The sequence below is a fragment of the Schistocerca cancellata genome, chromosome 11 (genome assembly GCF_023864275.1).
Source record: "Schistocerca cancellata isolate TAMUIC-IGC-003103 chromosome 11, iqSchCanc2.1, whole genome shotgun sequence".
Classification (NCBI taxonomy): Eukaryota; Metazoa; Arthropoda; class Insecta; order Orthoptera; family Acrididae; genus Schistocerca; species Schistocerca cancellata.
The window spans coordinates 93,681,457-93,753,545 of NC_064636.1; the positions used below are offsets into that span (position 1 = coordinate 93,681,457).

Here is a 72,089-nt window from a genome sequence, read left to right on the forward strand (position 1 = left end):
TAATGTTAGTCAGGGCCCATTCTTTTGTAGGAATTATTGAAAGTCAGATTGCGTTGCGCTAACAAAATATTGTGTGTCACTTTAAGCACAGTCGTGTATAATTTTTCAAGGGGGACATTTCAAGGTTTAAGTAGTTCTAAGTTCTAGGGGACTGATGACCATAGATGTTAAGCCCCATAGTGCTCAGAGCCAACTTAGAACTAATTAAACCTAACTAACCTAAGGACATCACACACACCCATGCCCGAGGCAGGATTCGAACCTGCGACCGTAGCGGTCGCTCGGTTCCAGACTGTAGCGCCTAGAACCGCTAGGCCACCTCGGCCGGCCTATCGTGATGAAAGATGCAATCAATCTCTCCGAATAACTCGTCAACAGTGGGATGCAAGAAGGTGCTTAAAACATCAATATAGGTCTGTGCTGTGATAGTTCCACGCAAAAGAACAAGGGGTGCGAGCCTCCTCCATGAAAAACCACAACATCCCACCACAGCCTCCGAATTTTACCGTTGGCACTATACACGCTAGCAGATGATGTTCACCGGTCATTTGCCATACAAACACCCTGCCATCGGGCCGCCACATATTGTACCGTGATTCGTCACTCCACACAACGCTTTTTCCACTGTTGAATCGTCCAATGTTTACGGTCCTTACAGCAAGCAAGGCGTCATATGGCATTTACCGGCGTGGTGAGAGGCTTACGAGCAGCCGCTCCACCGTGAAGTCCAAGTTTCCTCACCTCCCGCCGAACTGTTATTGTACTTGCAGTGAGTCATCATGCAGTTAGGAATTTCCGTGTGATGGTCTGGATAGATGTCTGATTATTACAGATTACGACCCCCATCAACTGTCGGCGGTTTCTGTCAGTCAACAGAAGAGGTCGGCCTGTACGCTTTTGTGTTGTACGTGATCCTTCACGTTTACACTTCACTGTCACATCGGAAACAGCGGACCTAGGGATGTTTCGGAGTGTGGAAATCTCGCGTACAGACGTATGACACGAGTGACATACAATCACCTGACCACCTTCGAAGCCTGTGAATTTCACGGAGCACCCCATTCTGCTCTCCCACGATTTCTAATGACTACTGATATGGAGTACCTGGCAGTAGGTGGCAGCACAATGCACGTAATATGAGAGACGAGTGGTTTTGGAGGTGTCCGGACACATATGATCACATAGTGTATGAAAGCGCCGTGCATTGTGAGAGCTGTCTTTTATACTCAGGTCATTCGTGTGAAAAGTTTCTCGTCGTGATTGGCTGCATGGCTGTAATTAACGGACTTCGAACGCGGAATAGTAGTTGCAGCTAGAGGCATGAGACATTATATTTGGGAAGTCGAATTCAATGTGGCGAGCTCGAAAGTGTCAAGACTGAACCGAGAATACCAAATTTTAGGCATTATCTCTCACCACAGGCAACGCAGTGGTCGCAACCTTCACTTAACGACCAAGAACAACAGCGTTTGCGTAGAGTTGTCAGTATTCTCAGACAAGCTAACCTACGTTAAACGACTGCAGAAATCATTGTGAGACGTACGATGAACTTATCTGATAGGACAGTGGTGGAGAATTTAGCCTTTTGCCAATAACACGACATCGCATGCACCACCTCTCTTGTGACCTTAGACTTCTGGAAAACCGCGACCAGGTCAGATGAGTCCAGATTTCAGTTGCTAGGAACGAACCCCACGAAACCACGGACCCAGGTTGACAGCAAGGCGCTGTGAAAGTTGGGGATGGCTCCACAATGTTACAGGCTGTGTTTGTGTAGAGTGGATTGTGTCCTGCCGTCCAACTGAACCGACCATTGCCTGGAAATGATCTTGTTCGGCTACTTGGAGACCATTTGCCGCCATTCACGGACTTCATGTTCCCAAACTTCAGTGGAATTTTTATGGATGACGATGCCCCATGTCATGGGGCCACAAATGTTCACGATTGGTTTGGTGAACGTTCTGGACAGTTTGAGCGAGTGATTTGCCCATCCATATTGCCCGACATGAAAGGGAAAATATGGGAATTACAATTACGAGCAACTTATATAAGAAGAAACACACCGAAAATGTTGTGGGGAAGGCTAACCAAAGACTGTGTTTTATTGGCAGGACACTTAGAAAATGTAACAGATCTACTAAGGATACTGCGTACACTACGCTTGTCCATCCTCTTTCAGAATACTGCTGAGTGGTGTGGCATCCTTACCAGATAGGATTGAAAGAGTACGTCGAATATATTCAAAGAAGGGCAGCACGTTTTGTATTATCACGAAATATGGGAGAGAGTGTCACTGAAATGATACAGGATTTGGGCAGGACATTATTAACACAAAGGGGTTTTTCTTTGCGACTGAATCTTCTCACGAATTTCCAATCACCAACTTTCTCCTCCGAATGCGAAAATATTTTCTTGACACAGACCTAAATAGGGAGAAACGATCATCACGACAAAACAAGGGAACTGAGAGCTCGTGCAGAGAGATACAGGTGCTGGTTCTTGGCACGTTATACGAGATTGCAACCATAGAGAATTGTGAAGGTCGTTCGATGAACCCTCTGCCAGGCACTTAAATTTGATTTGCAGAGTATCCATGTAAATGTAGATGTGGTTGATACTCCCAAACTGAAGGTCAACAGCTGTACAACTGAAGTATGAAAGCCTCATTATCAGTAGGAAATGATAGCTTAATTTTTACAAACGTTTGGGACACATATTACGCTTTACCATTCACTGAGAGTCACAGAAGCTTTTCAGTTTCCATCAGTATGGTTATCAGCAACTCAGCTGACGTATGACTAACGTAATCAGAATTATTTACTTCATTTATGGAAAAAGTAGCACATTATTTCTTGTACTTCTGTTATTTAAATTACCGCCTCTGTTGCACCATTCTGCCTAGGGTGGGTCCCATTTCATGTGTATCTTTGTGAAATTTGTGTCTTGTGTTCATAGGTCGCAATTTCACTTTTGCCTTAATGGGAACTTCTATCCTTTTGACAACTTTATTTGGATGGTAAAATGTGTGCATGATGAAGTGAAGATGCTATCAATTTCATTTTTAATGTGTAATATATTCCATTTCCCACCCATGAACCGTGGACCTTGCCATTGGCGAGGAGGCTTGCTTGCCTCAGCGATACAGATAGCTGTACTGTAGATGCCACGACAATGGAGGGGTACCTGTTGAGAGGCCAGACAAACGTGTAGTTCCTGAAGATGGACAGCAGCCTTTTCAGTAGTTGCAGGGGCAACAGTCTGGATGATTGACTGACCTGGCCTTGTAACATTAACCACAACGGCCTTGTTGCTGTGAACGGCTGGAAGCAAAGGGAAACTACAGCCGTAATTGTTCCGAGGGCACCGCTTTACTGCATGGTTAAATGATTATGGCGCCCTCTTGGGTAAATATTCTGCAGGTAAAAAAGTCCCCCCTTCGGATCTCTAGACAGGAACTACTTAGGAGGACATAATTATCAGGAGAAAGAAAACTGGCGTTCTGCAGATCGGAGTGTGGAATGTCAGATCCCATCAATCGGGCTGGTAGGTTAGAAAATTTAGAAAGGGAAATGGACAGGTTAAAACTGGATATAGTGGGAATTAGCGACGTTCTTTGGCAGGAGAAACAAAACTTCTGGTAAGGTGAATACAGGGTTATAGAGGTAATGCAGCAGTAGGATTAACGATGATTTAAAAAATAGGAGGGCGGGTAAGCAACTACGAAAAGCATATTGAATTCATTATTGTAGCCAAGATATACACAAAGCCCTCGCAGTGGTTGAGAAGGGAGTGAGACAGGGTTGTAGCCTATCCCAAATGTTATTCAATCTGCATACTGAACAAGTGGTACATTTTCTGCAGTTCATCACACTGCTGACTAGGGCACCCGCCCTGTCAGAGTTGCGGCACCTGCAGGCGCTCTGCCGCTGTGACGCCTGGTGCAGGGAGATGCACAGACGACGGATGGAAGGCAAAAATTGAAAAAGGGAAAATATGCTGCAGCACCCTGCAATGTCACCGTGAAGGTCTATTTCACCCCACACATCGTAATGTGTTGTGGAACTACAGTTTTACAGCTCTGTTGGGACACGTTTTACTAACGGTTTCCTACAATTCGTTGTAAATAAACATAAACCTACTATATTATTTCATATTATGCGCAAACGATATGGTGCAAATATTGGTACTAACGCCGTGCTATGAATACACTAGCTTTCAAACCATCTCTACTGCTGACACATGAGTAAATTTAGTCTGGGATCAGAACTAAGTGGTGTAAATATTGCTATTAATGTCAAATTATAACAGAGGTCGCCAATTAATGCATCGTCTGCACACACAGAAGTAGTCCTAGATTTGAAGTTAAAATGCATTCTAACCATAGAGTTCATATGCCAGTAATATGGATGTGCCACACACGTGTTCTGTTTTCTTGGCACCAGTGTGTATCAGTAGCTCACGCGCACTCTTTGCTTCCAGCGAATCTAAGAGTTCCTAGCTCCGCTGGTAAGCTGTAGGTGCCCGAGCACAGGGTATTTTGGGCAATGAAAGACAATTTTACATGGCCGATGGAGAATTTCGTAGTCAGAGTCACGGATGCTGAGAGGGTCCTATTATTGCTGTGTTTGCGGTTATTGGACTTTGCAGAGTCTTGGATTGTAGGTGACCAATGGAGCTGTGTGATTAATACATCAGGCCTTAGGCAGAAGGAAAATGCTTTGGACTGCCCGATACTGCGATTCTTCTAATTAACTGTGACACTTGATATGTCTCATCAAGTACTGGTTTCACATCGGAGTAATGCATCGCATTCTGGTTCCACCTCTGTCTTTGTTCAGTTAATGTTCTCCTCTATGATTTTGCTGGCGCCTTTACCTGGTCAATTTGTAAAAAGTTTACCAGTTATATATTGCATGCAGTGGTGGAACTTCAGATACATTTCTGTGTGGTCAATTCATGGGCTGTGAGAGTAACTGATCTTCGGTGTTAACTGCAGATTTCGTTAGTTGTGATTGATTTGTGTTAGTATTCCGCGCTTCTCTTACAGACCTATGCTCTGGTTTACAATATGTTTTAGTGTGAGCCAACTGATGGACTGTTCTGAGAAAACTACTCATTTGGCTGCTTGTTATTTATTTTTGTTGTTGTGTACTAATTCCTACTATTCTTGCCAGTGACTTAAGATCTAGTATAAATGTCCATTATTAAATAAAAATACGAATAGTACAGGCCTAAGCCAGGTTTTGTGACCAAGGTCATTACTTGTCTTAAAGAGGAGTCTGGCTAACTTCAAAATTGTACTAATCCACGTAACACTGTTTATCCACCGTCACTCATTCTTTGCTCGTATCGTAATTGAGGTATTTGGATATGTTACGTTTCCTTTAATAGTAACCGTAGGCCAGTGTGTATTAATTGCATAGTGAGCTTATTTACTCTTCCTCGTGAGCCTCCTACAGGTACCAGCGTAGTGTTAACTTTACTCCGTTTGTAACCTGTGGAACGCTGTTGGCTGTTGGGCACTACTCTGCCCAACAAGACTTCTGCTAAGTCGTTCCAGTTAAAGCAATTGGTTACTTAAGTTTATTTTCGTCTTCTTTTTATATACTAGTTTCACACAATAGGTAGAAGTTTATGTCAAATTATATGTATGGTCACATTTGACCGACATATATGAAGTTCCTTTTCATACATGCATTTATTTACAGAGAGAAGTTAAGCAAGAGCGCCTTATCTGATGCCTCCTGACCAGCTAAAACGCACACATCAAGAAAAGCTTTGCATCAACTCGGTTTCGGAGAGTTTCGGAATATGTACAGAATCTGGAATAGAGCTCAACATAAACATCATTTCCTCCCTTTTTATTGCCCATAAAAACCACACACTGCATGTTGAACCACCATAGAGCGAGACGTTCAGAGATGGTGATCCAGATTGCTGTACACACCGGTACCTCTCATCCCCAGTAGCACGTCCTCTTGCATTGATGCGTGCCTGTATTCGTCATTGCACACTACCCACAAGTTCATCAAGGCACTGTTGCTCCAGATTGTCCCACTCCTCAATGGCGATTCGGCGTAGATGCCTCAGAATGGTTCGCTAATATGCTGCCAATATAGTTGCACTATCGATCGGAGGATGGAATTCACGTATCGTGCTGCCATTATGGCCCCTTCCAAGACCACCAGTGGCGTACGTCGGCCCCACATAATACCACCCCAAAAGAGCAGGGAACTTCCATCTTGCTGCACTCGCTGGGCAGTGTATCTAATGCATTCATCCTGACTGGGTCACCTCCAAACACATCTCTGACACTTGTCTGACTGAAGGCATATACGACTGTTATCGGTGAAGAGAACGTGATGCCAGTCCTGAGGGATGCATTCACATATTGTTGGGCCAAACTGTACCGCACTGCATGGTGTCGTGGTTGCAAAGATGGACCTCACCATCGACATCTGGAGTGAAGTTGTGCATCATGCAGCCTATTCCATACAGTTTGAGTTGTAACACGACGTCCTGTGGCTGCACGAAAAGCATTATGCAACATGGTGGCGTTGCTGTAAGGGTTACTCCGAGCCATAATCCGTAGGAAGCGTTCATCCACTGCAATACTAGCCCTTGGGCAGCCTGAGCGAGGGATGTCATCGACAGTTCCTCTCTCTCTTTATATCCTCCATGTCTGAACAACATCACTTTCATTCACTCTGAGACGCATGGACACTTCCCTTCTTGAGAGCCCTTCGTGACACAAAGAAAAATTGCGAACGCAATCAGACCGCAGTACTGACCGTCTAGGCAGGGTTGAACTACAGACAACACTAGCCATGTACCTCCTTCTTGGTGGAATGACTGGAACTGATCAGCTGTTGGACTCCGTCCGTCTAATAGGCGCTGCTCATACATGGTTGTTTATATCTTTGGGCGGGTATAGTCAACTCTGAACAGTAATATAGACTGTGTCTGTGATACAGTAGCCAAAGTCAACATCTGTCTTCAGGAGTTCTGGAAACTGGGGTGATGCAAAACTGTTTTTCGTGTATGTAATTGGCTTAGAATAACATGTAAACATAATCTTAAATTACTCTAGATGGGATACAGCTCTGAGCATTGTTTGATATATTGTTACATTGTCTCTTAAGGTCAGATTAATAATATTTTACCTTTTATTTCTTACGGTTTGCACTTTGTGCAGCATACTACATGGAAGAACCAATCAGTAATTGTTTTACCAAAGATGATTTATTTTCATGATGTGGACTCCTTCAATGAAAATTTCTGTGGGTGTATGCCTTATCATGAATTTTGGAAATTGTTGCATTGTGAACACATTTTCATCTCCGCAAGACATGGATATAATTAGTGAGTGTGTGTTTCTCTTGTAAATGCTTGTCTTGGCAAATAAGAAAATTCTTGATGTTTTTAAGAAGTGCTGTAATATCTTTATGGTATTGTAAGAGGAATGGTTTGTTTTGAGTAATCATTGTTATTTTTTCGACAGCAGCTGTGATACTGTATTACAGTATGCTGAGGCACAAACTAAGCCTCTGGGGTTTCCTTGGGGATGACTGATGTTCCTGCTCAATACAACGTGCTCTTTTTCTGTTCAGACGACTGTCTTTGGACTTTCATCATAACTGTTTACTTAAAGTCATACTTGGCCGACCTGCACTGGCAGTGTTTACAAACTGCACAGTTGGCTCAATAAATGAATTGTTCTTGATTAAATTAAAGATTTATTGTTACTGTGGTCCAACAACTTACCGCAACAGTACAGCGCCTTACTGCCACACTGGAGGTGGTGTTATTTGTAATAGCATATTCTTACCAATTACTTTACAATAATGAATTTAGTTAAAAACATGTTTATTATTAATGATATACGTTTCGATTATTGTTGAGTTTTCATGGAAGGAAACTCGCTTCTTGCTACACACATTAGTTTATATGAATCTCACATTGTCGCTACTGTTGTGATTTTGGTAGACTAGCGTTGTTTTTACTTCAGAGGTGTGTATTGTACTGCTAGTCTCGTCTTATCCTGTCTATCCAGTGTTGGTGGTTGAACTGCCTGGCGCGGTCCACTGGGGTTTTCCCCTTGTGATTCCTGGCCCCGCTGTCAGCCCCTGCATCGAGTAGTGCAATCGCCTCCTCTGTGCGGCCATGCTCGGCCGCGAAGTGCAGCGGCGTGTCCCCGTCCACATTCCTGGCATTGGGGTCTGCAGAGGCCGCCGCCAGCAACCGCACCACGGCCGGCCGGCCGCCCATGCAGCCCACTGGAGCGGCGTGTTCTGGACCCAGTTCCCGGCGCCCACCTCCGCGCCAGCCCCCACCAGACAGCTCGCCGCTTCCACGTGACCCTCCCAGGCTGCCCAGTGCAGCGCAGTGTTCTTGTTCCCATCCGTCGCACCCACATCAGCCCCAGCTGCCAGCAGCATTTGCAGCTCTTGCACTGTCCCATCGTTAGCTGCCTTGATCAGCCTCTTGCGTTTCTCCGCTGCAGAGAGGGCCCTACACAAAACACAGAAACTCTCATACTTTCCTTCAGACACACACTTCTGATGAAGAAGCGTATCGGAGTGGTACAACTGTAACCAATTCTAAAACTCATCTCTCTGACAACTGATAAATCTCCCATCTGTGATACAAAACACTGAGAAAGTTGTTTTATACTAACGTACAGATGCACAGTTACGTCATCCTCTCAAATTCTTCATGCACTCTCCACAAAAAATTCCTACACTCCAACTCTCAAGATACAAAGTTATCACATTTTGTCACTTTAATTCGTGATCGTTAGATTTTTGACCTTAGAATTCAGTCCTTATAGAAGTTGTTGCCTTCCACTTCGTTCAGCCATTACTACGTCTCTGTGTGCAGCAGTCCTCTCTGACACTAGCAAATGTGACAAATAATGCTAATGACGTCTCCTGCTATTTAAAGAGAAGTTTCTGTTATTACAGGAACAAAAGTAAACCCAATTATCAACAAGTTTCTTGACACAAACTCGTCAAACAGAGAAAGCTACTGTTAACCAGGAAACCATTTAGTAGTTACGTTTCGGATACAGCAATAATACCAAACTGGACTCCTCTACCACTACACACAATCACACTCATTGACAGATGCACATACACACAGGAACTAACACAAACAAACAAACAAACAAACACACACACACACACACACACACACAGAAACATACACATAGAGAGAGAAAGAGAGAGAGAGACAAAGACAGAGAGAGAGAGAAAGAGAGAGAGAAACTTTCGTCTTATATTCCTCTGGCTGTGATGCGCCTTAAGGCGACAGCGAGATCATGAGAGTAAATTAAAGTTTAATGAACTTGTCTCGATATGACAACCGTTGGAAAGTAAATCTTGTTTCCTGGAAAGTGCTGAAGTATGTAATTTACATGCGACAATCTCGCTAGGACGGGTCTAAACGAAAATACCTACATGCTGATACAACGCACTGTGCAGCATGTGCTCAGGGGAAGAATTTAGTAACATTTTTTGAAACTAAAGTCAATTATGAAGTAATTATTTCCATTATTCTGGTAAATGACGTATTAAAATAATGAATCCAATATCCGCTGATCGATAAAATACATAATTCCTTATTCTAGAAATATTTTGGGCAGACAGATTTGCAAACGTTGCTGATTCTATTGAAAATCATACAGTTGACATACTCAAAACTCATTTTATAGTTCTGATAACTGCATCAGATAATAATGGATGTTTTCTATATAGAGAGAAACAGACGTGAATCCTGAATGACTGTACAGGAACGAACAGCTCTGAAGCCCTTTTGACTCCCAAAGTGCTTAACTTGGTGTGGTCCTGGTGAAGGCAGTGTATTTATGTTTGCCTCGCACACATGTTTGAATGTGTGTGTGTGTGTTTTGTGTGTGTGTGTGTGTGTGTGTGTGTGTGTGTGTGTGTGTGTGTGTGTGTAGTCTGGTGAAGGTGTACCCACGGTGTGATACTGAATGTTTGAAGTAGTGCTACTTAGTTTTTAAATGCACAAATCACTGACAGACGTCAAAGTCACATCTCCAGATTCAAAAAACTCCTACAGATGAGAGCCAGACTGAGCTGTTTGGGCAATTTAATACGGAGCTGTGGAAGCTGCTTCACAAACAGGCGTTAATCTATCATTACTGGTACTTTAATGGTAATCATTTATAACCTGACCAGAATCAGTGACGATTTAAGACACTTAATCTACTACGGTTTCTCATTACTACTGAATATGTTACGGAATCCCCACTTTAATTACAGCTCGTTGCCTCATGAGTACACCCAGTGCATGATCCCCTCTCCTCCAATCCAACAGATTTTCTGGGTGGACAAGATGCTGTAATTCTATATTCTGTTAGATCAGTCGTATGTGGGCTTCTGTGCCACAAAGTTTTTCGCTGTTAAAAAATGATCCACTACTCTGTACTCTAAATCTGTTGCTGAAGCAGCCACACACAACTTCTACAGAGCGATGAGTCTTTGCCTTTCATATGTGTGGTTATTGGGGCTGGTAGTGGTACCACGCCGCATGGGCGTGCCTCAGCTATGAACCGATGATAGCCACCTATACTCGAGTGATCTCTGATGGGGTGTGGTGTAGCAGTCAATTTGTTGAGTGGTGTTTCTAGCACTGATGTACAATGGATATGGTGGAGACCTGCCAACCATGCCCAAAATTGCATGCATGAAACTGAAAACTACACGTCATAAGCTTTCTTAGCATTTTCTCTCATATTTTTGACAAATATTACATACATATAAACTTTGTTAGTAATAATGAGTCACTCCCAATTCTTTCAGTATTTAGCAGCGGTCCTTCCACTGTCCAAAAAATTTCCTAACAGAACACAGCCAGTGGTGTGTCACTTTCTATGTAATGACAGCATCTTCAAGACTGCCTTTAGTGTCACAATGCTACAGTACATGCAGATGTAGGATCTCAAACCATGGGACTGACTGTTCTCCCATAAATTAAAAGTTTGCTCTCTGCATATGGATTACTGTACGTAGAATACTAACAGGAAATGGGGTAACTTATGATTCACTCTGAAATGTAAGAATGACTTTATAAAATATTTGTTATACTTAACGGACTTTTTGCCGAATGATTCTCAAAACAGTGGTTTTCATTTATAATTTTGGCACACAATTTTTCCTCTCTAGTGATGAAAAATAATGTTTCACCTCATGAAAGTAGCAGGAACACAAACCTACTATAAAAATATAATTCAGTTATAGTAAATAGTTTTGAGAGGCACCCGGCTGGTGCGCCCGAGCGGTTCTAGGCGCTACAGTCTGGAACCGCGCGACCACTACTGTCGCAGGTTCGAATCCTGCCACGGGCATGGATATGTGTGATGTCCTTAGGTTAGATTGGTTTAAGTAGTTCTAAGTTATAGGGGACTGATGACCTTTGAAGTTAAGTCCCATAGTGCTCCAAGCCACTTGAACCATTTGAGAGACAGTATGTGCCATAAGCAATAATTGAAGTGAAATTAATCTAATGCACTAAGAAAGAAGAAGCCAATCACACTGAAAACAATGAACATGCACTGAAGTGAAATGATATCCTGGAAAACCACTCAGAAAAGGTGAACTTGCAAAGTAATGTAATGAACATTAGTGACAGTTTAAATTTTGTTTCACATCACGACCGCAAGTTAGATTTCCTTCTTAGCATGAACAGACACTTTAACAGATTTTTTAATCTTTCACTTTGAGAGACAGTTAATAGGATTTCTTTTCTTTAAAACAGTGATTTAGTGCATTAGTGATCAGTATATTTCGGTTTAGGAATGCACTTGAATTTATCTGTGACGGGAACATTATCACAAATTACCTCCTACCTGCTGGCTCTGAGTTTTGTGGTCAGCAAGGGATTATTTAGATTATTCCCTGAAAAAAAAACTGTGTTCAACTAATACTCAGAAACAGAATCTAGCTTGTGATTTATTAGATCTACATTGATCGAAGTGTATCTGCTAGATGCTTCATATGGAATGAGAATGCATTTGGACATAGCAATAATTTCTTGTCTTTCGTGACGTTCAGTTCCATGGCTTGAGATCCAACATTTGCATGTCCTGTAGCATTGTGACACTAAAGATGGTCTTGAAGGTGCTGTCATTACACATGAAGGAATACACCACTGCCTTTGTTCTGTTTGGAAATGTTGTGGACAGTAGAAATACTACTGCTAAATACTTTTACCAATGGTATAAGTCTTCATGAAAGTTACCACTTGTATCTTATAAGTAATTTTTGTGTCACAGACGTCTACCCTTTCAAGCACTGACATACGGTTATGTTCCTAACTAACTCAAAGCGTATTGTGGGAAAATACATAAGATCCGCAAGCATCCTCTCGTCTGTTACATTTATGGAGATGATATTTAGGCTAGTTTTATGAGCTGGAACTGTTTCGTAGTCAATTACTGGTCTTGCTGTTCAAACGTGTGCAGTTTTCTGCAAATTTTAGTTCCTGATGAACTGCAAACTGATTTATGAGCATTTTCCTTACATATCTTCTTCATCTTGGAAACCTGAAGTCCTTGTCATATTACGAGATGTGATTTAAAATCAGTAGCATGTGATGTTGCTGGCAGCAGACATCCCATACTAATCTGGGTATAGTGGTGTCATAAGATGCTGACTAACGATGACTGTGGATGCCTCGTTAATTATAACACTGTATATCATGTTACTCACTCATCTGTTAAATCGCATTTTGCTCACAGTCATATTAAAAATTGTTTTTCACTCAGTCATATGCATTGTCAAACCCAACTATCATTTTCGCTGGATGTGATTTACAAGCTGAGGTCTGATATAAAATATATATGTACATTCTGGCAATAGATCTGACATGTTCCTAGCTATAGTACTACGAAAACTGCATTGAGCTCGATTCTTTATGAGAAGCAGTTTTAGTTGGTTGGTTGGTGTGCGGAGTAAAGGGATCAAACTACGCTGTCATCTGTCCCTTTCCCAACATTCAAACAGCTCTCGGGTTAAAAACATTACCAAAACGATTTCGGGGAAGTAAAAGGAGAAAGACTGACTCGAAACTACACTGAAGAAGAAAACAAAAAAGGCTAACAAAAGGGGAAAACGTAAACTAAAGGAAAAAACAGTGGATGGTATCAGAATAACATAGCAGATGGCCAGGACTGGGTGATCACGACAGAAATAAAGGATGAGCGAGCCACTCTGCAACACACTAAAACCTCCAGCCTTAAAGACAAGGCTAGACGAACTTGGACAGGGAAAATACGAACACCAAGGCTAAAAAACAGCAAAGAAAGAGTGAAGAAGAGTTAAAATAAAGGTAGATTGTGTGATAAAAATTCCCCTCACAAATAAAACGTAAAACGATGTCAACCGTTAAGACATTGACTCCCAACACCGTTAACAGTGTGATGGGAAGGTTAAAAGTCCACTGCAGAGCAACTAAACTAGGGCAGTCCAGTGAGATGAGGACGACAGTCAAGTGGGACCTACAGCAACACTGAGGTACGTCCTAGCGACGGAGGAGGTGTCTATGAGTCAGCCAGGTGCGGCCGATGTGGGGTTAGCAAAGGACAACAGACTCCCTGCGAGTAGCTTGCATGGATGATTATCACAGATTCGTATTCTCCTTGACAACACATAGTTTATTTGGTGTACTGACCGTGTGTCATTCAGCATCCCAGATCCTGAAAACTTAACAGCATAAGACCAACTGGAGATCAGTCTCCAGTGGGAAGATCTCCAGAGTTGGTTTACTGGTAGCATGTTTGGTCAACCTGACAGTAAGTTCACTGCCCAGGATCCCAGCATGTCCTGGGGTCCTATTGTAGGTCACTGAATGTCCGCTGTCGCCGAGGGCACAAAGAGACTGCTGGATAGTTAACAGCAAAGGGTGGTGAGGGAAGCACTGATTGAGAGCTTGTATGCTACTTAAAGAGTCACTAGAGATGACGAAGGACTCACCTGCGCAGGAATGGATATGCTGAAGAGTGCAAGAGATAGCTACCAACTGTGCAGTGAAAACACTGAAGCAATCCAACTAGGAGCTCTGTTCAGCATGTCCAACGTGAGCACAAGCGAAGCCAACAAGAGCCATTGAGCCATCTGTGTAGACTGTTTCTGAGTCCTGGAACTCACCAAGAATAGAGAAAAACTGCCATGGAGGCCACAGGTGGAACTGAGCCTTTTGGGCTTTGCGATAGGTCCAGAAGAACCAGTGGCTGTGGTATGGACCACGAAGTGAACACATAGAAAAGTGATAGAAGGAAAGTGTCGAGATCAGTAAGAAGCAAACACAAACTGCAATTGGCATCCCCAATCTGCGCTGCTGTTGTCAGGGATGAGTAGCCATATTAGGGAAAGGAGATCATAATTTGAATGGTAAGCCGAATAATGAATATGGGCAGTATAGTTCGCAAGCAACTGCTGTCACCTAATTCGCAATGGAGGAACACCAGCCTTTATTAGGACGCTGGTTTAGGAAGCTCCTGTCGCACAGTGGTGTATAGAGTCCAGCAGTTGGAATGCTGAGGGCAAAGCAGAACCACACACCAGGCATCCATAGGAAAGAAGGGACTGCAAAGTGCTTTGCACAGCTGCAGCAGTGTAGGGCGATCAGCACCCAATTCGTTGAGGTGCAGGCATTGAATAACATTAACATGCTGCCAGCACATTTTCTTAAGCTGACGAAGATGGGGAAGCCAAGTTAAAAAAAGTATCAAAGACCAGTCCCAAAAAGCAGAACGTCTCCACTACATTAAGTAGTTGGTCATCAAGGTAAAGTTCCAGATGGATATGGCAGTACAACAAAAACAGAAGGGCATGACACAAGTCTTGGTAGCTGAAAACTGAAACCTGTGAGTGAGGACCCACTGCTGCACCTTTGAAAGGTCGACTTCCAGCAGTCGACATTCAGCCACCAACAGAAGAGGAGCAAAGGGAAATACAAAAATCATCAGCATATAGGTGGGGAGATATTGAGGACCATTAACGATGATTAAAAAGATTGGAACGCTCAGGACAGAGCCATTTGGGACTCCATTCTCTTGGATGTGAGGCGAACAGTGTGAGGCACCAGCTCGAGCTCTGAAATGCGTAGCGACAAAAAGTTACATATAAAAATCGGGAGCGGGCCCCAAAGACACCACTTGTGCAGAGTAGAGAGGATGTGGTGTCGCCAAGTGATATTGTAGGCTTTAGTCAGGTAAAAAAAGGCGGAAAAGACCATTCGGATGGCAGTCTCACGGTAGAGTAAGTTGTCAGTGGTGGAGCGACCTCGCCGAAAACCGCCCTGGTAGGGAGCCAGAAGACGCTGAGACTTGAGGAGCCAACACAACGGCCAGCTCACCATACATTCAAGCAGCTTGCACAGAACGTTGGTGAGGCTGATAGGACGATAACAGCCCAAATCTAGCAGGTTCTTACCAGGCTTTAGCACTGGGATGATCATACTTAACTGGCACTGCGATGGGGACTCGCCATTCAGATTCAGTTGATAATGGCAAGGAAGTGGCGCTGATAATCCACTCACAGACATTTAAGCTTTTGGGAATGGATGTAGTCTGCCCCAGGGGTTGAGTCAGGAGAATCGGCAAGGGCCCTGAGCAATTCCCACTCACTGAAGGGAGCACTATATGTCTCGGATTGGTGTGGAGCGAGAGATAGGAATTGTCGTTTCACCACGATTTAATTGTCAGATGCAGAGATGCGAAGATAATGATCCACAAGACATTCTGCAATTACATGTGGATCGGCATATACAGCTCCATCTGTCGAAATTCCATGTATACCTGAAGGTGTCTCATATCCGTAAAGGCATCTGAGCTTGGTCCAGACCTGGGAAGGAGAGGTTTTTGTGCCAGTGGTGGAGATGTATCGTTCCCAATAGTCCCATCATTCAATGAGCTGACAGACCTGGACACAATGCATTTTGAGGGCAATGAGGTGGTCTAGAAATCAATGGCGCTTATGATGTTGAAGGGCCCACCTACAGTCTCTAATGGCCACAGCGATTTTGAGTGACCACCAAGGCACTGACTACCACTGGGACAACCTGAGGAACAAGGGATTCAAGATTCAGCTTGGGCAACAATGGTAGTAATGGTGGTCCCATGCAAAGGAGATTCAACAGTTGTAGTGCCCTTGAAAGCATCCCATTCAGCCTTGGTAAGAGCCCATATGGGCAAGTGTCCAGGCGATGCTGGGGTAGGGACAGAAAGAGTGGAAAGTGGTCCCTACCACACAAGTTGCCATGAGATCTCCAGTGGATATAAATGAGCAGACCAGGACAGCAAACCAAGGGATCAATGGCTCAGTATGTGTCAGATGCCACACTAAAGTGAATGGGCGCACCTCTAGTGAGGAGACAAAAGCCGAGGTGAATTAGTAGATCCTCGACAGTCTTACCACACCAGCAATCTTGGTTCCACCCCAAACAAGGTTGTTGTTGTTGTGGTCTTCAGTCCTGAGACTGGTTTGATGCAACTCTCCATGCTACTCTATCCTGTGCAAGCTTCTTCATCTCCCAGTACCTACTGCAACCTACATCCTTCTGAATCTGTTTAGTGTATTCATCTCTTGGTCTCCCTCTACGATTTTTACCCTCCACGCTGCCTTCCAATGCTAAATTTGTGATCCCTTGATGCCTCAAAACATGTCCTACCAACCGATCCCTTCTTCTAGTCAAGTTGTGCCACAAACTTCTCTTCTCCCCAATCCTATTCAATACCTCCTCATTAGTTACGTGATCTACCCACCTTCTCTTCAGCATTCTTCTGTAGCACCACATTTCGAAATCTTCTATTCTCCTCTTGTCCCAACTAGTTATCGTCCATGTTTCACTTCCATACATGGCTACACTCCATACAAATACTTTCAGAAACGACTTCCTGACACTTATATCAATTCTCGATGTTAACAAATTTCTCTTCATCAGAAACGATTTCCTTGCCATTGCCAGTCTACATTTGATATCCTCTCTACTTCGACCATCATCAGTTATTTTACTCCCTAAATAGCAAAACTCCTTTACTACTTTAAGTGGCTCATTTCCTAATCTAATTCCCTCAGCCTCACCCGATTTAATTTGACTACATTCCATTATCATCGTTTTGCTTTTCTTGATGTTCATCTTATATCCTCCTTTCAAGACACTGTCCATTCCGTTCAACTGCATTTCCAAGTCCTTTGCTGTCTCTGACAGAATTATAATGTCATCGGCGTACCTCAAAGTTTTTACTTCTTCTCCATGAATTTTAATACCTACACCGAATTTTTCTTTTGTTTCCTTTACTGCTTGCTCAATATACAGATTGAATAACATCGGGGAGAGGCTATAACCCTGTCTCACTCCTTTCCTAACCACTACTTCCCTTTCATGCCCCTCTACTCTTATAACTGCCATCTGGTTTCTGTATAAATTGTAAATAGCCTTTCGCTCCCTGTATTTTACCCCTGCCATCTTCAGAATTTGAAAGAGAGTATTCCAGTTAACATTGTCAAAAGCTTTCTCTAAGTCTACAAATGCTAGAAACGTAGGTTTGCCTTTTCTTAATCTTTTCTTCTAAGATGAGTCGTAAGGTTAGTATTCTCTCACGTGTTCCAACATTTCTACGGAATCCAAACTGATATTCGCCGAGGTCGGCCTCTACCTGTTTTTCCATTCGTCTGTAAAGAATTCGCGTTAATATTTTGCAGCTGTGACTTATTTAACTGATAGTTCAGTAATTTTCACATCTGTCAACACCTGCTTTCTTTGGGATTGGAATTATTATATTCTTCTTGAAGTCTGAGGGTATTTCGCCTGTCTCATACATCTTGCTCACCAGATGGTAGAGTTCTGTCATGACTGGCTCGCCCAAGGCCATCAGTAGTTCTAATGGAATGTTATCTACTCCCGGGGCCTTGTTTCGACTCAGGTCTTTCAGTGCTCTGTCAAACTCTTCACGCAGTATCTTATCTCCCATTTCGTCTTCATCTACATCCTGTTCCATTTCCATAATATTGTCCTCAAGTACATCGCCCTTGTATAAACCCTCTATATACTCCTTCCACCTTTCTGCCTTCCCTTCTTTGCTTAGAACTGGGTTGCCACCTGAGCTCTTGATATTAATACAAGTGGCTCTCTTATCTCCAAAGGTCTCTTTAATTTTCCTGTAGGCAGTATCTGTCTTACCCCTAGTGAGACAGGCCTCTACATCCTTACATTTGTCCTCTAGCCATCCCTGCTTAGCCATTTTGCACTTCCTGTCGATCTCATTTTTGATACGTTTGTATTCCTTTTTGCCTGCTTCATTTACTGCATTTTTATATTTTCTCCTTTCATCAATTAAATTCAAAATCTCTTCTGTTACCCAAGGATTTCTACTAGCCCACGTCTTTTTACCTACTTGGTCGTCTGCTGCCTTCACTACTTCATCCCTCAGAGCTACCCATTCTTCTTCTACTGTATTTCTTTCCCCCATTCCTGTCAATTGTTCCCTTATGCTCTCCCTAAAACTCTCTACAACCTCTGGTTCTTTCAGTTTATCCAGGTCCCATCTCCTTAAATTCCCACCTTTTTGCAGTTTCTTCAGTGTCAATCTGCAGTTCATAACCAATAGGTTGTGGTCAGAATCCACATCTTCTCCTGGAAATGTCTTACAATTTAAAACCTGGTTCCTAAATCTCTGTCTTACTATTATATAATCTATCTGATACCTTTTAGTATCTCCAGGATTCTTCCAGGTATACAACCGTCTTTCGTGAATCTTGAACCAAGAGTTAGCTATGATTAAGTTGTGCTCTGTGCAAAATTCTACAAGGCAGCTTCCTCTTTCATTTCTTCCCCCCAATCCATATTCACCTACTATGTTTCCTTCTCTCCCTTTTCCTACTGACGAGTTCCAGTCACCCATGACTATTAAATTTTCGTCTCCCTTCACTACTTGAATAATTTCTTTTATCTCGTCATACATTTCATCAATTTCTTCACCATCTGCAGAGCTAGTTGGCATACAAACTTGTACTACTGTAGTAGGCATGGTCTTTGTGTCTATCTTGGCCACAATATTGCGTTCACTATGCTGTTTGTAGTAGCTAACCCGCACTCCTATTTTTTTATTCATTACTAAACCTACTCCTGTACCGAGCGAGGTGGCGCAGTGGTTAGCACACTGGACTCGCATTCGGGAGGACGACGGTTCAATCCCGTCTCCAGCCATCCTGATTTAGGTTTTCCGTGATTTCCCTAAATCGTTTCAGGCAAATGCCAGGATGGTTCCTTTGAAAGGGCACGGCCGATTTCCTTCCCAATCGTTCCCTAACCCGAGCTTGCGCTCCGTCTCTCATGACCTCGTTGTCGACGAGACGTTAAACACTAACCACCACCACCACCTACTCCTGCATTACCTCTATTTTATTTTGTACTTATAACCCTGTAATCACCTGACCAAAAGTCTTGTTCCTCCTGCCACCGAACTTCACTAATTCCCACTATATCTAACTTTAACTTATCCATTTCCCTTTTTAAATTTTCTAATCTACCTGAAACTTCCTGGCAGATTAAAACTGTGTGCCCGACCGAGACTCGAACTCGGGACCTTTGCCTTTCGCGGGCAAGCGCTCTACCATCTGAGCTACCGAAGCACGACTCACGCCCGGTACTCACAGCTTTACTTCTGCCAGTATCTCGTCTCCTACCTTCCAAACTTTACAGAAGCTCTTCTGCGAACCTTGCAGAACTAGCACTCCTGAAAGAAAGGATACTGCGGAGACATGGCTTAGCCACAGCCTGGGGGATGTTTCCAGAATGAGATTTTCACTCTGCAGCGGAGTGTTCGCTGATATGAAACTTCCTGGCAGATTAAAACTGTGTGCCCGACCGAGACTCGAACTCGGGACCTTTGCCTTTCGCGGGCAAGCGCTCTACCATCTGAGCTACCGAAGCACGACTCACGCCCGGTACTCACAGCTTTACTTCTGCCAGTATCTCGTCTCCTACCTTCCAAACTTTACAGAAGCTCTTCTGCGAACCTTGCAGAACTAGCACTCCTGAAAGAAAGGATACTGCGGAGACATGGCTTAGCCACAGCCTGGGGGATGTTTCCAGAATGAGATTTTCACTCTGCAGCGGAGTGTTCGCTGATATGAAACTTCCTGGCAGATTAAAACTGTGTGCCCGACCGAGACTCGAACTCGGGACCTTTGCCTTTCGCGGGCAAGCGCTCTACCATCTGAGCTACCGAAGCACGACTCACGCCCGGTACTCACAGCTTTACTTCTGCCAGTATCTCGTCTCCTACCTTCCAAACTTTACAGAAGCTCTTCTGCGAACCTTGCAGAACTAGCACTCGTGAAAGAAAGGATACTGCGGAGACATGGCTTAGCCACAGCCTGGGGGATGTTTCCAGAATGAGATTTTCACTCTGCAGCGGAGTGTTCGCTGATATGAAACTTCCTGGCAGATTAAAACTGTGTGCCCGACCGAGACTCGAACTCGGGACCTTTGCCTTTCGCGGGCAAGCGCTCTACCATCTGAGCTACCGAAGCACGACTCACGCCCGGTACTCACAGCTTTACTTCTGCCAGTATCTCGTCTCCTACCTTCCAAACTTTACAGAAGCTCTTCTGCGAACCTTGCAGAACTAGCACTCCTGAAAGAAAGGATACTGCGGAGACATGGCTTAGCCACAGCCTGGGGGATGTTTCCAGAATGAGATTTTCACTCTGCAGCGGAGTGTTCGCTGATATGAAACTTCCTGGCAGATTAAAACTGTGTGCCCGACCGAGACTCGAACTCGGGACCTTTGCCTTTCGCGGGCAAGCGCTCTACCATCTGAGCTACCGAAGCACGACTCACGCCCGGTACTCACAGCTTTACTTCTGCCAGTATCTCGTCTCCTACCTTCCAAACTTTACAGAAGCTCTTCTGCGACCCTTGCAGAACTAGCACTCCTGAAAGAAAGGATACTGCGGAGACATGGCTTAGCCACAGCCTGGGGGATGTTTCCAGAATGAGATTTTCACTCTGCAGCGGAGTGTTCGCTGATATGAAACTTCCTGGCAGATTAAAACTGTGTGCCCGACCGAGACTCGAACTCGGGACCTTTGCCTTTCGCGGGCAAGCGCTCTACCATCTGAGCTACCGAAGCACGACTCACGCCCGGTACTCACAGCTTTACTTCTGCCAGTATCTCGTCTCCTACCTTCCAAACTTTACAGAAGCTCTTCTGCGAACCTTGCAGAACTAGCACTCCTGAAAGAAAGGATACTGCGGAGACATGGCTTAGCCACAGCCTGGGGGATGTTTCCAGAATGAGATTTTCACTCTGCAGCGGAGTGTTCGCTGATATGAAACTTCCTGGCAGATTAAAACTGTGTGCCCGACCGAGACTCGAACTCGGGACCTTTGCCTTTCGCGGGCAAGCGCTCTACCATCTGAGCTACCGAAGCACGACTCACGCCCGGTACTCACAGCTTTACTTCTGCCAGTATCTCGTCTCCTACCTTCCAAACTTTACAGAAGCTCTTCTGCGAACCTTGCAGAACTAGCACTCCTGAAAGAAAGGATACTGCGGAGACATGGCTTAGCCACAGCCTGGGGGATGTTTCCAGAATGAGATTTTCACTCTGCAGCGGAGTGTTCGCTGATATGAAACTTCCTGGCAGATTAAAACTGTGTGCCCGACCGAGACTCGAACTCGGGACCTTTGCCTTTCGCGGGCAAGCGCTCTACCATCTGAGCTACCGAAGCACGACTCACGCCCGGTACTCACAGCTTTACTTCTGCCAGTATCTCGTCTCCTACCTTCCAAACTTTACAGAAGCTCTTCTGCGAACCTTGCAGAACTAGCACTCGTGAAAGAAAGGATACTGCGGAGACATGGCTTAGCCACAGCCTGGGGGATGTTTCCAGAATGAGATTTTCACTCTGCAGCGGAGTGTTCGCTGATATGAAACTTCCTGGCAGATTAAAACTGTGTGCCCGACCGAGACTCGAACTCGGGACCTTTGCCTTTCGCGGGCAAGCGCTCTACCATCTGAGCTACCGAAGCACGACTCACGCCCGGTACTCACAGCTTTACTTCTGCCTGCCTGATTAAGGGATCTGACATTCCACACTCCAATCCGTAGAACGCCAGTTTTCTTCCTCCTGATAACGATGTCCTCTTGAGTAGTCCCCGCCTGGAGATCCGAATGGGGGACTATTTTACCTCCGCAATATTTTACCCAAGAGGACGCCATCATCAAACAAAGTTAGGGGCATTAAAATCACCCAGAAGTAGGAAAAGTGGGAGTGGAGGCGAGAGATGAGAAATTAGTGCAGCTAATACATGGTGCAACACTTCACCGTCTGGAGGGACTTATATCTTGCTGATGGTAATTTCCTGCATTGTCCTCACAGTTTCCAAAAGTGTTTCAAGGGGGAATAGGTTCGCTACAGACATAGACATAGATGCAGACTCCACCTCGCAGTCTGTCACAGTCAGTACAATTTTTGTAGTACCCCTGTCAGGCACAAAGAGCTGTGGTCCACATCACAGGAAACAAAGTTTCTTGAAAAGCAATGCAAAACGCAAGTCTAATGCTTAAAAGTTGTCATGATTCAGCGAGGTGGGAGAAAAAACCGCCACAGTTCCACTGGAGCAATAGGTAGTCAGTCATTTGGGAACACATGAAGGGATCAAGGAGACAGTTTAGGCCTCAGTGTGACCATGAGTGCTGGTATCCAAGACTGTTGCGTCTGAAGCGTCAGCACGATATAGGACCTTGAGCGATTCTACAATCTGCACCTCGTCCTCAGACCTGGAACTGCTAGGGACTGGTGGTGTTAGGACCACTGGTGACCCATGGTAAAGTTAGCTTTGAAAAGCGTGCCACAGCACGTAGCGTCAAGCAGTTGCCCTCCGTTTTCTGGCGGTGGCGCCGTTGTCGCAATTGAAGGCTTCGGTGTCTCCCTCTAGAGGGAAAGGGGAAAAGTGGGCTGTTCGCGTGGGTTTAAGATGTGGCTGTATGGGCTCTTGTGGAGAGTTGGCAGTTGCGGCATGAAGAAGCACTGTGAGACTTAACTTCTGAGATCAATCCCCTTGAACGTAGAACTACTTAAACCCAACTAACCTAAGGACATCACACACATCCATGCCCGAGGCAGGATTCGAGCCTGCGATCATAGCAGTCGCGCGGTTCCGGAGTGAAGTGCCAAGTACCGTTCGGCCACCGCGGCCGGCCACCTGCGGGTTTATTCGACTGTTAGCCTCTGCTATGTCTGTGAAAGTCTAAGGCACCAATGGTTGTAGTGTTTAAAATGCAGGGCACTAAGACCTGATTCATTTTCTCGCCTGCCATAACTGGTATTACTAGACTCACATGTAAAAGGTACTCTAAGAAAGAAGAAAAAATTCCTTTTTCCTCGTGGTAAGAACTAGTCAATTGCATAAGGAATTCCTGCTCATCTGGAAGCTCTGACTTACGTAAATTTGTTTTTATATATATATATGGCTATAATCAAGCAAGGTTGTTAATGAAACTTCCTGGCAGATTAAAACTGTGTGCCGGACCGAGACTCGAACTCGGGACCTTTGCCTTTCGCGGGCAAGTGCTCTACCAACTGAACTACCCGAGCATGACTCACGCCCCGTCCTCAAAGCTTTACTTCTACCAGTACCTCATCTCCTACCTTCCTAACTTTACAGAAGCTCTTCTGCGAACCTTGCAGAAGATTCAGTATAACTGTCACCCTTATTTAGCCTTCCTGTGCATAATTCTGATTAAATTTATGTGTGTGTTATCTCTACATTTACACAACACTGTGCTCTCGAAAATTATGGACTACTGCTTTGTAGGCGTGGAGGTGCGAGCCAGATGTGTTCCATCAGGTTCACACCATGCAAATTATGTGGACGAGACAAGACGAGTTCAGTATCGTTCTCCTCCAGTCACTGTACCACAATTCTGTCTTCGTGACAGGGTCATCGTCGTTGAGGAAAACATAAAGCGTGAAAATGTACAGGTTATCTGCATTAGTGTACAGGTAATCCTCAGCTGTCATGGTGGCATCGGTTACAGATGCCATGTAACCCCAGGTGATTGCACCCACCACATAGTCCAGCTCTCACTGTCCAGCATATATGTTGTGCATCTTTTGGGTAACTATTCACCTGGATGATGGCATGTCTGGATATTGCCATCAGCATAATGTAACCAAAAGAACATGATTCATCCTACTAGACCATACGTTTCTAGTGATCCAGTCTCGATGAGCCTGCTCCCACTACAGTGGTAATGACTGTTCTGGTGTAACCACTGGCGCCAGAACGAAGACAAAGAACGCAAGACCAGAGAAGTCAGTGAAACGACATGGGCCAATGGCGCACTGATTAGGACCGCACCATGACTGGAGTGACAACTGCAAGAAATGAATATAGGCGACGCTCCTGCCAGCCTCGGCCAGACATTAGTGGACAGCATTAGCATGGCCTAGCAGAGACTGCTACGAGAACTGATATTTGTGATCCACAAACTGAGATACAGACTTGCCTGAACATTGCATATTGCACTAAACTAATTTTTATTGCATTTCGCCCATCGCTTGCAACACCTTTTTACATTAAAGTTAAGTATTGTCAATCTGCTTTAACGAAGTAAAACTATTAAAGTTATTTGCTTGAATTGTTGTATAGCATTCTGAGAACGAAGCATCCATTAGGCACCCTACACAAGACGAGAGGACAAGATCCAACAATGATGCTTTAATTCTGTCCACATGCAAACTTGTTTCAGGTCTTATAGTATGAATATTCACATTCAACAACTTGTGTCAAACTTTGTGCTGTGAACCACTTGTGCCGGCACCAGAATTATACTGTGTCGGCAGATCTGCAACAAATCACCACTTGCCCTGCTGTACAAACCTCTGACCTCGGTGTTCTGAGATGAGTTGTGGGCGCTCAACACATCACTATCTGCTCTAGCTTTCACTGGTCTCCAGCCACTTTCTCTAGATGCCGACGACGCTGGCACGTTCGAAGCCTCTCCGTTTCTGAGGTTATCATTCGTAGGCACTTAGTCCTCCATAACTTGTGATCTTTTATGTAAGGTGTTTTAAGCGTTCGCACAGCTGTCAGCGAGAAAGGTCTTAACTTTCTTCTACCTGTACATTATTGGAACCATGCATAACAAAAGTCTTTCTCGACACACGTTCTGCTCTCTTCTTGATATACTTACTAACACAATTCTCGACCATTCTTTTAAATTCTGTCATAATTTGTTTTGTGTTCTGTTTCAACATTTGTTTCCTTCTCCAGTAGTTCCCTCATCGCTTTATGATATTTTATTGGGACTGCGTCCCTCAAGTTTTCGTAACTCTATAAATTGGTATAATTCCTTTTCTGTTACGTACTTTACCGAGATTCCATCAATTTTGAATATACTACATAGAATATATTTTAAAGTATTTCCTCGACAGTATGTACACTGTGTTTAACAATATCGTATGTTTTGCGGTGTGCATGTTTGCTTGTCACCTCAAGCAGAGAGGTACCTGGCATTTCTACAGATTCTCGCTGTGGTCTGTCTCTTTAATAATTTTTTCGATTCTTTCTTCTCGTTGGCTGTTAGCATGCACCTCTTTTTGTGTTACATCACCTGTATTACTTTTATGCACGACATTTGGCAAATGCTTGTCAGTTTCCAGTTCGTGATGTAACTTCAGAATAAGTGTTCTGTCTTCCATGATTAGGTATTACTGTGTGTGAATTGTATAGTCCACCTATGGCGTACGAGGCTTTTAAATGTAAATTGGATCCACAGTTTATGCATGCCCATGGCTGACTGTCCTGGTTCACCAAAGCACGAAGTACTGGAATCTCTGTGGAGCAGGCGTTGTGTTTCCTTAAATTCACTTACGGACTTTGTACCAAAATATATACTTTACAAAACTTCTTTCGCTCTCATATATCCCCCTGAATAATAAAGAAATTCTTATGTCACACAATACCTTATTGTATTACACCTTAATTATATTAAGAAGGCATGTTGAACACTGTCACTGTTGCTAATTGTGGGCATGTATACGCATTGTTCAAGTGCAAAATTCATTGTCTTTGACTTTAATAGTAAGTGCATTGGCAATGAAATCAGTATATGGCCCTGTGCATGCGCTACAAACATATGACACAGCTCTCTTGGAAGCCTTACTATGCTTCGCAGCAGGTGCATAAACACACTGCCTGTGTCCAGTGGCCTATAGATGCACAGTGAGGCTAGGACAGAGGAGCATGCTACTCAGAATGCTGCGTGCTTTTGGCACCACGTCAGTAGAAGCCTTGTGTGTGGATCTGGGGTCTTGCCGCATTGACGTCATTATCTACCACAGAGCGGTGGTGTGCTGGGTCAAGAGGGGTACACACTACAAGATTCCACGAATAACAGGAGAAAACATTGTAGACATGAGTCAATTAAATAACTGCCACCTTGACACCTGAAAAATGGACTGGGAGATGACCGACAAATGCCATCGTGTTTTCTCCTTCTTCCACAATTTACAGGTACAGCTTCATCACAAGCATACGGATCCACCCATGCCATTGTTCACATTGCGACTGGGCTTGAACGGAGTGTGCCTTAGCTAAAGTACTACATGCACGTGTGGGGCATATAGGTCTCCTGAACATGTGACATTACATTCAACACCCTCACACATATAAGATCTGTAACAGAGCATAACGACATCAAAGAAATGCTACGAGACCCAGACAAATAGTGTGCTCTAAGCAACGAAACTGTTAATGTTTCAAGAACACTGCACGAAATCTACAGACAAGGGAACTCATATGGCAGATCTCAGACAAGCACATAACAACCACAACAACACGATCCTTGGGAGGACACAAACTCAGACACATCACAGACATTGATGTAGATGCGGTCACAGAAAATGACACAAGCACAGCAATAACATCATATTATAAGAGGTTCAACAGCTAAAACAGACAAAAAAAGATAACTACAAGAAAGGAGGCATCGCATGTGATTTTTTCATTTACCTGATATGAATTTTCAATACAACAGTTAAAAACGGGAAGGAAAACGACTAATTGAAGAACTGAGACACTCATTACATCTAAGGAATATGCTATATGGTGAGGCGAATCTTCAAGTTTAAGTTCTGTGGTTCCGCTCCAGCCTATGACACTGCTTAAAGATAAAAACATCATGCTCAGGGACATACAAGATAACAGCACACATACGACATGTATATGGGTAACTATATCAAGCCATTGCAACACAAACAGTGCAATAGTACGCCCTAGATAAGATCTAATAAGTGTCACTACTCCATAGACAGTATAAACAAATACACTCGCAGTCACTCATGGTGTACTTCATTTAGTAACGTTTCTGCCAAGGCCCTCCCACATGGAATGGCAAGCACACAAACCATAATTTATATGTTATATTTTGTTTTAACAGTAAAATAATATTTGGAGATCATTCCTTTCCTACGTTTCTATTTTCTGCTCTAAATTACTATCATTTATTAATACTCTATTTCCTACAACTAATTTAATTTACTTTTTAATTCATTGTTATTACCCTTCTTTTATAGCTCAAACTAATTTTACTAGTGATGTAGAACAATGCAGTATTATATGTAAAATTGCATAATGCACGAAATGCTTTTTAAAATGTCAGGTAGCAGGTCTTTAAATATGCAACAAATGTAATGCAATGTGCACTCACAGTTTTTCGTGAAGTCAACTACCATTATCTACTACAATCGACAATCGATTTGCATTAATATAAGTCAATATCAGGAACCATTTACGCATAAATTTCCCCATGCTGAGTCAAGATCTGTACCCACAACACTTGTGACACACTGTCAATTACAGGGATTTGTTTACAGAAGACGTCGTACGCCACTACACACGACTCGACCTGACCACACGCGCAGCTGGATTGCCGGATTAACACGACCAGCCATCTTGACCATTATGTAGCGACCACCGAAAATTTGTCCCATACTGGATGTCGAATACGTATTTCTCGCTCATCACAAGCAGTCGCCTTTACTACTAGGCTGCCTCACCACACGACTGCACATGTGACTTCCAGTTTCATTGAGGCTGATGTTCCAACAAATGATTTCCAACAACTACTGCCAGACGATCTCATATTCAGCTCTCGTGGCAGACTGAACCTCCGTCTCTTACAGACGCCATTCCTTCAATGGTGCTATTTCGGCTCATTCTGTGAAACGCAATTATAGTGTCTGCAAAACAAACATGGAAATAAAACTGACAGCTTAAAGTTTGAGCCAAGTGAGGTCGTTTGATAGGATGACCTACTAGTTAAGGCTACTGCTTGTGGCAAATGTTAAACAAGTATTTTACACCCAGTATGGCGCAAATTTGCAGTTGTTACTAAATACTGACACGTCAAAAAATAATTTGAAGGAAAAAATACAGGAAATCACATAAAAATTAAACTTCATTCTACAACAGTCCATAACTTTATTCTGCTAATGGATATTATTTTTACGTCTTTTCCTTCATAATGACCCATCATCATTTCCTTTTGACGACCATAACGAACTTGCAGATAATTATTTATTCTCATTAAAGTAATATTTTTAGTTACAATGCATAAATTTAGCTGTAACACCAATTTTATACAAATTTACTTTAGGAGATGGGAAACCACCACTGAAACGATAACTTTCACCCGACACACCTATTCATTCACTACATTTGGAGAGTAAAAGTTGTTTATAGTACCTTTGTCAAATAACTGTGGTTTGAACGGGTTGTAATTCACACTCTGTTCCCAGAGAAATATCTCGAGATACACTATGATACATGCTTACACAAACATCAAAAATTAACAAATAAAATGCCGTTTCTTGACAATTATAACTTCTATTTTATCGAAAAATACAATAAAGTGAAATTCTGTTTTTGGAAAAGATCACTTGGCTAACGCCCTCATAAGTGGTATGGTGAATGTGGAAATCGTGCATGTATAGCGACAGTACTCACCGCAGGAAAGAGACGGAAGCATCGTCAAATGTGGGAGTGGGGCAGGTAGCTGTGTGCTTTGCAGCTGGAACAGGAGCCCTGCTGCAGTTTTTGTGGCCCATGTGCAGCTGACTGGTCGGGGTGCCCTCGCTGTCTCCAGTGGCTGGAGTGCTGTGCAGAGACACAGGGTGTGGTCACTCTGTACACACGGAGGACAGAGGGCAGCCCACTGCAGACAATGCTGCTGAGAGTTTGTCCAGACACAACTAATAGAACACACACTTTCAACATCAGTAGTGGGTCCTCTGAGACGAAGGACTTACCCCTGTGCTAATCGGTTTAGCCCCCACACTAGAAGCATCGCTTAGCAAACAACAGGGTGAATAAATTAAAGTACAAATAAAAGGTACATGCTAAGGTCAACATTTAGGTTGAACTGATATGACAACTAGTCATCAGCGTAGTTTAAATACATAAAAACAACATTCCCACAGAAATAAAAATGGAAATACTCTTTACATGTACAACTTGTACCATTATCATCAGATTGTATCGGTAGCTGTTAGGGACTTGGCTGTAGGATGCACAGCTGGTAAATTACAGAAGAGCAGATTCTGAACTGTGCACCAAAAGAAATTTAGAGAAGCAAGGGTTACAGATGTGTGATACTGTGCAGCTATTCCGTTAATACGTTTAACTGTCACCAAAAGAGGCAAGTAAATATATTTGTTTCACATTGGCCAACGAGCACTCTCAATAAACTAGCGAACATTGAGGAATGAGTAAGATAAAAAAGGCAAACAGAAGCATTCTATACATACACTTATGCATGATATGTAGTCAGCAGTTGTTATTCGAATGAAAATTTTTATATTCTATATATACAGTTCTATCAAACTGTGATAAGAAGATTTCCTGTAGAACGAAGGAAAGAGTTGGATTTAAATTAAGGAGACATGGGTTACATAACACAGGAGACAATTCAATGTTGTGTAAATACGCATTAAATCATTATCAGTCATTAAATGTGACTAAAGTAAGCTGTGGTTGCTACAAGTGAGGAGAAGATATAGGTCGATGAGTGGAAACTCTATCAGTGATCTCTTTACAAACTACTAGGACTTGTAGAGGGGGGAGAGAACGTAATATGTTGAACAAGAACTCCGTCTGGAAATGTACTGTATGCATTCTACGACAGTTTGAGTTCACATGTTTAAATCATTCACTTCTGCTTCAAGAAGGAATTAGGCATGATGTAATACAGTTATTAGGTAACAGTCCGAAAGTAAACACAGCTAAGCATCCATTTATCAGTTCCACACATCTGTTTCCATTAACACTTAAACATTACCTTCTGCATGTACTGTTTGCCAGCTTGATCTTTTGTTTTGGAGTAATGTGAACACGTAATATTTAAGTGATAATACAAACAAGGAGGCTTAGCTGATAAAGGAATCTTTCGTTGTGTTTCTTTCGAATTGTTATCTAATAACTGTACTGCATCACACCTAACTCAGCTGCTCAAGCAGAACTGGATGAGTTAAACATATGAACTGAGACCGTCGTAGGAGGGAAACGGTATGTTTCTGGACATGGATTCCAGTATTCACTCCCCTCTACAAATCATGTAAGACTCTAAAGGAAATTTCTGAACCTCCTGTACACACACACACACACACACACACACACACACACACACACAAAACATCTGCAAAAAGCCAATATGTGTGAACTATTGGGCATTAGGATTTTATGGTGCATTTGTTAAGTGATACAGCATATAGAAAATGATAACGAGACAAAAGGTCTTATGTATACTCATATTGTGGGAGATGTATCAGTAACTGCAATGTATGGGCTAGGGAATGTCCTAACACTGTGAAGTTCTTTGGGCAGCCTTTAGAAACAGCTCAGAGAACTACAAGCAAGGCTGCCAGGTTGGTAGACAACTGACAGATGTTCCACCAAGAAGCACATACAGTGTTTTGACAATAAAACCACCTCTGCTAATGTGCTAGAGAATGGGAATGTCCAAATTACAGCACATATCCTTTGGAACAACGGAACACAAGGCGAAAGGAAATGGGAAGCGTTGTGTGGATCTGCGCATTTTGTGGATCTTTCTGGGTTGCGGAGATTGGTCTGTTGTCTCCTGAAGTGGCCGCAGGCTGTTTGAGGAGTAAGTACCTACAGCTTCCTGGAGACGTACTTGTGTCACGTCCTGCAACAGATGTCTTCCTCATGATTCGATTCAGCACCGCACCCTTCTTCTTGGATTCTAGCACACATCATAAGACCTGTATCTAATAACACTCTACTACTTGGGGAGAATAAACAAAGTTTGTTCTGTGAACCGTAGGTATATTTCAGAAATGAACATAGAAAGTGAAGGAGAAACATAGAAATCAAACTGCAGTAGTGATGTGGAAATAGCGATCAGTCTGACAGTCTTCTGTACAGCACCTGTTTTTTTCCAAGGTTTAATTTTTATGTTATGACAACATCAGAGATGGAAAGTTTTAAATTCTTTTCTGATCTCTTTGAACTGCGCTGCAGAGTTCCTGGTGTTAACGCCGGACTACACGCTTGTTGATCAACGCCATCCTTCCTTTATGCAGCATATGTCGGTTGTAAATATCTCATTGTGAACACCAGAAGAGACAGCAGACAACAATATATGTAATATTGAGTAAAGAGATTTTGGTGAATTGCACAGCACACAGAATAAACCCTGCAGGTCGCTGCCATGGCTGCTGACACTACACATCGTTGTGTCTGGTGTACATCTGTTGTGAGCAGCACATCACTGTGTCCACCCCACTGCTGATACAGCTCCTACCCTCTTCACAGCAATATACCGCTTATTCAGATACTTTACACCAGAACCTATAAGGCTGTTGCACATATGCAGTTCAGCACATCTAATGGCCGCAAATAATGATAAAACCATTTATAAATCTACGAATAATTAAGTTCTCCAATGATTTTTTTAACCTAACCTATCCGGTAATAAACCCAGTTGGATCTAGTACTTCTTTAATTCTAACAGGTGTGAATATTACTGAACTATCAGTTTAACAAGTAACAGCAGAATAATAATAAACACGAATTCTCTACAGACGAATGGAAATGGTAGAAAGCGAGCATGGGGAAGACCAGTTTGGATTCAATAGAAATGTTGCAACATGTGAGGCAATACTGACCCTACAACTTATAAGATAGATTAACGGTAGGTAAACCTACGTTTGTAACATTAGCGGACATAGAGAAAACTTTTGAGAATGTTGACTGGAATACTCTTTTTCAAATTTTGAAGGTGGCAGGGGTCAAATAGAGGGAGCGAAAGGCTATTTACAATTAGTACAGAAACCAGATGGCAGCTATAACAATAGACAGGCTTGACAAGAAAGCAGTGTTTGGGAAGGGACTGAGACAGGGCCGTAGCGTATCCCTGATGTTATTCAATCTATATATAGAGCAAGCAGTAAAGGAAAAAAAAGAAAAATTAAGAGTAGGAATTAAAATCCATGGAGATGAAATAAAGACTCTGAGGTTTGGCGACGACATTGCAATTCTGTCACAGACAGCAAAGGACCTGGAAGAGCAGTTGAAAGAAAAGGACAGTGTCTTGAAAGGAGGATATAAGATTGACATCAACAAAAGCAAAAGGCGGATAATGAAATGTAGTTCAATTAAATCGGGTGATGCTGAGGGAATTAGATCAGGAAATGACAAACTTAAAGTAGTAGATGAGTTTTGCTATTTGGGGAGCAAAGTAGCTGATGATGGTCGAAGTAGAGGGCACATAAAATGTAGACCAGCAGTGGCAAGAAAAGCGTTTCTGAAGAAGAGATATTTGTTAACATCGAGTATAGATTCAAGCGTCAGGAAGCCTTTTCTGAACGTATTTGTATGGAGTGTAGCCATGTATGGAAGTGAAAGATGGGTGGTAAATAGTTTAGACAAGAAAAGAATAGAAGCTTTCGAAATGTGGTGCTACAGAAAAATGCTGGAGATTAGATTGGTAGACCACAGAAATAATGAGGATATGCTGAATAGAATTGGGGAGAAGAGGAATTTGTAGCACTTGACTGAAGGAAGGGATCCGTTGGTTGGACATATTCTGAGGCATCAAGGGATCACTGATTTAGTATTGCAGGGCAGCGTGGGGGGTTAAAACTGTGGAGGGAGACCCAGACATGAATATATTAAGCTGGTTCAGAAGGATGTAGGTTGCAGTAGGTACTGGGAGATGAAAAAGCTTGCACAGGATAGAGTAGCATGGAGAGCTCCTTCGAACCAGTCTCTGGACTGAAGACCACAACAACAACATTAAACTAACATGAGAAATCAATGAAAGCATCGCGAGATATCAGAAAATGTCTGTCAGTGATGGTGTATTTTGCTGCACAGATACACGTAAAGGAGCTGGAAGTACACGCACACACACAGAACTACACAGGACTGGACAAGGTAGACATGTAGCTTCTCTTGTATTTACCTGGTTTCTGCTGGTGGCTCAGACAGCAGCTTGAGCACTTCAATTAAATCTTCACGCTGACAATGTAGCGCATCTGCCCAACCCTTCGTGGCCATCACGTACAAAGTATGAGTCTTTATAAAGGCGGCGGCGGCCTTCTTAAGGCTGCTACAGGAGTTCCGAATAGCGAGCACAGCTGTGGCCACCGCAGTCTCAACAGACAGCTGTGCAGCCAACTGCTGCTCGCACTGTGCCTTCAGGCCTGACAAGCCGTACTTATCAGCCGCGGCCAGCAGCTGGGGGGCCATTCTGGCCAGCTGCGGCGCCTGCAGGGTATACATGTAGGCCACGAGATGGCGCAGCAGCGGGCCCCCCACGTCTGGGACTGTGGCCTCCAGCGTGCCGTGGCTGAAAATAGAGGCGAACACGGGACTCCTGGCGGCCAGGACGGCCCTGTGCGCTGCCAGACGGGTGTCGCCCGCCACCAGAGTCACCACGGCGCTGCCTCCAGCGTCCAGCAGGGTGCCCAGGTCCACAGCTGCAGCCTCTTTCCCCTCCTGGACCTGTCCTGCTGTGGGCGATTCTGAAACACAGCATCACTGAGTAGACCTTCCCCCTTGCACAGCACCATCCATGTGAGAACATGCTGGAGCCACAACTGGATCTGCGTCAACCATCACTTCCTAACACTAAAAGAACCAGACTTCGCCATACCCCTGGTAGTACCATGTGGGTCATTTTTGACCTGCAGTAGAAAACCACCATTTTGTTCGTATTTGGGTGGTATTTTAAGCGTCTTCATGTTGACAATACGTCTCTACAATGAACAGTACGTGGTCAAATATAAATTTTCTCTAAGTACACATTTTTTTTATTTTAAATGTTACAGAAGAAATTCCACAATCTTTCGTAAATTTGGTAAAGCAATGTTGTAATGTTTTTCTTTATAAAAAGATTGAAACAGAATCAAAACATATTGTTTATGTGAGTATTAATAGTATTTTTCCTTTTATAGAAGAATAAGATAAGTACCAAATATTTGTGAAACATTCTAAAAAGGAGTAGGTGACTAAAATGCTCTGCATTTTTTGTGGTTATTGCAATGAAGGAAATAAATCATAAGAATAAATAACTTCAGCCTATAATTATAGATATTTAAGTATATTTAAGAAAAAGGACGTGACAGAATTGCCTACTCAGCGATTCAAAAAGCCGACAACAGTTTTTGCTCGGCATCTTTCGCACGCACACGTACTTGTTGCACTTGACGTTTTATTTCCCTTTGTTGTTTTGTTGTCTCCAGGAAACCTGAATTTGAGAAGACCTTCTAATTCCTTATTGGCCACTGGCAGTATCAAGTGCCTGTAAGGGGAGATTGACTTTTGTCTGCAGTGTGTAAGAGGCAGCGAGGTCATCTGCTACTCTGAGGATAAGGTCCCGACGTGAAATCTTCTCAGAGGTACCTGACTTAAAAATTGTGCGAGCGTTAATCATGGCGAGGTCAAGGAAAAGACACTTACAGGGCATCGTTGTGTAACAACTCTGAGACTGTAGTATCTAGCGATTTGGTCAAAAACATCGACTCCATCCTTAGTGTCATTATAAAACTTCACTGTTTCTGGAAGTTACTTCTCAGAATTCTCATTCTTCTGACATCCAGCATGCATGTCACTCAGGATACGGATATCTTTTACGTTTTCCCATCGTAAGCTGTGAGAAGATGGTCGCCTGACTTGTGAGTGTGTTGCATACAGTGTGTCGTCTCCACTTCAGCGCTCATCTGCCTGTTTAATGGAGGTGAGGAAGCTGTCAGTCGTGACGTTCCATAAGGGCGACGCGACTGACATCTGCTGTAGTGTAAGAGAACTGTTAGTAGTGCTCCAGACAGTAGTGTAGGAGGGGGCGAGGGGATTCTGCACTGTATAATATGTTGTCTCGAATGAAAAACAGCCCACAGTTGCACTAAATTTTGTTTCTTTTAAATCTGGACCATGGTTTCTGCTATAATAATATAACCTTCTTCAGAACTCATACACACAAATAAATGAATAAACTCTTAGACCAGCAGCTGTGTCAAGACCAATAAAATAGTTTCAAGAGACATAAGCCTGTTTCGAACATAAATAAAATTACATATGGCAACGTATGTCCTTCGCCACTACCTCTGTTATACTGTCACTGCCACGATGAAAATAACGAAGTATAATATGTCACATGTTATTTTGTAGTTTTGCAGTGTTACTTCGCGTAGGTCTGCATGTCGCCAGTCCATAGAAAACGGAAAGCCTCGCTGATATAAAGTATCATTCGACAACCGAATAATTTGTATTTAACGTTCTTTTTGGCCCAAAGTATAATATACCCTAACAGCTCGCGAATAACGTCGAGGCGTGCCCAGATCATATTTAGTGACAGAAAACCGGTGTTACTGATATCAAACTGTGCGTTAAATAGGTATGGGTCAAAAATGACCCACATCGTACTACTGGTATAATAGATAAATTTTTCGTACTTCTAGGTGAGAGAGCTAGGGGGGATGAAATTTTGGTAAGTTGTACAATCCCATAAATGATGAAAAGTCACGGGAGCGTTTGGTCGTGCGATGATTATAGAGGCGGGTAACGTGGGTCAAAAATGACCCACATAGTACTCCTAGTAGAAATATTGTTCTTCACAAGTCAGCACAACAATACGACATTCTTCCTGTGTCAAAATAATGAGTCACGTGAATACCCACATATCCTTAACGACACCATTTGATCCAGCACATCTTAGATTCCACCTTAAATGAAGTGGACAAAGTCATGACGAAACTGTATTACTAATGGTTTGTGACAAAACGACGACAAATCAGCGTCCGAACACCTGTCGTGGATGGCCACGTACTCTAACACCTTGTTGCTTATTTAGGAAATAAAATCGCTGGAGGAGTAAGGAGCGAGGAAAAAGTAAGAATCAGAACAAAACCTAGAAAAAAGATGTTAGCCTCTAAAACTGACTGGTAACACACCAGAAAAATGCTTCCAAAAGCGTGTTTGTAGTGTTGCATCTTGTAAAGGTGAGACCTGGACTCTACGATATACGGAACTGAAAAACGAAATACTTTTGAAATGTGTTGTTAAAGGCACACCGTGAAAAGTCAAAGGGACTAATAAGATAACAAACAACGAAATCAATAAAATAATGCTGGCTAGAAGAGGTTTGTTGATTATCTGTTTAGGTGCAATGGACATATATATATATCATCAGAAAAATACCAGAGGAAGTCCACGGTTGAAGTTAGAGAATCAAACTACGAGAGATGCCTGCTGCCACATCCACACAGAGGTAGAAAAATCATGGGATAGCGGTATGCACTTTCACATATGGCGGTAGTCCGGCATACAAAAGGTATGAAGTGGCAGTTTATTGGCCGAGCTGTCGATTGTATTCAGGTGATTCACATCAAAAGGTTTCCAGCTTGATTATAGCCGCACGACGGGGATTAATAAACTTTGAAGGCTGATTAGAAGGAGGTGGTAGACAAATGGGACATTACATTTCGGAAATCGTCAGACAATTCAATATTTGGAGATCCTAGGCGTCAAGAGTATGCCGAGAGTACCTCTCACCACAAACAAGGCAGTGGCCGACGGCGTTCATTTAGGGGCCGAGAGCAGCGGCGTTTGTCAGTTCTAAGAGGCGAGGAACACTACGCGAAACAACCGCAAAAATCAATGTGAGACATGCGATACACGCATCTCTTAGGACAGTGCAGCGAACTTACGTTAATGGGCTATGACAGCAGGTGACCAATGTGAGTGCATTTGCATAACAGCACGACTTTCCCTGTAGCCCCTCTCCTGTGCCTGTGATCACATTGGTTGGACCCTAGACGACTGGAAGACGTTGGTCTGATTGGATCACGAAGTCCAGGCCCAAGCTGTCAACAAGACACAGTGCAAGCTGGTGCTAGCTCTATACTGGTGTGGACTGTGTTTACATGGAGGGGACTGGGTCCTCTGGTCCAATTGAGCCGATCATTGACTGGAAATAGTAATACTTGGCTGCGTGGAGATTATACACGATTGGGCTGTAACTATGAGATAAGTATTTGATCGCTAAGTATCAAAAAATTTGATTACCACATGAAGCTACAACAATTCCAAAACTTTTCTTGCCTAATGCAATTTATATATTTTCCCTCACTTTGTAAATTTGCCAATATCGTACATTCAACTTTATTTAGTATACTCTGCCAAAGAGGACGGTGTCTTCTGTAAGTACTGTTTGTTTTTCGCTATGACAAATCTGGTAAAGATAGTAATCAAAATGTTACAGCCCTGGAAAACTCCAAGTTTCTGGTGTGGAAGCATGATCAATATTTCAACATCCAGGCGTGCAGTACTTACTATATAGCTACTCTGAACCATGGTCAAAATTTTGTTCACATGATGATGAACAAGACAAAAGATATGAAACATCGCTAGGACCAAGGCTTGGTGGAGCAGGTGGGAAGGAAACCGAAAAGGGCTAGACCCTCTCATCGATATGGTGATTATCTGTGGATGTCAGGAGATTGCATTAAGGCCCCCTTAATGACTTAGATCCTACTGAAGTTGACAAACAAGATGACAAGTACATGGGTAACTTTCGTGCAATTATAAAGCATGTTTCAGAGGACAGGCCTATGACTGTGCTGCATCTATGTGGGGGAATTCCTGTGGGGTTTATGCATTCATACAACAGAACTACCCTTTAGCTGTTTATTCTCACTGTGGAGCTCATAATTTCTGCAAAATCCATCTGTTTTTCGTTATTGAGTATCCCAGTTGAAGCAAAAAATTTTCTTAGTTTCATTATTGTCCGTTCGAAAGGCAAAGTAACTGTTTGTCACAATTTATAATTACAATCTGACTATACCTCCTCTGCGTTTCCGAACAAAATACAATTCTGTGGATTTGGCTCCACCTAAATCCCTGGAGCTGGAACTAAACATTGAAATGACCAACACTCGGTGAGAGCTGTTTTACAAATCAGAAGCCTACTTCTCGCCGCTGCATTGTCGTCATCGATGGCGTATAGACAATAGCATGAATCAGCCAACTCTCGTCGATGGGAACTGTCCACAGTGATCCCTGGGTTTCCTTAAATAGTTATTCTCCAGGAAGAACCGTGCTGTCCCGTTCTAACTCGTGACCGGATACGGGCACGGTCTTGCGATAAGGCCAGCGACCTCTTACTTTTGCCTGTCGAGATATCTATTGGTCTGTAGTTCTTAGTCCGCCATCTGAAAATCTTGCGTGGCAGCTATGGACTGTATGAGCGTTACATTCTGTGACATACATGGTACAACCGTAATTCATGTTGCCGCTGCCCGCCCTTCTCCCCCAAAAGTGCATCTAGGCCACAGCAGGCCCTGGAGGCCTCGACCGTGTTGGAGCATTCACCATTCTGGGGAAGGGGGGAGGGGGACGATCCACTTCTATTCATATGGGATGAGAGCGTGACGAATTGTGGCTGCCCACAGGAGGTCTTGGGTGGGGGAAATGGTAGATGGCGCAAAGAGAGTCGCATTACTGGCGTCTGGAGTGCAAGAAGGAGTTATGGCACCCATTAGTGGTTTGGATCCATGATGGGCCCATACTTCATGGATATGCCAGCAGCAACAGCCTCTTCGCAGCAACTGAAATTCAAACAATGCCTGCCCAATCAAATGGAGAATAAAGGGAGGGTGTCCACAGCTGCACTGGATCCTGCAAAGAAAACCTACACCATCCATTGATCCAAGAAGGTAGGGGGCTGTTCTGATTCTAGGGAAAATGGTGATTTATGAGGTTGGCCATGTGGACTGATGAAACTAAACTGAACAGCAAGAATCAGAATTCTGCTGATGATAATTGGGGCCATTGTCAGTGACCAAGGCTTGTGGGACACCTTTAAGGGCGAACAACCATGCAACAATTTGGATCGTCTTCACTGAGGTTGTGAATGGCATGAAAAACATAAAGGAGAACCCACAGCTCACATTCAAAATCAGACGCCACACAGATCCAAGGAATGGGCCAGCAAAGTCCAAATGAAGACAGGACCAATGAGTCACCATAGGAGGCGATGGAAAATACTGACAGGGGGGCACAGCTTGCTAGTTTTGACATGTGAGGCACTCTTTCACCATTCTCGCATTAAGTGTCTCCATATCCTTCCAGTGGATGTATTGCTAGGAGAGTCAAAATGACTTCCCAATGCCATAGGGTTCTGGGAATGAGGACCTGAGCGTGGCCCATCGCGACCTTTATCAGCGCAATGTGATGCAAGGATAAAGACCTTTGCTGCGTGCTACAGAAGGCTTGGAGGTCTGGGTATATGAGAGATTACTTTGTCTGCAGGCCATCTTTCTCTTGTATAATGCAAAACCTCCTGGAGGACATGGCCTGTCACTGTGTGTTATCCCACAATTGGAAGATAGGTCTTTGGTGATGGCAGTCTCACTGTCCTCATGAAAACAGACTTCTGGACCCTCATGAAATTCTGGGTTCTGGCTGACATGAAATCGCGATAGGATATTGGCATTGGCGGCATTACGGTGATATTGGATACCATAGGCATATCCTGAGAGAAACAGAGCCCACAGTGGCAAGTTGCTGAATACTTGAAGAGTCGCATTAGAGGCTTATGATCTGTCATGAGTGTGAAACGGCGGCTACAGGTGTAGGCATGGAAGCGTTTGCTGCCAAAGATGATGACCAAAGCCCCCTTTTCTATGTGGTTCCTCTGTCCTGCTGTAAGTGTCTTGGATACAAATGCAGTGGGTCGCTCCACGCCATTCTCAATATGGGACAAAAGTGTGCCAGTCAGCATCAGCCACTAATACCAATGGTTTCGTTGGATTGTATACCATGAGACATGTCGGTCGAAGAGGGCCTTCTTCAGGTTTTGGAACACCTTATTACATTAGGATGGCCACTTCCAGGGAACTCTGTTACAGAGCGAGTGGTGCCAGAATCGCTGAAGCATGAGGCATGAATGGTCTCTAGCAGTTTGGCTGACTTCGGCTGGAATGCATCTATCGAGGCCAGTAATTTTTGGATGGCAAGCACACAATGTGGTGTAAGAAATATGCCTGATGTCCTGAAGATGTATCCTAAATATTCGACCTGGTGGTGGAAAAAGAACATTTGCCAAGATAACAACGAAGGTAAGCTACTGTGAATGGGGAGAAGAGCAACATCAGCTGTATACTTTCCAACAACCAGAAAATTGTCAAGGTAGCTCACGGTCCCTGAGACGTCCTTTAAGTGTTGCTCATTCCCCCCCCCCCCCTGTAAAACATGGACCTTGCTGTTGGTGGGGAGGCTTGCAGGCCTCAGCAATACAGATGGCCGTACCATAGGTGCAAACGCAATGGCGGGGTATCTGTTGAGAGGCCAGACAAATGTGTAGTTCCTGAAGAGGGGCAGCAGCCTTTTCAGTACTTGCAGGGGCAATAGTCTGGATGACTGACTGATCTGGCCTTGTAACACTAACCAAAACGGCCTTGCTGTGCTGGTGCCGTGAACAGCTGAAAGCAATGGGAAACTAGAGCCGTAATTTTGCCCGAGGGCATGCAGCTTTACTGTATGGTTAACTGATGATGGCGTCCTCTTGGGTAAAATATTCCAGAGGTAAAATAGTCCCCCATTCAGATCTCCGAGCAGGGACTACTCAAGAGGATGTCGTTATCAGAAGAAAGAAAATTGGCGATCTACAGATCAGAGTGCGGAATGTCAGATCCCTTAATAGGGCAGGTTGATTAGAGAATTTAAACAGGGAAATGGATAGGTTAAAGTTAGATATAGTGGGAATTAGTGAAGTTCGGTGGCAGGAGGATCAAGACTTTTGGTCAGGTGAATTCAGGGTTATAAATACAAAATCAAAGAGGGGTAATGCAGGAGTTTGTTTTATGATGAATAAAAAAAATAGGAGTGCAGGTAAGCTACTACAAACAGCGTAGTGAACGCATTATTGTGGCAAAGATAGACATGCAGCCCATGCCTACTACAGTATTACAAGTTTATATGCCAACTAGCTCTGCAGATGATGGAGATATTGATGAAATGTATGATGAGATAAAAGAAATTATTCAGGTAGTGAAGGGAGACTAAAATTTAATAGTCACAGGTGAATGGAATTCGAGAATAGGAAAAGGGAGAGAAGGTAACATAGAAGGTGAATGTGGATTGGGGATTAGAAATGAAAGAGTAAGCTGTCTGGTAGAAATTTGCACAGTGCATAACTTAATCATAGCTAACACTTGGTTCAAGAATCATAAAATAAGGTTAGATACATGGAATAATCCTGGAGATACTAGGAGGTATCAGATAGGTTATATAAAGGCAAGACAGAGATTTAGGAACCAGGTTTTAAATTGTAATACATTTTCAGGGGCGGATATGGACTCTGACCACAATCTATAGGTCATAAACTGTAGATTGAAACTGAAGAAACTGCAAAAAGGAGATGGGACCTGGATAAACCGACTAAACCATTGTACAGAGCTTCAGGGACGGCATAAGGGAATAATTGACGGGAATGGGGGAAAGAAATACAGTAGAAGAAGAATGGGCAGCTCTGAGGGACGAAGTAGTGAAGCCAGCAGAGAATCAAGTAGGTAAAAAGACGAGAGCTAGTAGAAATCCTTGGGCAACAGAAGACATATTCAGTTTAATAGATGAAAGGAGAAAATATAAAAATGCAGTAAATGCAGCAGGCAAAAAGGAATACAAACGTCTCAAAAATGAGATCGACAGGAAGCGCAAAATGGCTAAACAGGGATGGCTAGAGGACAAATGTAAGGATGTTGAGGCTTATCTCACTAGGGGTAAGACAGATACTGCCTACAGGAAAATTAAAGAGACCTTTGGAGAAAAGAGAGCCACTTGTATGAATATCAAGAGCTCAGATGGAAATCCAGTTCTAGGCAAAGAAGGGAAAGCAGAAAGGTGGAAGGAGTATATAGAGGGTCTATACAAGGGCGATGTACTTGAGGACAATAATATGGAAATGGAAGAGGATGTAGATGAAGATGAAATGAGAGGCACGATACTGCCTGAAGAGTTTGACAGAGCACTGAAAGACCTGGGGTCGAAACAAGGCCCCAGGAGTAGACAACATTCCATTAGAACTACTGACGGCCTTGGGAGAGCCAGTCCTTACAAAACTCTACCATCTGGTGAGCAAGATGTATGAGACAGGCTAAATACCCTCAGACTTCAAGAAGAATATAATAATTCCAATCCCAAAGAAAGTAGGTGTTGACAGATGTGAAAATTACCGAACTATCAGTTTAATAAGTCACAGCTGCAAAATACTAACACGAATTCCTTACAGGCGAATGGGAAAACTGGTAGAAGCCGATCTCGGGGAAGATCAGTTGGGATTCCATAGAAATGTTGGAACATGTGAGGCAATACTGACCTTATGACTTATCTTAGAAGAAAGGCAAACCTACGTTTCAAGCATTTGTGGACTTAGAGAAAGCTTTTGACAGTGTTATTTGGAATACTCTCTATCAAATTCTAAAGGTGGCAGGGGTAAAATACAGGGAGCGAAAGGCTATTTACAATTTGTACAGAAGCTAGATGACAGTTATAAGAGTTGAGGGACATGAAAGGGAAGCAGTGGTTGGGAAGGGAGTGAGACAGGATTGTAGCCTCTCCCTGATGTTATTCAATCTGTATTTTGAGCAAGCAGTAAAGAAAACAAAAGAAAAGTTCGGAGTAGGTATTAAAATCCATGGAGAAGAAATAAAAACTTTGAGGTTCGCCGATAACATTGTAATTCTGTCAGAGACAACAAAGGACTCGGAAGAGCAGTTGAACGGAATGGACAGTGTCTTGAAAGGAGGATATAAGATGAACATCAACAAAAGCAAATCGAGGATAATGGAATTTAGTCGAATTAAGTCGGGTGATGCTGAGGAAATTAGAATAGGAAATGAGACGCTTAAAGTAGTAAAGGAGTTTTGCTATTTGGGGAGCAAAACAACTGATGATGGTCGAAGTAGAGAGGATATAAAATGTAGACTGGCAATGGCAAGGAAAGCGTTTGTGAAGAAGAGAAATTTGTTAACATCGAGAATTGATATAAGTGTCAGCAAGTCGTTTCTGAAAGTATTTGTATGGAGTGTAGCCATGTATGGAATTGAAACATGGACGATAAATAGTTTGGACAAGAAGAGAATAGAAGTTTTCGAAATGTAGTGCAACAGAAGAATGCTGAACATGGGTAGATCACATAACTAATGAGGAAGTATTGAACAGAATTGGGGAGAAGAGGAGTTTGTGGCACAACTTGACAAGAAGAGAGGACCGGTTGTAGGACATGTTCTGTGGCATCAGGGGATCACAAATTTAGCATTGGAGGGCAGTGTGGAGGGTGAAAAGCGTAGAGGGAGACAAAGAGATGAATACACGAAGCAGATTCAGAAGGATGGAGGTTGCAGTAAGTACTGGGAGATGAAGAAGCTTGCACAGGGTGGAGTAGCATGGAGAGATGCATCAAACCAGTCTCAGGACTGAAGACCACAACAACATAGTACCTCCAAAAAACTGATGTAACTTCGGCGATGTCAAACGGAAGCTATGTGTATTGGAGCAATCTAAAAGGAGTGGCTATGATGGTTATGACTGCAGTCTCCTGGGATCCGTTACGCAGTGTGAGATGGAGATAAGCATCATGAAGGTAATTTTTGGCAAATAAGCATAATGAAGGTCATTTTTGCAAATACCATAGACCCCGCGAGATGTAAACAGTGTCCTGAAGCATGGGAGTGGTATACCTGACGACTACAGACTGGGCATTCACAATGTCCTGGAAGTCACCACACATGCAGCCAGTGCCTGATGGTTTCCCCACAGTGAAATTGGAAGGGCCCATTGGCTGTGTGTTACTGGGATGAAGACGCCCTCATCCTGAGGATGTTGCAAGTCCTGTTGATGCTTATCCTGGTATGCAAACTCGACGCTACAGACCTTAAATAATTTTGGAGCTGCAGTAGGTTAAAGGTATATATGGAATCCCAGGATGCTCACTGGCAGAACACTGGTCCTAATTTAACCAAGATGTAGGTGGTGTAGGAAGAGGCCCAGGGCTTGGACTGCATCAGAGGTGGCGCAGAACTCAATCCCCAAGGCATGGAATAAGTCTATGCTGGATAGGTTTGAGATATAAGGGGCCACAACCTTCAGAATCCAAGCTGGAGCTACTGAGGCGCCACAGTAGCGTTTGCTATAGAAAAGGCCTCTAACAGATATGTCCTGTAACAGAAATGGTGTTGTTACTAAAACTACATAACTTTGTTGTGAAGCGGTGCCTGGAGGAGACTTAATGGCTTGTGTAGCCCAGTCGATTACTGTAGCTGATGACCCAGTGTCAGTCTGGAATCTGACTGGCTTGCATTACAACTTAGCTTGTATAGAAAGCAACTGAGTAGACTGCAAGAGTATAGCCTGTACCAGTGTCGCTTCTGTAAAATATGGCTGGGAAGAATATTCCTTGGTGTCGCCCAGTCACCAGTCCACAGACATAGTGGTGGAGGAGGTGTGGCAAATTTCAGCTTTGTGGGCACACTAACAGCTAGTAACACAATTCACCTTGTGGAAATGGCATTGAGGACTTTTCCAGACTTGGGCTACAACAAATGTTGCATAGCTTCCAATTTGGGTTATGTGGCAAATATCAGAGTTGGGTCTTCGATAAAAGCTGCTGCTGTGGCAGCCTGCTCAGAAGCTCGAATGATAGGAAATCATGAGATGAGCAATGGATCTTTGAGGTTCAGAAGAGTCTATTGGAGGTTTTCATCAGGAATGTCAGTTAAAATCTTGTCACAGATGAGAGCTGATGCACAAGGGATGCATTGTGGCACATGGGGACCAGCATTCCTGGGAGAGACCCCGGACCGTAGCAATTGATTTAGGAATGTAGATTCTGACAGCTAAAGAACTTGCATTGAGCCGCAGCAATGTGTATCTGAGCATTGAAGTTTTATACAGCTTTCATGCGTTCATGGCTGGACTATGGGTGCATGGTTTATGCATTGGCGCGGCTTTTCGATCTGAATTGACACTGTCCACCTTGAGGGGCTCCAGTTGGCCACAGGTCGCTATAGGGCCAGTCCCATACCCAGCCTATGTCCTGAGGCTGGGGGGTCACCAGCAGCTCCACCTAGTGCATCAGGCATGCAAGTTCCTCACAGCTCCAACTTCACCCACACTCTATAATGTTGCTCATCCCCCTTATTTCCAACCGTTTAAGAGCCACAATGCCATTTGCGATCCACGTGCACCATGTGCTGGAGTCCCTCAGTGTGGAGCCAGTACTGCCCCAAATCCAGGATTTTAACTGCCTGCTGCCTTGGTTACTGGAGAGACCCAGAATGATTTTAGAGTTGGGGCGCTACAAGAGAGATTACACTCCTGCTTCCGCTTTTAATGACATATTTTCTGACATTTTACCTGGGCACCACAACAATATAGCTGTTTTTATGCATGTATCGCTACAGGGGGATCCTGTTGGTTGCTCTGTTTTTTTGACAGATCTTGTCCTCAAGATCATACTGCCTTAAGCGTTTACTGTCTTTTAAGCAGAATTTTATGCGATCTTGCGGTTTATTGAAGTAGGTGAGACGTTCTTCCAGTGATAAATATCTTGTCTCATCCGATTTTCTAAGTTCCCTTCACTCTGTGAAACGTTTGTACTCAGCAGGGAAGCTAGTCCCTCCTCCATCTACAACGACTGGGGATTTAGGTGTCCTTTTGCTGGGTACCAGGACACATCTGAATTGCGAGGAACGAAAGGACAGATCTGGCAGCCAAGAGGATTGTCTTGATTCTCAAGTATTACGGTGTGCCATCCTCCTGTATGCTATCACCTCGATGTTGAGCTTAAGAGTCTTGCATCTGTGGGAGGGTGAGTGGCTGGAGGAGACTTTGGTCCACAAAGAAAGCTCTGTTCTGGAGAACAGATGTAGCGTAGGTGCATAGGAAACACGACAGAACCCAAAAGACAAGTGCTGCATTCCACTTGGTAATGTATGCAAGAGTTAAGAAGAATCAGGATACTTGTACAGAATTCTTCGACCTAGGAAAAGCGTTCTACAGCGTGATATGTCTAGAAATACTCGGAAATTTGGGTATACAATAATATGTATAGGAACACATAAGAAGCTATAAGAACGGAAGACTATGAGAAAAGAGATGTGCTTAATGAGGGTGTAAGGTAGTGAAACGGTGTTTCTCCCCCACTGTCTAATCTGTACATTTAGGAAACCGTAATGAAAATAAAAGACAAATGTAGGAGTTGGATTAACAGTCATGGTTATAAAGTGCCTTGGGGAAGATTCGCTTAAAACATTACTGTCAGTGAAGATCAGGAAGAATTATAAGGTCTGTTGTATGGAATGGGGAGTCAAATGAATGCAAATATGTACTTAGTGTGAACAAAAGAAAGATTAACGTAATGAAGAATACCAGAAATGAGATTAGCGTTAAATTTAACGTCAAAGTCTGGGATCACAAAATAGATGAAGGAATTTTGTTTCCTTGAAAGCAAAATTACAGATGAAGGACAAAGTAAGGCGGATTTGAGAGGCAGACATGCAGAGGGAAAGATGGCTTTCCTCCGTCGAAGGTGTCTACTACAACCAAACATAAGGAAAATATTTCTAAGATTTTACGTCCTGGTATGAATTTTCTACATGGAACGTGAGATAACCAGTTCTACTCTGAAGGTAAGAGGTTGGCACAGGGAGGAAGTCGCGACAGTGCATCACACTAGGCAGAAGGCACATGACACACACTGACCAGGTACATGAGATGCTCAAATGTCACTGACATTAGACTTGCAGTGTATATTCTACAACAATTAACTCCCAATATTTTACATGAAAGTTATGAGTCACCTGTCTGTAACCACTGGGTAACTCAACCAAACCATCTTGCCTTCAGAAATAAGCATCACATGATGCGGCAGTACATCATGTAAACAGCTGAAAACCTACTCTGGGGAAATAGATGGAATACATAGATTTCACTCATGTTTTAACGCAACACTTCAACACAGTATTTGTTTCACCAAAATGAAATACACTATCATATGAACTCTTTAGAAAAAGGTGCCCTACACAAAATTCCAGGGAACTCTAATTGGATGTTACAAATGTGGAGAACCTCAAATTATTAAAATAATTAATTCATACAATCAACAGCACCGAAATCCAGTCTCTTAAAAAGTCCCTGGCCACACAAGAGAAAAAAAGCCGCCGACCTAGAAGCTAAACTGTCTGCGGCCACCGATGAAATCGAGCAGTATCAGCGAAGGAACAGCTTGCGCTTGTTGGGGGTAGCTGAAAACGATCGCGAAAACACCGACGACCTGGCCATTAGCCTCGTGCGTGAAAAACTTGGCGTGCGGATCGACGTGACCGATATTGACAGAAGCCACCGTGTTGGGCGCACGATACCAGGTGCCATGAAACCCAGGCCCATAATAATTAAATTTGTGTCATACCAGAAAAGAGCTGAAGTGTTTGCTCAGAAAAGAAAACTCGCCAAGAGTGGGGTTACCCTGAGGGAAGACCTGACGCGCGAAAGACTAAAAATCTTGAACACTGCGATCACACAGTTCGGCCTTCAAAATGTATGGACCCAGGATGGCAGGATCGTAGTCAAGACGGAAGGAGGGAGGATAACGGTGACGAACATGTCCGAACTGAAAGACTGAGCGAAATCTCGCGAGACACAAAGTCTCATATTGTACTCTGTCTAATATAAGTTAATTAGTATTCTTTCTTTTCTTTTTTTTACGTAAATATTACTTCGTTATTTCTATAAGTACCATAAGTACTCTATTTAAAATCAGTCAATTGCTTCACATAGATATTGCTTCTTTATTTGTGTATCATAAGTGCTCATGTATATTCATATTGTCAGTCAAACGGGAATTAACATTCACGATTAACAGGAATCTCCTTAAAACCGCCTTTCAATATCTGTTATTTTCATCCTCGTCACTACCACTACTACTACTATTATCTTTTTTGTAAGCACCACTGCCACTTTCCATCTTTCTTTACCCTCCCTTCTCCGATACCTCCAGCTTGTCTTTCACCTTTAGCCCACAGACGCTTGAGTCAGTCATGACCTTGGACACACCTGTAAATATGTCTTCCCCCGCGAAATCCAGCTTTTGTCCCTCTTCCGGCCAGCAGGTAAACGGAGCGCGCTCGGTCCTACAGGCGGCCACAATGGGACGGACCGGTTCCGGCGGCGGGCTCTTTGTGGCCCACGCGAACGCTCAGTCGCTAAAGGCTCACTTCGACGAGTTCTGTAACCTGTTCTGCCAATCGCTGTTCCATATTATCCTCGTCTCTGAAACTTGGTTGAAACCAAACATTTCTTCCGACACTATCCGAATCACTGGTTACACTCTCCTAAGGGCAGATCGTGAAACACGACGCGGGGGTGGTGTGGGTGCCTATGTTCGCTCTGATCTGAGACCTACTATACTATGCACAACGGATGCAAAGGGCGAAGGAGAAGCAGAGTTCTTGTTTTTCGAAATAAATACATCAAATCAGAAACTGCTAATTGGAGTAATCTATAAACCTCCAAACGTCGGTGCTATGTCCTCCTTTCAGTCTGCCCTGTCCTCGCTCGTGACACTGTATAAACACATAATCATTATGGGCGACACAAACACCGACTTACAGTTAAAATCTCCCTCTGCAGAAAAACTAAGGAGACTGTTCCACTCCAATGATATGAGTTTAACACCGCTGGACCCAACTCATCACACGCCACACAGCCATACACTCATTGATATAATAGCAACAAAGCGACCAGATAAAATAATTCGCGCCAATCAGACATCCGCTCCGGGACTCTCTGCTCATGACGTGATATTCTTAAATTACTCAGTGCATACTACCAAAGAAAAATCTCACTTGGTAACCTATAGAAATCTAAAAAATGTGAGCTTCAAAAGGATTGCTCAGACATCCCTTGGCATGATATAAGCAATGAACCGACTTTAGACGGAAAAATTCGGGAATTATGTCGCAAAATCATTGCACTGTATGATAAACATGCTCCTCAACGCACTGTCAAGGTAAAGAGAGCTCCCGCTCCGTGGCTCACCACTGCATTACGCCAGTTAATGAATAAACGTGATGCTGCACATAGGACCTTCAAGCGTAACCCAACTCCCGAGGCGTACGAAGCTTATAGGAAACTCCGAAATAGAACCAAACAGAGCGTGAGGAATGCCAAAATCAGACATGCCCGTCTGTCGTATGCGGCATATCAAAACCTGCTGCACTGTGGAAAAAGCTGCGCAGTTTCGGTATAGGGAAGCGAAGATCTGACGCTGTTTATCAAGCGTCTGCAGAAGAATTAAACGATTTCTTCTCAACAGCTGTAAACTGCCACGCAGCGACAAATTACCAGCCCCAAGATATCAATCTCTCGAGAGACAAGTTTTTCCTAAAACATGTCACTACCGGCACAGTACACAAGGCAATTATGAGAATCTCTTCCGAGGCAGTAGGAAATGATGGAGTGAGCATTGGCATGATTAAGAACGTCGTAGACACTATTACTCCAGTTATCACAGACATCTTCAGCCTGTCTCTTGTCAGTAGTACATATCCTACTGAGTGGAAGCAAAGTTTAATTCAACCTATACCCAAGACTGACAACCATAAGTCGCCAGGTGACTACAGGCCGATCAGCATACTACCTGCAATATCTAAAGCCCTAGAATACATCGTCCATGAACAGCTGACGGATTACCTCAAAACTCATAACATCCATGACAAATATCAGTCAGGCTTTCGAAAGCACCATAGTACAGCAACTGCATTAATCAAAGTAACTGATGACATTAAACATGCTATGGACAGACGTGAAGCTACCATCCTAACACTGCTTGACTTTAGCAAGGCTTTTGATACAGTTGACTTTGATATATTACTAATTAAAATGAAGCAGCTGAATTTCTCAAACAGCGCAATACACTGGTTCGACAGCTACCTCAAAAACAGAAGTCAACAAGTCATTTGTGGGTCGGAAAAGTCATCATGGAAAAACGTGCACTCTGGAGTTCCCCAAGGCTCCGTCCTTGGTCCATTACTCTTCTCACTGTACATTAATGATATTTCTTCACTGATTCACTCCTGCAACTACCATCTATATGCCGACGACATCCAACTGTACATAAGTGCAAGTCCCAAGAAGATTGCTGACGCAGTAGCGAGTATGAACGCAGATCTTTGCTCTGTTTCTCGATGGGCACAGAACCTAGGTCTGAAACTAAACCCCAAGAAATCCCAGGTCATATTTATATCTCATCCAAAGTTAATCAGTCGGTACTTTCACGAAACAGTCCCTCAAATACACCTCAATGGTACCCAACTACCATAAACTGGGAAGAACAAAGTCACAGCTTGTCGTAAATCGCTCTCCTCCCTACATGCAATTCAGAAATTTAGAAAAATATTTCCAACCCATGTTAAACAAAAATTAGTCCAAACACTAGTCTTGCCTAATGTTTACTACTGTGATGTAGTTCAACACGGCACAAATAGTGAAAATTCGAGACGCCTCGAGCTAGTGATGAATGCTTGCGTTAGATACGCATGCAATATACGGTTTTATGATCATATCAGTCCTTCATACTCCCAGCTAGGTTGATAACGCCCACATAAGGCACGCGATCTCCACACGATGTGCTTACTTCATCGATTTCTTAGCCACTGGTGCCCCCAATACTTATCTTCTCACATTAAACACCTATCATCATTCCACAACCGCAATACCAGATCGGATACGTCTAGCATCTTGGTTGTACCTTTACATAACACAAAATCTTTCTCCATGTCATTCTCCATCTCAGCCATACGACTATGGAACGCGCTCCCCTGTGATCTGCGTCTTATCCCGAACCACTCAACATTCAAGAGTGAACTCAAGACTTACATATTAGGGACGGTATAGCCACCATTGTTGTACCCCTCTCATCTCTTTCTTTCTCCTCTCCATCATAGCTTCGAATTTTACCATTCTATTTCTCTTCCTCTAATCTATCTACCTCTTCTGTATCTCTTTCACCCCATTCTATTGTCTTATGTCTCTGCTTGGTGAGAATAACTCACAAGCTGCAAGAATATAACGAGAAAATTCCCAACTAGAAATAGGACTGACATTCATAAAAGAAAAATATGTTTACTTTCATATACATAGTCATTATTATTATTATTATTATTCTTGATTGTTACAATTAATTTTTGATTGTTATAATTATCATTGTACTACGTTTATAATATCTATTTTTTTCTTAACATTAATACTGTATAACATGTTATATGTCCTTATTGTTCTGTAGAAACTGAAATTTGTTGAATCTGAATATGCCTGGTTAGGTGTAAGAGAGGGCCTCAAGGCCCTAATCTTGCCAGGTAAAATAAATGCATAAATAAATAAATAAATAAATAATTGTATTGAATGCTTTGCAATTAGGAATAAAAATAATTTGGCTTTCAGAGGAATATTCCTATCTTTGTATTTGTGTATACCTTAGAGCGTTGACACAGAAATTGTTTTTCTGTAAATACCTTGTGTGATTTGACTAAAGCCTTTGTGCTGTTCAGCCTGCTATTAGCAATTATAAAATCAGTAACTCATCAGTTAACCGGCTAAAACCTTGTCTCATCACAGGAAGTTTCTGTGGCATCAGGACAAGGAGTTACATTTTTGTATAGCCTAGCGTCCCCTTATGCTTTGAATTTCTGGTAACAATCTGCACACAGCAGGCATTAATTAGGTGTGAAATTAATTTAATGCTTACAGACGACACCAACGTGGTTACTTAAAATTTATGATCTACAGACATCAATTACGTCCCATTCTTGAATGACATTTTGTTTACCATGTGGTTCCTTTGAAACAGTGTACATATCAACTACATACTGCTACGAAAATGTAGACCAACTTGTAGTTACTTCCTGTAACGTACTGTTACAGAAAGTAAATAGCAATAATTTGATGGACATTCACTCAGATGACAATCGTAATAGGGAACATTACATATCTCACACTGTGAAGAGGTAACTCGACGGGTTTTGGTTTATTATTGATTTAGTAATGTTACTAACAAGAGAATCATAATGCTACTGGTATAGTTGTAGCACGTGCCACGTAACTGGTTCTTACAGGCATACCTGTCTTCCTAAAATAACCATTATTTCCAAGAAAAGAGAGACTAGTATGTTGTTCAAAATAAATTGAAGAAGTAAGTGCTACAAGTCATCTATATAGATGGGAATACTTAACACTCCTTTAAAATTTACTGTTTGTGCCCATGTGAAGGTTCTATGGAACTCTGTTTTACATGAAAGCAAATGTTCAGCTGAACCACAATGATGACATCCACTATTAATTTAAAAATTCTGCCACTGATGAAGGGACACGTTTGAAGCAAACGTACCATAATTTTGAACCCATACCTCAATGAATTTAAACAGGTAAGAAACAGGGATATAACGTAGACAGCACAAGCATTACAGTTTCTGATGGATACCTCCTGAGATGATTACCATTGTCAGATTCCTGTTTTTAATTGGTTACATAAATATTGTGAACGTTAGAAGGTTTTTCTGTAGTCAATATAAATTTATGGAAGGTGGTGTACAATGTACTACCGTAATCCTGGAAGACATGTCAAATACCTGTATACCACGACTACTTATGTGAAATGATACTGTTTAGCTTCGTCTATTGTGTTATATTGATCTAGACGGGACCACTAAACCTTTATGAAAATAATTCAGAAAAAGGCTATGATTACCACTCTCAAGGTCTACCAACACGTATGTAACACATATGTAAACTGTATTCCAACTCATACCGACTATAAAAGCAAAAGTAATAATATAGAAACACAGTGAAGTTAGAGATTTTACACATAATGATCAAATGATCCAAATCAGTTATTAAATCATCAAATAAGCCTAGCAATGAGATAAGTTTGCACTGCATGAATTTCTTGAACCATGAAAAGTTTCTGGAAGTAATGGAAAATAATGACACTTACCCTGATTGTCAGTTCCAAAGTGGTAGACTGTGAGTACAGGATGGTATCCTGAAAAACAAATATATGAAATACGTAATGAAAATATTGAATATGTTTTTCATTACCTACTAAAACTGGTTATTCATTATCATATACAGACTTACATCAATTTACACAAGTAAAATCTTTACCTGTACTGGGATGAGAGTCGCTATAGTCGGCAGCTGTGAGTACTCCGACAAAAATGCAGATGAACCAACTAACGCTTCTGTAGAACATGATGTAAGGACAATGCTGTCAGGCCAAATAAACAACTGCTGGAGAATCTGTAAATTTATGAGTAAATATATCTCCACAATTCATTTACTTTCAACAAACTGGATTGAAAATCTAAATTAATATAATAACCTAATTTGGATTACGATGGTTAATGGGGAAACCACACTAGGAGGTTCGAAAAATCCAGTTTTTATAGTATAAATGGTTAAGCTAACTATCCAAGAATACTCTGTCAGAATTTCAAAGCAAAATTCGCATTCTTACAGAAGGAAATTCTTCCGATATAAGATTTATCAGGGGATGAATTACTGGAGAAATGTGTAGATGGCCACACACAAAATGCTAATGAAACTTTTAATTCCACTATTTGGTGATTAGCTCCCAAACACTTGCACTCCGGATTATAAGTGGTTGATTTGGCGTCGTATTTAGCAGCTGGCTTATTCAATGAAGGAAATTCATCCCTTCTGATGGCCATGAACGAGGCAGGAATTGTAGGAGACACGTAAAGCTTCAGTTATGCCGAACAAATGGGTAACCATTGTCCTTACATCATGTTCTGCAGAAGCGTTAGTTGGTTCATCTGCATTTTTGTCGGAGTACTCACAGCTGCCGACTATAGCGACTCTCATCCCAGTACAGGTATGCCGGCAGAATCGACGTAGTTCATTGAATCGAAGGAAAGTCGGAAAGCTAGGAAAGCACTGCAGCAAGCGCAAAATGAAGCCTGTGAGGAAGAAGAATGATTACGATATGGCGCTGGAATCGCAGATCAATTGGTTAGCATTTTACACTATTGTTGACTTCCATGAATTTCCAGTTTCCAAGAATTGATTTCTCAAACGCGTTCATCTCCAAATGACTTTTTTCACATTTGCGTGCAGTCTAACTCAAAAAGTATTCAATCGATCATTATTAAATGTGATAGTATGATTGTGTATAAAACTACTAATTATATGAACCAACTTATGAGGAGATGTCATGATTTCACGGGTATTTTTCTTCGCCTAAATGGAGAAAAAAACGTGAAAATCACAGTAAATTGTTCCAACGCCTACACAGTTTTTAATTTTCATTATTTTCACCTGCATTGAGGCTCATATTCTTAGAAAATAACTTAGTAATGTAAAATCAAATCCTTTCTGATTTCAGATAAAAATCGGAATGGCTACACTGCACGTAATTGCAGAACTATACTCACAATCTTCAGCAGATATCACAGAGCAACTATGTTATTTTGGCTGAAATTAATCAAAAAATTCACAAAAACTCACGGACTTTGAACATCGTCTGATGATTAGACGTCACTTTTATAATACGACTGTATGCGAGATTTCCACACTCCTACACATCCCTAGGTCCACTATTTGACATGTGATAGTGAGGTGGAAACGTGAAGCGCCAAATACAGCACAAAAGCGTACAGGCCGACCTCGTCTGTTGACTGACAGAGACTGCCGACAGTTGGAGAAGGTCGTAATGTATAACAGGCAGACATCTATCCAGACGATCACACAGGAATTCCGAACTGCATCAGGATCCACTGCAACTACTATGACAGTTACGCAGGAGGTGAGAAAACTTGGATTTCACGGTCGAGCGGCTGCTCGTAAGCCACTCATCACGCAGGTAAATGTCAAACAAAGCCGCGCTTGCTGTAAGGGGCATAAACATTGGACGACTGAACAGTGGAAAAACGTTGCGTGGAGTGACGAATCACGGTACACAATGTGGCGAGCCGATTGCAGGTGTGGTTATCGAGAATGTCCAGTGATCGTCATCTGCCAGCGTGTGTAGTGGCAACAGTAAAATTCGGAGGCGGTGGTGTTATGGTGTGGTCGTGTTTTTCATGGAGGGAGCTTGCACCCCTTGTTTTTTGCGTGATACTATCACAGCACAGGCCTATATTGATATTTTAAGCATCTCATTGCTTCTCACTGTTGGAGAGCAATTCGGGGATGGCTATTGCATCTTTCAAAACGATCGGGCACCTGTTCATAATGAAGAGTCTAAGGCGGCAGTAGAAGACAATAACATCCCTGTAACGGACTGTCCTGCACAGAGTCCTGATATGAGTCCTATGGAACACCTTTGGGATGTTTTGGAACACCGGCATCATGCCAGGTATCACCGAAAAACCGATATCTCCCTTCAGTGCAGCACTCCATGAAGAATGTGCTGCCATTCCCCAAGAAACCTTCCACCACCTGATTGAGCGTATGCCTGCGAGTGTCGAAGCTGTCATCAAGGCAAAGGGTGAGCCAACACCATATTACATTCCAGCATTAGTGATGGAGAGGCCACGAACTTGTAAGTTATTTTCAGCCAGGTGTCCGAATACTTTTGATCACATTGTGTATTTTCAAGGTCAAAATCTTATATGAGTCATGTCGCATATATTAAGAGAAAATCAGGCACTCCCTCATACATTACTCACTCACTGTCTTTGTGTACAACAAAGCATTTGCACAGCATTACACAGAATGTTACCAGTTTCCTGTATAGTGGTAAAGTCAAAACCAGTTCACAACGATTGTAGAAATCGCACCAGTTGTGGAAGTGGACTGTGTCAAGAATTCGAGAAAAGAGCACTAGCAGAGAAACCAACATTCTGGTACATTTTGAAAACTACGGAGTACACGAGGTCTTGTCCAGGCTGGAGTTTAGGGACGTTCATCAGTCTGTTAGTGAAGTACTGCTGCAGGAAAGAGAGAAGAAGGTAGCGCGCGTTTAGAGAAAGTTGGTTTCTGGTACCAGAGAGCAGAGAAGGTAACAGTCGGCAAAGTGCGGTCAGCTACGACAGAAGGCTGAAAATACAGGAGCGTCTGCTCTGCATGGCGACTGCGTCACAAGAGGGCGACACTTCAGTGTCCTCTGCTCCACAGGACGCGCCCAGTGGCAACATGTGACCCCTTTCTCAAGCTTCCCAAATGGCTGTGGGGTACATTCAGCAGAGGAATGAAATCGTACCCTGTCAACGGATTTTTCTAGATAGAGCCCCATACCCTATGCAGGGTTCTACATCTACATCTACATCTACGTGATTGCTCTGCTGCTCACAATAAAGTGCCTGGCAGAGGGTTCAATGAATCACCTTCAAGATGTCTCTCTACCGTTCCACTCTCGAATGGTGCGCGGGAAAAACCAGTACTTAAATTTTTCTGTGTGATCCCTAATTTCTCTTGTTTTATAGTGATGATCATTTCTCCCTATGTAGGTGGGAGCCAACAGAATGTTTTCGTAATCGGAGGAAAAAACTGATGATTGAAATTTCATAAGAAGATCCCACTGCGACGAAAAACGCTTTTGTTTTAATGATTCCCACTCCAATTCACATATCATTTCTGTTGCTCTATCTCCCCTATTTCGCGATAATATAAAACGAGCAGCCCTTGTTTGAAATTATCAGGTGTCATCCGTCAGTACCACATGATGGGGATCCCACACCGCACACCTATACTCCAGAATAGGGAGGACAAGCGTGGTGTAAGCAGTCTCTTTAGAAGACCTGTTGCGCCTTCTAAGTGTTCTGCCAACGAATCGCAGTCTTTGGTTTGCTCTACCCACAACTTTATCTATGTGCTCGTTCCAATTCAGGTTATTTGTAATTGTAATCCCTAAGTATTTAATTGAATTTGCAGCCTTCAGATTCATCGCGTAATCGAAATTTAGCGGATTTCTTTTAGCACTCATGAGAATAACTTCACAGTTTTGTTTATTCAGTGTTGATTCCCATTTTCCGCACCACACAGATATCTTATCTAAATCATTTTGCAATTCGGTATGGTCATCTGATGACATTGTAAGACAATAAATGACAGCATGTTCTGCAAAGATCCTATGACGTCTACTCAATTTGTCTCCTATGTCGTTAATACAGATCAGAAACAATAGAGGGCCTATAACCCTTGGGGAACGCCGGATATTACTTCTGTTTTACTCGATGTCTTTCCGTCTGTTACGACAAACTGTGACCTTTCTGACAGGAAATCACGAATCGAGTCGCACAAATCAGGAGATATTCCATAGGCATGGTTGGAAGAAGCTTGTGAGGAACGGTGTCGAAAGCCTTCTGGAAATCTAAAAATAGGAATCCCCCGTCGACAGCACTTATTACTTCGTGAGTAAAAACTCCTAGTTGTGTTTTAAAAGAACGATATTTTCTGAGTCCTTGCTGATTATGTGTCAATAGATAGTTTTCTTCTATGTGCTTCATAATGTTCGGATGTACTGGTTGGTCACATAGGAACTGCAAGAACTCATGCTAGTTTCCAGGACAGCAGCTTGGATGCAGCTATATGCGTAACAGAAAATGTAAAGTATACATGAAGGGTGACTAACATAAAATTTGCAATGAAAATATTGCGGATATGGAATGTGCTATTGATGCGCAGTTATCACAGAACGTGCAGGTAGTCAGGGCTCCGTATTGTTGGCCAATAAACAGTTTGTAATAATATTTGTAAAGTGTATTTTTTGTGCAAAGGTACACTTATTGAATGGAACAATGCTTACTGTCATTAAGAAACTAAAAATAGCGTAAATTATAATGTTGGTTGGTTTGTTGCAGGATTCTAGTGCAAGCTGCTTACAATATAAATACTTTGTAAAGTTGCCACACTGTCACTTGTACAATACCTGTGATAGTACACACTAAAGGACAACGTAAATGCATGCACTAGTTATGTGCATTCTGGGCCGTAACGAGGTAACTGACCATCACAGGTTGTGTTCACAATGACCACCAGCAGCGGCAGCACACGTTTCCTATCTGATATGGAGCGACTGCTGCACACATGCTAGCGTTTCGTCGAACATCTCCGAGCAAGCTGCAGTTATGACTCGTTGCGTATCATCAAGTGCAGTCGGTATGTCCTTGCAGACAGCGTCATTCAGCTTTCCCCACAGAAAAAGTCAACAGGCATCAAATCTGCAAAAAGGGGCAGCTAACGTACTGGTCTTCGCCATCCAATCCAACGTTTTGGAAACAATTTGTGAAGACACGCTGTAATACTCCACTAACTATGTAGTGCACAGCGGTCATATTGGTGACACAGGTTCCTCCTTGTGCGCAGAGGAAAGCCTTCTAGTACCTGTGGGAGATGGTTTGTTATGAGGCTGTGATAGTTGTGCGCATTCATTGTTCTATCTATGAAACTCATGCCTATGATTTGATGGTTTACTATCCCACAGCAAATGTTTACACTCCGTGGGCACTGATGTTCCACCCAAGGAAGCCAATGGGGATTGTCAACATACCAATAGTGCACGTTTTCACCGTTTACCTGGCTTCACCACGAAAGAAGACACATGAAACATCTGGAGTACTTGTCGTAATGCTTATGTACAGAAGTTAACACGATTCTTATAATTGTTTCCATGGAGCTCTTGACTGAGGATGGGGATGGAATTTACGCTGACGAAGAATGTGTAGGGCACTTGCCTGACTCATGACACTTCCACAATCGATTGCACAGGAGGTACTGTGTTGATCAACTGCAACAACAGCAAGAAAATTAATTTCCCCCCATCTGTCATCACTTGTTTCATTCTGTTGCGTTCCATAGTTGTTACACTATCATTTTCACACAACTGATCGAGAATATGGCCGAGATTGGGCTCTGCCACATGCACTGCATTCTTCCCACACTCTCCATACACCATGAACATGTCAGCTTTTTCTGCACCGATAAATCCCATTGTACACACATGAGATACTGCTTAGACTGTCACTTAGTAACTCATAGCAGTGCACTCAAGGAACACACAAGCACACTGTAAACCAATGTAACAACATCGATCTAACAACTATGCAGGTTGAATGGCACAAAGAAGTGTCAATGTGGAAACTTTTCACAATGTGATATCCCATAACTGGCTCGCACTAGACTTCTGCAGCAAACAGCACTGAAATTCTAGTTTACCCCATTTTTAGTTTGTTACTGGCAATAAGATTTGTTTCATTTGAAAAATTGCAGGTACAGAAAATACAGTTTCTAAGTATTATTACAATCTGTGTATTGACTAACAGTACGAGACTCTGGCTTCCAATTCATTCTGTGAAAACTGCACGTCAATATCACATCCCATTTCCATAATATTTGCAGTGCAAGTTTGCGATGGTTCACCCTGCAGTCGCCATACAGAGCACCACAACATATAAATCAAGAGAAGAAAATGGTTTCAAGCCCTTGACATGTAGGCCACACAGTATTATAGGTGTGTTGTGGGAGTATTGTCAGCTTGCCATCACGTTTAATAGTGGCTACATGTCTGGGGAGGTTGAAATACATAGAGAAGGGAATGCTAGAGAAAGGAGCAGATGGGGATGGATGGGGATAAAGAGGGATGGAAAGAGAGATGGAGCACCAAGAGATGAATAATGAGAGCTTTATAGTGTAAACTCACGAATCCAGTCACAGATGATACTCCACAGGTATGTAATTTTATTAGAAGCTGGTTGTGAGGAATGGTGTCAGAAGCTATCTGTAGGGCTAGAATTATGGAATCAACTACAGGTCCTCTGTCGATAACAGTAATTACTTTGTGTGGACAAAAAGCCAATAGGGTTCCATAAGAAAGATATTTCCTGAGTCAGTGTTATCCATGTGCCGATGATTCAAGGTACTTTATAAAGTTGGATCAGCCTTTATATTCCAAAATCTTACTGACTGTAATGTCCGTGATATGGGTGTACAGTTTAGAGTACCAGTTTTATGTCACTGTTCCCACAATTTCACTTGCAAACCTGTATGGCACATATATTGCATACATCTCTGCCTGCACACTGTCTTCATCCACCTCCTCCTCACCCCTCTGTCTGTCTGTCCAGTCCTATGCCCTCATCATTTTCCATCTTACAACTACTCACCTACACTATCCATCTGGCTCCTGCAACCCCTGTCTCAGTTCATCTCATTCTCCCTGTACCTCTGATCTCTATTTTCTCTCTCTACATCTCCTCCTCCTCCCTCTCACTCTGTCCATCTTCTCCACCCCCTCTCTCCATTTTCTCCTTTCCCTTTTCTCACTGCCCACATCCTCCTCCCCACTTTGTCCATAGCCTTTCCATCACTCTCCTTCTCCATCTCTTCCTGCCTCCAATATGTTATTCCATCTAAATCTGCCCCCTCTATATATCCATTTCCTCTTGCACCCTCTCCCTTTGCATCTCCCATCCTTCCCTATCCACTTCCTCCTGGCCTCTTTCTCTTATCCATCTCCTTCTGCCACCGTTTTTCTTTCCATTATCTCCTACACCTCTCTACCTTTCTGTCCTCCTCTTCTCCAAACCCATCTCTTCTTCCCTGGCCACTGTGGCCGAGCGGTTCTAGGCGCTTCAGTCTGGAACCATGCAGCTGATACAGTCGCAGGTTCGAATCATGCCTTGGGCGTTGATGTGTATTATGTTCTTAGGTTAGTTAGGTTTAAGTAGTGCTAAGTCTATAGGACTGATAACCTCAGATATTAAGTCCCATATTGCTTAGAGCTATTTTGAACCATCTCTTCTTCCCTACATTTTTTCCTCTCCTCCTGCCCATCTCTCCTACCCATCTCCTCCTATCCCCCACTCATCTACCCCAGCCGCCTCTCCTCATTCATCTTCTACTCCCGGCCACTCAGTGTTCACCCTTTCCCACTCCCATCTCTGTTTATGTCTTCTCCTGCTCCTTCTCTCTCGGTCCACCGCCTCCTATCATCTCCCCCTGCCTCCACTTACCCAGTCCATCATTTCCTGGTCCCTCCCTCAGTCCATCCCCTCCTCTATCCATTCAGAAATTCCCCAGCCATGCCCACCCACATATGTAGCCATTACTAAACATGTCGATAAAGCAGGCTGATAATATTCCCACAACAAACATATTGTGGATTGCAGCTTACACATCAGGGACTTGAAACCAATCAGTGCCCCTGATGTCATGCAAAGAAAATCGATAAACCAGGTCAGTTCTACTTGATCCCAACACACTGCTGTTCAGTACAGCCTACCCACTGTAAAACCATTTTTTACAGTCGATTAGTAGGCATCACAGCAAAGCAGGTTCCTAAGACCAGCCACCTCACAACATGCCTATTATACGGAGCAGCTGATATGGCATGAGCTGTCAAAATACGATATGGTCCATATTCCCACTCCTATCGACCTGGAAGGCTACAAGACAAGCAGTGATGATGTTCATACAGTCATGTAGTTTGTTTGTTTATTTCGGTGAAATGGGTCCAGGGGTTTAATGGGAGGTCATAGGCAAACACTACGAGAACAAAAGCATCCGGACACCCCCACAACAAAAGCATCCGGACACCCCCATAAACATAAGTTTTTCATAATAGGTGCATTGTTTGCTACCTACTGCCAGGAACTCCATATGACCGACATCTGCAGTCATTCGTCACCGTGAGACAGCAGAATGGGGCGCTCTGCGAAACTCACAGACTTCGAATGTGGCCAGGTCATTAGGTGTCACTTGTGTCATACGTCTGCACGCGAGATTTCCACAATCCTAATTATCACTAGGTCCACTATTTCCAATGTGATACAGCACAAAAACGTACAGGCCGATCTCGTCTGTTGACTGACAGAGAGCGCCTACAGTTGAAGAGGGTCGTAATGTGTTATAAACAGACATCTGCCCAGACCATCATACAGGAATTCCAAACTGCAATAGGATCCACGGCAAGTACTATGACTTAGGTGGGCGGTGAGAAAACTTGGGTCTCGTGGTCGAGCGGCTGCTCATAAGCCAAGCATCACGCTCGCAAAACTGTACGAGGTTAAATTAAAGCACGATTACTATTTATCTTTTTGTTACTGGTCTGTTGAATCTAATAAAACATGACCCAGACGTCTATCTGCAGTAGAACGTCCAGAGAAGGCAAGGTTGTTATACAAGTAAATTTGTTTACTTTTCATTAAGTTGTAGAAACGTATATGTCATTGTTGGTTACCATTAATGAGTTGTTTCAGTCGTTCCCTAACCTTTACACGAGTTAGTTTTCTGTACTGTTCAATCAAAGAACACAATAAGAACAGTGTATTTAAGTAAAACCATACAGTAACTGTTGTGGTTTGTAGATTATTTCTGAAATAGGGATGCCTTTGAAATTTACGACGTATGAATACGCCGATATAGTGTTTATTTATGGAAAATGTGATGGCAATGCTACGGCTGACATTAACGAATATCGCGGACGTTATCCATCTCGGAGGATTCCGAATGGACGAATCATTAGTGGAGTATTTCGAATGTTACAGGAGACAGGTTCTCTACCTAGCGTTCATAATCAGTACGAGAGCTCGACACGTGAAGACGATGATGAAGATATTATGGATGCTGTTCAAGGTAGCCTGTGTACGGTACACGGCGTATCTCTCAACTATTAGGCATTTCACAATGTAAGGTATGATGTACACTGAAGTACAATAATGTGTGTCTCTACCATAAACAAAAAGTGCATCATTTACACCTGGGAGATCCTGCCCTTCGCTTGGAGTTTTGCAACTGGTTAAAAACTAATCGACAGTTACACAAATACGTTTTATTTATTGATGAGGCACTGTTTACTCGAGATAGTATAAACAATTTTTTTAACGAGTACGTATGGTCTGAAGGAAACCCACAAGCAACAGTGCAGCGCAATTTCCAGCAGCGATTTAGCATAGATATGTTGTCTGGTATAATCAACACTCACTTTATTGGACCATTCATTTTCCCAGGACGTCTAACTGGCATGTCGTATTTACAATTCCTTCAAGAAGAAATGCCCCACTTGCCCGAAGATATTCCGCTTGCTACGCGACTGCAAATGTATTTTCAATATGACGGCGCGCCTCCACATTTCACCAGCGCAGATACTGCACATTTAAATGAACATTTTCCCCAGGAATGGGTTGGTCGTGGTGCTACACGTCGGTGGCCACCCAGATTGCCCGATTTAACACCAACGGATTTCCGTTTATGGGGATGGATGAAAGGCATAGATTATGATGACAATGTCAATAATCGTGAGGCGCTACTTGGTTGCGTTATGAATGCAATAGACGAAATTATGAACAAGCCCGTGAAACTGAAAGGAGCAACAAAATCTGTTCATACACGTGCAGCTAAATGCACTGAACTCGGTGGAGACGTTTTTGAACATTTATTGTGATTGTATTGCGAAATTTTATGTACTTTGTACAAGTTTCTTAACAGTGAGCTTCGTTTTTTTTTTCGGTTTAACACGAATTCACGTGTGCTGTGGTATAAATAAAAGCACATTATGTGACACATTCATGCAGTTAACGCTTTTACCACAATTTTTCCAAAATTAAATTCTCTACAACTTCTGTTGAAAACTTTCTGCAATTGTCTGGAATTTAAAAAACAAATTAGGCCAAGTAGTTAATAAATTTAAAATTTCACGAAATTACGCCTTTGCTTCTCTTGATATTCCGGAAAACTATTGTAGATACACGCCTGGGACACGTTTTATTAGATTCATCAGACCAATAACAACAAAATAAATGGGAATCGTGCTTTACTTTAATCTCATCCAGTTTTGCGATATCTTCATATTAGCGAAGTTGCTAAATTTCAGGCAAAATTTTTACTAGCCATAACTCTGTAACTAAACATTTGCATATCTTCGTGCATCACCCTGTATATGAGGACTGTACGGCAGTATTCCAGCAGATCTGTACTCCTTCAGTTGTCGGATCTGACAAGTTTGCATCGAAAGTAGCAAGCGCTCGGGAACCTGTTTCTGGTGCACACAACATGTGACAGTAGTTAGTGTGGCCAGTGGCGCCATTACGTCGACTGTGCCGTAGGAATCAGTAGCTGCTGAAATGCGTAGATGACGGGAATCGATACCGGAATGCATATCAAGAGTTGTTGCGCTAGAGGTCGTAGAAACATTTGAGAAAATTGTGTTAAAACTCGGTACCACCTCTAGCTAGTCTCGTTTTCACAGATACCGATATTAAGGAGGATAACATTGAGAACAGGAGACCGTCAAGTTGAGGAAAGTGATACGCACAGCACGTCGCACAGTGCTGGAAGAAACACATAGAGACTTACCGGATGTGTGAGTTCTGTTCTGTGCCGCTGCAGCCACTGTAGTGGGCTGTCGCGAAGACCGCCTTTTATCCTTATCTTGGGCACTGCCGGACTACTCTGTCCGCAGTCTACCCTCTGCTCCAGAACCCCTCCCCCTCTCATCCCTTGCCCCCCCCCCCCTCCTCCAGCGCTTCCTGGTCAAACTTTCTCGGCGTCCGACGTTGGAAGTATTCTTGCGCAACGCCTCGCAGCAGTGACCTCAAGGGCACGTGATAATTATGGCAACCGCCCTGCTGCTCATTCTGACCTCGCGGCGTCTTCCAGTACGACTCCACGGTAGCCAGGTACCTGCTCACCGCGGGGTGCTCACATCAGAGCCTGTTCCAGTCCATCCGCTGACAAGCACGCCATGAGGATGCAAATACCGTCAACACTGCGTGTACCCTTGACAGTGGCCTCCATTCGGCTACGAAGGAAATACACGGATTTCGTATGATATGCACCAAATGATGACTACATCTGTAGAGCTACTAGTCGGGGGTGAGCTGCGATCACACGCTGTTCCAGGAACTCGCAGACTCGCATTTCTATGGGACTAAGATCTATAGATTTAGTGGGGCTATTAAGATGTGATCGGGTTCCTGAGCGTTTGTCAAGAGGGGAACGTATCCATTCAGTCCTGTGAATGTGGCTGTTGTAATCTATCGAAATGGGAGTGTCTACAGCATGCTCATCAGGAAGTGCAGAAGTGAGTGGTAAGGTGGTAGAACAGTAAGCAGGGCACATGGGCTTCTGGAGTGGAATGTTGGCCTCATTTGTGGATACAAAAATTTATTCTCACGACGTTAATTAAAACAGATGCTTAATTAGCATTTGCAAATTGGGATGATCTACACCGGTTATTCAATTGAATAAAAGCAATGAGAATAATTCAGAACATAATTTTAAAGAGAAACAGCCTCATGGCCACAACTTTAAATTAAAAAAAAATTACTTTACACAAATGTAACCGTATCATAACTACAGATCTGAGCTCACTAATCACTTGTGAATATGAAAAATTACAATTTGTAGAAGCTATTTGCTTTCAAAACAAATACTCAAATGGCAAGGTCTCATAAACACGCGAATTAACTATTATGGAAAACATTCGCCAATATGATGTCACGGTAGCCTGAAAGATTTATACAGCAATCAGCACCCTCTCGACGTTTGGCGTTCACATCGGCCGCGCGTCTGAATTCCGTGCTCGAGAGCTAAAGTGACACCAACAGGCAGGAGGGCCTGCACAAATCAATAACGGCTTCTAGATCACACAAACCCAGTATTAATACACAGTTCACTAAAATCCTAAAACCAACAGCCAAGTACTGGGTAGCGCCAAACGCTGGACGAGATGTTAAACGTTACAGTGTGCCAGTCCCAGTTACTGTTAAAGCAATAGTTCATTACACAGTCTCCAATGACGTCAAATTTCACTTGATAAATTTATAAACCACAACTAGTTCAAGGTGATAATGATCAGACATTCCGCACACATCGTTAAAAAGCAAAGCGCCATTTGAAGATGCAAAGTTGTTACTATTACAGTTGCCAACGACAATAAAGTTGGCAATTCCAATTTTAATTGGGGGCTCGAGTTTTATACAGAGAATAAGCTTTGAGTCATAAAATTGACGACTTAACGTATTAACAATAATAGTAATAAAAGGAGTCGCCGAATATCGGCCACACTTGTAAAGCAACAGAACCAGAGCACAGTGCAGTTAGACGGACTTGCAATACCAAGTATCCCACATCCAGGTGGTTGAAGGAATGACTAGCGGAAATCAAAGAGGCTACACGGAGCAATGACATCCAAAAGTTCTACAACAAATGGCTCACCATTTACAGTTAGTCCAGGAGCTCGCCGTTAACTTGCACGCCAGGGTAAGCTCCGGCGCTCTGCTCGGGATTCCAGACAGACCCGGCCCTTTCAACAGAGCCCGTGTTGGCCGGTGACTGCTTCGGCCAGACCCAGGCGCCCGAGTGTCAGCACGGTGCGTCCCCGCAGTACACGGAGCGCCGACCGGCTGCTCGCGGTACCCCGCGCACTGCCTCCTTCCCCCTCTCACTGCCGCCTCTTCTCGCGAGCCGCGGCCGTCCTAATTAGAGGGTGTTGGCCAACCTGCACGCCGCAAAGAGCGTAACTTCGACAGAGAAACTACCCTGCCAAGAGCATCGCAGGCAGCAAATCACGGCTCAGTAACGGCAACACCTGGACACAGAGCGTGTACCAAAGTACACACGGTGGTCCACGTTCACGGTAACCTGAATGAACGGGCCTGAGTAACGGTACACCAAACACCGCGAAAGCTGACTGAGCCGCTTCCAGCGTGAACTGCAGCCTCCACACGTACCGGGCGGAACGCCTCGTTGCTTCTTCGGTGCACTCAGGGCCTCGCGTCACTTGACGAGGGAGCAGACCTGTGATACGTCGGGCCAAACGGCACACCTGCAGCCGGCTACCGCCCAGTTCCTGTGCTGTCTGGCACAGCTGAAGACCAGCAGTCTCGTGTGCTGCTGGCTACCAACGCTAAATGTCCAGTGTATACGGTTCTCTCAGCAAAGTTCACTCGCAAACTTGTCGAAATGGCCATACATACAGTGACAGCAGCAATCAATAATAGGTTTGATGCCTGCTGTCGTTAACGAGGTGTGACACTCGTCTTGCTTGTTACGATCACTGTTCCCACGTCGCATCACATGGAGTGAGCGTTAAGACACGTTGGGCAGTCCGCTTTGGTATACACTCAAATCAGCCACCTTTATTCAAGTTGTAGTCCTACCTTACAATCATTATACAACTTCCGTTGATTGTTTCCGATGAGGTCATCGGTCTTTTAATTCCTGTATAACTACAGCAATCTATATTCATTTCAACATACCTACTCTACTCAAGCCTCGGTCTCTTTCCACAACTCTTACCCACACTGCCCACATATCTTTACACGATGAAATTCACAATTCATTATTGCATCAAGACGTCTCCTATCAGCTAGTTTCTTCCTTTAGTCAAGTTGCGTCATAAATTTGCTTTTCCACAATTCATTTAAGTACTTCCTCACTTAATCAAATGAAAGTATATGGTTCCAGAGATCTCTTCAAGTCTGAAACATCAGATATATGTAGACTGGAGAGATGAATGAAAATTCATACCAAGACCAGGATCTGAAGCTTTGTGGCCTGCACACTAGGCAGATGTGCTGGTTAGTACGCCACCCTGCTACAGTCGGTTTGCAGAACAGGGTGGACTACCCTTGCATGCCTCAATGTTCAATTAAAATTCCCTTTCCTACCAAACGGCCTCAGGTGTGAATATGGATTTGGTTTGGGGAGGGAGGTGCTCTAGGATAGTCTGTGGAGTTGTGCAAAGCCATTGTGCCAGCGTGGCGTAGTGGTTACTGCTTCTCCGAAGTGCGCAGGATCCTCATTTCAAACCCCTGCCTGGGTACAAATTTTTGTCTGTCTCTTCTATTTTCTTCATTTGTTATTCAGTCCATCATACCTTCAACATTTTTTAAAATAGAAACATGCTGTAAAAGCTTATATTCACTTCTTTTCTGATCTGCTAATCATCCACGATTTACTGCCAAACAAATATCTACATGTCATACTCCCTAACACTTAAACTGATATTACACCTTACAAACACCTCTTCAGTATAGCTTTCCTTGCTATTGTCACTCTACACTCTATATCCTCTGCACTACAGTCTTCATCAATTATTTTGCTATCCAAACAGTAAAAGTCATCTACTACTTTTAGTGTCTCATTTCGTAATCGAATTACCATGGCACTGCCTCATGTAATTCTGCCACACTTAATTGTCGTTGATAACTAATCTCGATGTTCATCTTGTAATATATCAAGTCGCTATCCATTTATTCCAAGTGCTCTTCCAAGTCCTTCGCAAGCCTTATAACATTAGGATGTCGTAACCATACTTAAACGTTTTTATTTTTTTACCCTGAACTTTAATTACCTTCCAGAATATCTCCTCATTTTACTTCAAAGCTTGCTCCACGTACAGACTCAATAGAAGCGGCGATTCTTTTCAATCCTGTCTCTCTCCATTCTCGACACTTATAACCACCTACTTGTTTCTGTACTTAATGTGAATAACCTTTCACTACGTACAGTATCTGATCAAAACTATCCAGACACCAGACACCCGGTTCATAATGACTTACAAGTTCGCGGCGCCCTCCATCGGTAATGCTGGAATTCCTTTTGGTGTTGGCCCCCCCTTAGCCTTGATGACAGCTTACACTTTCGCGGGCATACCTTCAATTAGGTGCTAGAAGGTTTCTTGGGGAACAGCAGTTCATCCTTCACAGAGTTCTGCACCGAGGAGAGGGGTCGATGTCGATCGCTGTGGCCTCGTACGAAGTCGCGTTCCAAAACATCTCGACGGTGTTCTATAGGATTCAGAACAGGGCTATGTGCAAGCCAGTTCATCCCGGTTCTTGTCGTGTAACCAATCCGCCACAGGCCGTTAATTATGAACGGGTACTCGACCTTGTTCAAGGATGCAATCACCATCCCGAATTGGTCTTCAACAATGGGAAGCAAGACGGTGCTTAAAACATCAATTTAGTCCTGTGCTGTGATAGTGCCACGCAAAACAACTAGGGGTGCAAGCCCCCTCCAAGAAAAACACCGCCACACCGTAACACCACCGCACTACACACGCTGGCGCATGGCGTTCACTGGGCATTCGCCATTCCCACACCCTGCCATCGGATCTTCACATTGTGTACGGTGATTCGTCACTCCACACAGCGTTTTCCCACTATTCAATGTTTACGCTCCTTAAACCAAGTGAGGCGTCGTTAGTCATTTACCGGCTTGATGTGTGTCTTATGAGCTGCCGCTCGACCCTGAAATCCAAGTTTTCTCACCTCCCGGCTAACTGTCATAGTACTTGAAGTGGATCCTGATGCAGTTTGGAATCCCCGTGTGATGGTCTGGATAGATGTCTGCCTATTACACATTACGACCCTCTTAAACTGTCGTCAGTCTTTGTAACTCAACAGACGAGGTCGGCCTGTATGCTTTTGTGCTTTACGAGTCCCTCCACGTTTCCACTTCAGTATCACATGGGAAACAGTGGACCTAGGAATGTTTAGGTGTGTGGAAATCTCGAGTACAGACGTGTGACACAAGTGACACGATATCACCTGACCACATTCGAAGTTCGGAAGTTCCGCGGAGCTCCCCAGTCTGCTCTCTCACGATGTCTAATGACTATTGAGGTCGAAAGTATGGAGTACGTGGCAGTAGGTGACAGCACCAAGCACCTAATATGAAAAACGCACTTTTTTGGGGACGTCCAGATATGTTGGATCACAGAGTGTATATTTCATCTCGGTGTCTTTGAGAACTCGAAGAGGTATTTCAATCAACATTGTCAAAAAATTTCCCTAAATCTACAAACGCTATAACAAAATGTTTGCCTTTCTGTTCTAGAGAAAGTTGCAGGGTAAGTGCAGCCTGGTGTATGCCTGCATTTCCTTGGAGCATATGCTTATCTCCCCTGACATGGGTTTTTTGTCACTTTTTCCATTCTTCCATAAATAATTCGTCTGAACATATGGCGACTGTACCTCACTAAATTTGTGGTTCTGTAGAATTTTCACTTGTGATTATCTGCATTATGTGAAATAGGAACTCTCACATTCTTCCAGTGGTCTGAGGATATTTTGCCCAGGCCTGTCAACACTGATATTGACTGTTGATGACTGGAAACATGTTGACTGGTCGGACGAGTCACGTTTGAAATTGTATCTAGCGTCTAGACGCCGCCTCACGGCCATGGGCCCTACATGTCAGCAGAGGTCTGTTCACTGTTCTATAATGGTGTGGGGCGTGTGCTGTTGGAGTGATATGGGACTCCTGATACGTATAGAAATGACTCTGACAGGTGACACGTATATAAGCATCTTGTATGATCACCTGCATTCATTTCTGTCCATTGTGCATTCCGACGCACTTGGGCATTTCTATCAGGACAATGCGACACCACCACACGTCCAGAATTGCTACAGAGTCGCTGCAGGAACACTCTTCTGAGTTTAAACACTTTCGCTGGCCACAAAACTCCCCAGACATGAACATTACTGAGCATATGTGGGATGCCTTGCAGTGTGCTGTTCAGAAAAAGTTTCCACCCGTTCATACCCTTACGGAGTTATGGACAGCTCTACAGGATTCATGGAGTCAGTTCCCTATAGCACTACTTCAGACAATAGTGGAGTCCATGACACGTCGAGTTGTGGCACTTCTGCGTGTTCGCTGGGGCCCTCTATGAAAATAGGCAGGAGTACCAGTATCTTCAGCTCCTTCAGTATATATGATGCAATTAAGACTTTTTGTAATTTTGCAATAAATGCTGTAGATATGGTAATGTTAGTTGCTGATCTTCCCAAAACCCATTTATATTAGCAATTAATATGAGAAAAATAAATATAATATATCATATTTGAGTAAAATAAATTATCTGAAATGAATGGACTTAATAGAATGAGAGAAATGAAATGTAACAACGTGAAATCATACCAGTGCAATGAACACATCATCAGACATTAAGATACAATTATTTTTGAAGGTTTTGTGGAGCTCCTTTCGTCGTAGAATGACAGTCGAATTATTTAGTTGTGGTTTCGCAGCTTGCTGGAAACCACTGGCCAGCTGCACTGATGAGTGACTGTCCACCAGGAAAACACTCAGGCGCTCCCTGACTCGTCGCAGGTCAACAGCGTAGGGGTCGCCAGCGATAGCGCGGGCCTCGCCTTCACCAGAGCGTGCCGTTTTGCGACCAGATAACACGAAGTAAAGGAGAGATCATTTCTTGTTGCCGTTCTAATGAAAATTCGAATGGCAAAAACCAAAAGAACAGCTTTAAAACAAGAACAAGTGGAGCAACGAAGTAAATGAAAAAAGCACAGTTCATGACATTTTCCAAGAAGGAAATTAGAAGCAATCATTGCTGACGTCAAGCTGCTGTTGAGTTATGGAACAAGTTTTATGCTCACGTATCACGTACTCTCCTTGAGTGTCAGAGCGCTGTAGACATCGGCGGCCAGCTTGATTCCTCCTAGTTTACTGACTTCAGGAAGTCACTTGGGACAGTGAC

General features: G+C 43.1%; 1 protein-coding gene across 1 annotated transcript; it reads right to left on the reverse strand.

Moving 5' to 3' along the window:
- Positions 1 to 7,849: 7,849 nt before the first annotated feature.
- On the reverse strand, positions 7,850 to 53,938 carry LOC126108752 (uncharacterized). Its single transcript, XM_049914095.1, has 5 exons — positions 53,786 to 53,938; positions 53,616 to 53,663; positions 33,531 to 34,092; positions 29,051 to 29,200; positions 7,850 to 8,511 (listed from the first exon to the last, which is right to left on the reverse strand). Exons 1-5 carry the CDS (start codon positions 53,871 to 53,873, stop codon positions 8,046 to 8,048), a joined length of 1,314 nt encoding a protein of 437 aa, XP_049770052.1. The 5' UTR covers positions 53,874 to 53,938; the 3' UTR covers positions 7,850 to 8,045.
- Positions 53,939 to 72,089: the final 18,151 nt, after the last annotated feature.

Coding starts and splice junctions, on each gene's coding strand:
- LOC126108752 (XM_049914095.1), bottom strand. CDS start 53,873: ATGTTCTACAGAAGCGTTAGTTGGTTCATCTGCATTTTTGTCGGAGTA. Junction 53,664..53,785: donor CGACTCTCATCCCAGTACAG/GTAAAGATTTTA, acceptor TTTGTTTTTCAG/GATACCATCCTGTACTCACA. Junction 8,512..29,050: donor GCTTCCGTCTCTTTCCTGCG/GTGAGTACTGTC, acceptor TGTTTTGTGTAG/GGCCCTCTCTGCAGCGGAGA.